Genomic DNA, 71,797 nt, shown 5'->3' on the forward strand with positions numbered 1-71,797 from the left:
AGTTTAATCGTAGGATAGCCTTGCTTCGGTCTTCTTTAACCATCTGTATTGGCCATCATCGCGTGCTTTCAGATGCGCTTCTGCGGCCGTCTGGAAGCCACTGAAGCTATGAACTTTTAAATAATCTAGATTGAAAACGCATTTCTTTAGAACTGCTTTTTGTGTTTAGTTGTCCTTCCCCCGCACCTCCAATTAGCACGGTTGGCTACGTGCGGTGTAAACGAAGTTTCAAAGTACATACATACGTACAGCTGGCCGCTGCTACCTTTGTCTTTTGAAGGGCCAATGTAAACACAGTCCCTTGGATGAGGGCCTCTCCACGCCCGGAGGGGGCAGTAGTTGGGGGGGGGGGCGGTTATTTGACCATACTTCACAACGTTGGTCAGTGCCAGTCGAGGGAGGCGTCAAGCACAGATGTGGCGGCATGAGTTCGACAACGGATATTGCTGCACTTGCCCTTTGCTACAAACACAGCCCTGCGGCCTCCATCGCCTGCTACGCATGGTGGTCGCCCTGCTGAGTTCTGGACATGTGCTGAGATCAGGCGTGTCGAGCACGACTTGGTGGCATCGTGTACTCTTACCTCAATAGGCGCTCTCTAATAGCGAAGACTGTTCCGCTCTTCTTCGACGTGGTACAACTTGTCGCGGTGCACTCCTGTGAACCAGTGGCTTGGGATATGTGGTTGGTGGATGGCAGTGTGCATGAGCTTGTATAAGGTGGTGCAGCAAGTCGGTTCTTGGTTGTGTTATAGGTCGATCGAGTTTGAATGTTCTCCTTTTGTACGTGCGGGCAGTTCAAGCGCTCCAGTTTCCAACCACACACACTCACAAAAGAAACATTGTGCAAATGGCAAAACATCCCTCTTCAGTATCCTCCTCCTATTCTCACGGACAGCTGTCCAAGCAATGAAAACGCGCGTAACCTGACCAGTTAGCCAGGTTATAGATTCCGTCGATGTGCAATGTCACGCTTCGATTGCTTCCGCCCAGTTCGGCGAGTGCACCTTGGGTGACCGCTTACGAGGTCGACGGTCTGGTCCAGGTGCTTCCGCGATCGGCACGCCGGGATTTTATTTGGATGTCCGCTCCCAGAGACGTGCGCAATTTTAATTGAAGATAACCACCGCTGTAGATGGAGCCGAAACGCACATCGAGGTATTCCTGGGCGAAGATTTCGTCGATCCGTAAGGGGGGGTTTTGGGGTTCGATAAACGCATCGTTAAACCTGCCACCACCCGACACAGCCAATTAGAAAGGTTTGTCACGTAAACAAAACATGCCAATTAGTTACTAGTTCAACACACCTGTGTGTTGGAGAGTAAACCCGTGACATTCACAATTCAAATACCCTGACATTTCACTGGCAAATTACAAGTAGCATCATCAGGCAGCAGCCAGGAATGAATCGCTTCACCTGGGGGTGTGCAGCCGTGGCTGGGCAGAAGCCATTACATTTATTGCCCCCAAGAACCCATTCACCCCGAGTGATGACCCTGTGCGCGAACCCTGCCAAAAGATGAAGACAAAGGTCCCCCGTGTAGCCTTAACCGATGAAGGCCGCCACAATACACAAGGGGTGGGCGGCCAACACCGTGCCCGGCTGCCTTCGTCTCCCTAGCGGCGATGTTGACGCACTGTACCAGGTACTCATTTGATGCCGAGTTGACCTAGGAGAGGCCCGGGGCGAATTCAGATAATCGCCATGAGTGGGAATCGAACTCGTAGCGCAGTGCGCGTACCGCTACACTACCGCTCCCCTGACCTTGTGTGCAAACCATGTCACACACGCACGCACACGCCAGCCTAAACTCTAATTTGACATCAACCCATCATATTAATTGCTCACACATCAGGGAGCGATGACAAGTCTAAGAAAAATATAATTGGGGTGACCAAAATGACACCGTCTAGCACTTAATGTGTAACAGATGCCTTTAGCTGATATAGACAGACTGCATTTCTTAATCATATAAATTACACCATTCAGATTTCATTATCGATTTGATCCCAGTTGTAGGTGACGGATTGGAGAAACACAGGCCTGCCCGTCGTGGGTTCCAACTTAACGCCCTTTGTCCGTGTAACGCGTAGAGTTGAATTGACACTCACGACGCACCATGTCGTCTGCACGAGGATCCAACGCTTGCCATCAGTGCGAGTTTGTATGCACGCGACGGTGCTGCTCGATTTGGAGCGCGTTTCTACAACCGCCACAGACGAGACGTATGTATGTTGAACATCTTTCGCACCGTACAGAGTGAACAGTGCGAATCGGAGGTGTGGGGTAAAGACAACAAAGCAAAAATGGAAGTTCTAAAGAAATGCGTGTTCAATCTAGATTATTTAAAAGTGCATAGCTCCAGTGGCTTCCTAATATCGAAAGAGCGTTCCAGACAGCCGGAGTAACGCAATACGGCGAAAAGGGGACCAGAAAGAAGAGACTCTTGAACTGAATCATGACCCCAAATTGTTCATTGTTCGGAAGAGCTCATTTGAGAGATCTCCAGATCAATCTTCCCCGTGCTGTACATCTCACTGCGTCTGCATCTCGTCCTGCGATCAGAGCCGCAGCGTGACATGGCAGTATATCCCTTCTCAAATGAGTGTCCGGGCGATGCTCACTTCCGCTGGTAGCTCAGAGCCAGTGGTGGAAATTCCTCATTCCTATAAATCAGGGTTGGCCTCTCTGTCGAACCAACACTTATTGAATTCCCACAAAGTGGTACAAATGTTATGCACCCAGAAGGATGATTGGCTGCCTCGACAGCCAACAGGGATTTCAACTCGTGACCACCCAATTGCGAGTCAAATTCTTTGCCACAGACCTGACCAGACAATGCCACACAAAAACCTCTCTCACACACACACAATTAAACTGACCACATCACTCCCGAGTGTGGCAACGCGTTGCTTAGTCATTACCATCGGCAAAAAACGAACGCGTGGGCTCCCTCACGTAACCCGGGCGCGTCAGCGCTCCAGCAACGATGACACACGTCACAAAAAAATAACCACGCAAAACACAAGCTCCTGTTACCCTCCCCCTCGCCCCCCCGCAACCATGAAACACGCTCCTCACAAAACACAACCGGCACTGGAGGAACCCGATCCGTTTCTCCGCGCTCTCTACTCCGTTGGCGATTTTGCACAGCGCGTAGAGGTCGCCGCAGAGACAAAGTTAATTACTCGAGTGACCGCTGTGTTTTTTTTTGCATGCCGCTTGCGTCCAGTGGTGTTGGATATTGACTGGGCAAGGGCAAAATCCCGGCAAGGACTACGGTTGGCCTGACAGAATTGCAGTTGGGCAAAACAGGTGGACGGGTGTTGCAGCATTTGGGTCGTGTAGAGGAGCCACTTTTCCAAGATCGAGCGCAGCAAATGGGAGGTATTTGTACGGTGGCTTTTAACTCTGCGACGGGTAGCAGGCCAGGGAAGAGGCGGAGTGGGCCCGGCCACTGCGGCCCGTCTCGTTGTGCCACCGCGTTCGTGGCCCCGACGGCAATCGCTGGAGTGAAGACTCATGGACTCGGGTGGACAGCGGCAGCATGGACGGAGGAAATCCCCCCCCCCCCTCCACCGTTGGTGGCGAGCGTCGGCGCAGTTGCACGAATTCGATGAAATCGGCGTCTTGCGTCAACGCGGACCGCGCGTTTTGATCGGCCAGCCGTGCGAACAGAGACGGCCACTGCATTGCGCATTTTCAGATGCGCTGCTTCTGCGGCCGTCTGGAGTGCTCTTCCTTCCGATATTAGGAAGCCACTGGGCGCGATGCACTTTTACATCTCGAATGATTATTTAAGTAGCGACAAAACAAGCCCGATGTATGGGGGCCCGTGTTGCGTAAGGTGGGGGGGGGGGGGGGGCTGGTGTTGTTTGGGGCCGTGTTGTGTTGGAGGGTCCGTGTTGTGTGTGGGGATCTGTGTTGTGTAGGGGGGGGGGGCTGGTGTTGTTTGGGGCCCGTGTTGTGTTGGAGGGTCCGTGTTGTGTTGGAGGGTCCGTGTTGTGTGAGGCCTGGGGGAAAATGGCTCGGCCCAGGCCTGAATGGCCAGTGATCAGGATACTTAAAATGGCCGTGACTGAGAACAGGTGAGGTGCAATTGGACAAGTGAATTTATTATTTTTGCAAAGACGACAAACAGCAGCGATCATTAAATGGCTCTACACCGATAGCGCGCGTTACTATAATTAACACACTCATATGTTTATTCGCTTAAGCTTTCATTAATTAGCTGCATAACTTTTCGACATTTGTAGACACCTTTTCTGGTTCCTTGTGCGTGTCCCAGCATTTGTCCTGCCCGGGTGTAAACGATCGGTGTTCTCTGTGGACAAACTGAAAGGTGGCGGCGCTCTTACTGCGGAGAGCCCGACTCCACGGACAGAATCCGGTCCAGATTCCTGCATTCTAAGCAGCCGCTGTCACCGCGTGAGTGTGTGTGAGCATCTCCGGAGATTTACAACAAAGATACAGAAGCGCACAGATAGAGATACAGACATGCACACACGACAAAGCACGCACACGCACATAGATACAAACACAAGCACGGAAATACAGACACACACAAATACACATATACAGACATGACAAATCACGCACATGGATACAAATACACATGCAAATACAGATACATACACACAGATACAGACATGACAAGGCACGCACACATACAGATAAAAATACACACACGTATATACAAACACACACAAGTATAAAGACATATACAAATACACACAGATACAGACATGGCAACGCACCACACGTAGATACGGCATTAACAAAGGTCAAAATCAATAATCTCCTGAACAGCCTTGAACAAACAATTTGGGGAAAGTGCTATTAGCGAGCACCTACTAAGGCTAGAATAGTGCACGAGTTGGTGTAACCTCATTATGCCTTTGGCTCCCCAGTGCTTGTTTGCCCACTGCACCAGGTGCAAGCCTTCACGCAGTGCTCACACACACGTATAGATATACACACGTACCAACACACGAACCAACACAAAGACAGAGTGGGGGTCTCCATGTTGTTGTACACTGTCGAGGCCGCTGTTGCGGCGTGTACATTACTAAGGCCGGCATGGCACGCAGGTAGACAGCGGGGTCAGAGCAATGTGCACCTGACCACCCATAGAGCACACCCTGGAATTGGGTCAAGCTAATTTTACACAGAGTTGACCTAGTGGAGGTCCGCGTGGGGATTAAAACTCACATGACCAGCGGAGTTAATGTGCACCATGGGCAAGGAATTTAACCCAGGTTACCAGGATATCGGTGCGGTGTGCGAATCTATACAACGCCACGGCCTGCATATACACAAACATCGTCACACAGACGCGCGCGCGCACACACACGGAGGTAGCCGGTTGCCTCAGAGAGCCGGAGCGGAGCGGCTACATCACTGGAGCCCCCTTCTATTGTCCACCCTCGACCACCAGCTTGTTGACCGAGTACAGATTGCCCACCACCACCTGCACGCGCACACACACACGCACACACATCTCCCATGTAGCCTACATAGATTGTTAGGGCAATTGCAGTTAGTGAGCACTTATTGAAGCCGTAATGACACATGACGGGGGGGGGGGGGGTGTGGTCAACAAGACGCCCGAGGCCGCCTTTGTCTCCCCAATGCTGATGTTTACACACTGCAATGGATACTCATTTAAGGCCGAGATTACCGTGGGGAGGGCCCAGGCCCGGTTCAGATATTCACCACTGTTATTAATCTTGAGCAGGAATCAAATTAGATTCGCAGCGTCTGTAGAGAGTGCTCTAACCACTACACTACCGCCTCCCCACAAAGACAAAACCCCCCATGTAGCCTTTAACAAGAATGTTGGGGCCCAGTATCGTTATCGAGAACCCATGAAGGCCAGCGCCACGCATGAGGGCAAGGTGTGGTTAACAGCACAGACATGCACCTGGCCGCCTTTGTCCCCCCCCCCCCCCCAAGGTGCTGACATCCAGATCACGCGTCCCGCCAGTGAGTGAGGCATCACGGAGCCAGGCTGGCTGCTCACCGGGTTAGCCTCGCTGGCGACGCAGGTGAGCACGTGACCCCACGCTCGGCGAATGAGCACGCGGACGACAAGACCCACAACCCCCCCCCCCCCCCAGCCACACGCGCGGTAATGGTTTGGTGCGTATTCAGGTGGCCCGCACCGTGTCACCATTCAAGGAGCCTCCAGCCAACGTCACCGACTACTCCAGCTCCACGTGCCCCGTCGCCCCGAGCGTGCCGCGACACACACAGACTCGCGAGCCCCGCCTTGCCGTGGGCACCCGCCGCTCATCGCCGCCAATGCGTTCAGGGCTGGCCACACGGGCACCATTTGGGGAGCCACGGTGGTGAGATGTTGACTACCTCGCCTGGCATACAGGAGTTCGTGGGTTCGATCCCCTCTCTCTCCCCGTGATCGCGTGGATTTTTCTCCGGGTCCTCCAGTTTTTCCTTTCAGATTTAGAATCAACATGAGTCGTTTAGAATATTTGGTTGCTATATATTTCCACATGATGAGCCACTTCGTTGAGCTATCATTTGTGATGGCCAGGTCGCTTCTGAAAAAAGAGCTATGCAGCTCAGTGGGCCTTACCTTGGGGAATTTTATTTATTTTTAGTTTAGTTTAAAGCCGGATCCACTCGGCTCGCGCGCTTTGCGATAACCCCGCGTGACCTCGTGACCTCGTGGCTGGCGCCAGCAGTGGCCGGGGAGCTCAAGGGGCTCAGAGAGAATGATCCGAGGGTTCGAAGGCCGAGCTCAGCCACCCCCACCATGGCTCCAATTCCGCGCGGCGAGAACTGATGAACGGCAATGGCAACGCGCGTGTTTATACCGGAATTCATCGCTTTTATAATCAAGCCAATTGGTTTCAAACCCCGCTGTCCACAGGATATTTTAACAGGGGACGTTAATGTTCATTATTGGACTCCCTAATCCACCAAGTGGAGGAGGAGGTGGGGACAGGGGGGTGGTGGGGGGGGATGGAATCCTCGACAAAATCTCCTGCGGAACCATTTCCTAAAGCGGGGCTGCACTGCCGCCACGGATTCCATGTCCCTCGACACGAAAGCAAGGGGGGCACAATTTAGAACATGTGTGGGGAGGGGGGGGGGGCGGTACATTTTGTTTTGCCAAGATGCAAACGAAGAACCACGTCAAGCAACGAGTGCCAGCGTGACGCGGAGAGCGTTGAGCCCCATTAACACGGCGTGGCTACGTAGGGTGCGAGAGGTTCAACGTTCATACACACATCAACAACAACATGCACACACATCAACAACATGCACATTAACAACAACACGCACATTAACAACATGCACACGCACATTAACAACATGCACACGCACATTAACAACCACATGCACACGCACATTCAAGGCGGTGGGGGCTACCGTCTCGCCGAGACCCCCCCCCCCCACCCTTGGAAGGAGGCGTCTCGACGAGGGCCCTAAAACGCGGAGCTAAAAATAGCCCCCCACCCCCCGGGAGTCGTCGGCACGTGGCGCACGTGACGGCGTTTACAAACGTGGCCTGGGGGGGGGGGGGGGGGGCGCCGGGGGGGGGGGGGACTCTCGCATCCCCCACCGCTGTCGCGGTTCACCAACGCGGCACTCGCGAGGCGGAATCGAGAGCCGCAGTGAAGCCCACCCAGCGAGTGGCATCGCGAGTCACCGCCGCCTGCCCACAGTGGCCGCGCTCTCTAAGCCACGACAGCCCCGTGCCGCGGCAGCATGGAATCCCAGCAGTGTGGAGCGGGGAGACGCGTGCGGCGTCGGGGTCGGTCGAGGTCCTCTCCTCTCCGTGTCTCGGTGGATACTCTTCTCCCACGAGTGTCTCCGTAACGGACGGCGTCTGTCCATTGCTCTCAGGAGACAATTCTCTCCCTGCGCGCGCTGCGCTTCGAGCGACGACGCCAAGTGGCGGCCTGGTTGGAGAGGCGCGGTGCAGTGCCAGTCCCCTCTCGCGCAGCACCTCCGCCCGTGCGCACCACGTCCCTATATACAACGATTAACTAAACTATTTTTATTTTACCAAGGCAAGACCCACCAAGCTGTATTGCTTTTTTCAGAAGTGACCTGGCCACAATTGATAGCTCAGAGAAGTGACTCATCATCATGTGGAAATTTATAGCAGCCAAATACTATAGAGAAAATTCCACGGCATCCGGGTCGGGATCAAACTCATGACCTCCTGTATACCAGGCGAGGTAGTTAACATCTCCTAGTCACCGCGGCGCCCGATCGTGAGGAGTCCGTGCAAACGCTCGTCCCGAGGATGGCCGACGGGCGGCTAACGAGCGTCCCCGACCCCCGGGACCGCGAGACGCGCAGCCAACGGCAATCCACGCCGAGACCGCGGCGAGGCGCTCACGCAACCTCAACTCACGCGGGGGGCGAGGGGGGGGTCCACCGCTCGGCATCGTGGGATTCAGCAAGCGGGATCGTCTCGCCGCGGGGTCGCACCGTTATTTTTTTGAGATGTGAAATTCACCACCGACCCACCCCCACCCACCCGCCAGTTTGGGATGAGGAAGGCCCATTAAAGCCACGGCTTGAAGAGTGGGTGAAACTGATTTTCTTGATAAAGATAAATACCTACAGACGCGATTCGAACCGAGGGTCTCCGCATCATCGGCTCGGTGCTCCCTACGCAGGTATCCTTGTAATAGTCCTGGCCAGGTGTGGTGGCGAGTGGCTGAAGCAAATGGGTGGGTCAGTAAGCCAGTGAGTGAGGAAGTGTGTGAATGAACAGCTGACTGAGCAGGTGTGTTCGGCAAGCTAGTGAGCATGGAAGTGAGCCAATAAGTGAGCGAGTGCAAGTCAGCCAGTGGGTGATGAATGAGTGAAGCAGCGAGTGAGTATATTTAATCACAATTACCGAGGACAGCAAGTCTGTGGTAGGTGGGTGCGTTATTGTGCCAGTGAGAGTGTGTGGACAAGTGACTGTGTGAGTATGGGTCATGTAGCCCGCATACCCAGCCACCGCATGCCTAAACAGCTTTTGTTCGGCCGGATCGAGGGGGCTAAACGGGCACGGCACAGGCTAGAGAAAAGATGGAGTGATGTGGTACAGGAGGACGTGGAGCTGAGTGGACTTGCCGATGACTGGTACCAGCGGTGTCAAGATCGGCCTCTGTGGTGGAGGCTTGTGAAGGACGCTACTGGGCAGTTGGAGGCAGTCGCCTTCCAACAACAACGGAGGGCGGAGGAGCGACGCTCACAACAACGAGTGGAGCACCGGGTGGCTAAAGCACAGCAAGTTGGTAGGGGACACAGGTGGTGCATCAGCCAGTCATCTCGGTCATCTCAGTCAGTCGACCTGTGGCATCTGGCTTTGCCCCGTGACCTCCTGCCAGTGGGCGTTCGACACTTCACGTGGCCTCAAGGTGCACATAGCCTGGCATAAGCGTCGTGGTGACGTCACCGCCACTTAGTGGCGAATGGCGGTTGTTGTGTGAGTAAATTGGTGGGTGGGTAAGCAGGGATGCGATTGAGCGAGTGTGCGAGTAGTAAATGAGAAAGTGAAAGCGGTGAACCGAGTGAATGGGTGGGTGCAGTGCGCACGTACGTGGATGAGCGAGTGATTGAATTGGTGGGTGGGTGGATGAGCGAGCAAGTGGAAGTACGGGTGGGTGGATAAGTGATTTAATTGGTGGGTGGGGGAGCGAGCAAGTGGGTGGGGTAGGTAAGTTGGAGAATGGGTGGGCAGGTGTGTGTTTGGGTGGGTGGGGGGGTTGAATGGATGGGCGGGTGGGATGAGTGACCGGGCAAGTGAGCCAGCTCTGTGTGGTGGGTGTTGACAGGGCCACGAGTGGTGCACGTGCCCACACAGTGGCCACGCCGTGGCCACGCCGTGGCCGCGCCGTGGGGCCCCTAATTTAACCACCCCGGCCACGCCACTCCAGTCCTCCTGTTCCGTTTTTGTCTCGACACCGAGGGCACAGAGGGCACGGCGTGGCACGGCGTGGCACGGCGCCAGATGAACCCTCCTCACCCCCACAACCATCTCGGGGTTCACGCGGGTCCAGCACCTGCCCACTGGTGCGTGCGCGCGTGTCCGAGTGTCAAGGACGCCGCGTCCCTCAGTCGGAGAGCATCTCCTCGTGTCATCTCAGCTCCATCACCACCACCAATATCACCGTTAACAATATAATTGTTACCAAAACCATGTCTGTTATGATGCCAAGCAGGTAGTAATCACAGCACAATACTGATAGAGAGTCTTGAGACCCAGGGAAACTTCCCTCAATAAACAAATGGCATTGTTATTATTGTTGTTGTTGTTCCTCCAGGTTGAGCAAAATAAGCACGGGCTCGCGATTGTGCACCACTTGGCAAGACGGCACTTGGGTTTGTCGTGTTCAGGACACACTGGTCCCCACCACTGTAACGTGGAATTTCCACGAACTGGTGGCACCAAGACAACCCCCCCTCCCGTGGAGCGGAACAAGACCACCCAGAGCTCGTTGGGAGCACGTGACTTGAGGAGCGGCCATGATCCATCCACTGCCGGATGAAGCTCCCCCACCTCCCACCGCCGACCGCCCCCTACCCCCCACCCCCCCGAGCTGTCACGTTCCTTTGCCGTCTTGCGACGCGACACTCCATCTCACTGCGTGGTGGACACCGTCATGTTCTCAATAGGCACGGGACAGCTCGTACATATAAATAGCGCGTGTGCATGTGTGCGTGTGTGCGTGCGTGCGCGTTACGTGTGCGTGTCCGGCTGCGTGAAGTACGTCGCAGGAATGCCCGCGGACCAACGGCCGCCCCCGGCTCCGCACGCTCGCTACCAGCGTGCCCAAAATTGGCACGAGTGCACGCGTGTGGCGTGACTCGCAAGGAGGAGCATAAGTGTGTGCGTGTGTGTGACGTGACTCGCAAGGGGGAACACGTGTGTGTGTGATGTGACTCACAAGGAGGAGCACGTGTGTGTGTGTGTGACGTGACTCACAAGGGAGAGCACGTGTGTGTGTGACTCACAAGGGGGAGCACACGTGTGTGCGTGTGTGTGACGTGACTCGCAAGGGGGAGCACATGTGTGTGTGTGTGACGTGACTCACAAGGGGGAGCACACGTGTGTATGATGTGACTCACAAGGGGGAGCACACGTGTGCGTGTGTGACGTGACTCACAAGGGGGAGCACGTGTGTGTATGACTCACAAGGGGGAGCACACGTGTGCGTGTGTGACGTGACTCACAAGGGGGAGCACACGTGTGCGTGTGTGACGTGACTCACAAGGGGGAGCACACGTGTGCGTGTGTGACGTGACTCACAAGGGGGAGCACACGTGTGTGCGTGTGTGTGACGTGACTCACAAGGGAGAGCACGTGTGTGTATGACTCACAAGGGGGAGCACACGTGTGTGTGTGTGATGTGACTCACAAGGGGGAGCACACGTGTGTGTGTGATGTGACTCACAAGGGGGAGCACACGTGTGCGTGTGTGACGTGACTCACAAGGGGGAGACCCCGCTGCACCTCTCACGCACGTCCTGGGTGCACGCACGTGCGTGTGAGCGGACGAATCAGTGCATGAGTGAAAGAGTGGACGATTGAGTTAATGATTGAGTGGACGAATGAGTGGATGAATGAATGGGCTCGTGAGAGCGTGAGCGAGTGGATGGATGGACGAGTGAATGACAGGGTGAGTGGATTAATGTGTGTGGATGAGTGGATGAACCAGTTTGTGGACAAATGTGTACTTGAGTGAGTGGACAAGTGAGTGGACGACCAAGTGGGTGGGTCATTAAGCAGGTTCATCAGTCCGATGAACACTCACACAGATAATATTTGTCACCACTGTTCGATGAGGACCTCCCCCACGTCACATCATGTCGGTCGAGGTGGTTATTTGACCATACTTCACCATGCTGGTCATTGTGGGCCAGTGAAGGCAGGGAGCAGACGTGGGAGCGCAGGATTACAGTACAACCGTGGACTTTGCTGCACTGCCCTCTGCTGCTGGCATCGTAGCCCCGCAGCAGCCTAGAGCACCTGTGTCATGTACAGCGGTGGGCACCCCCCCAAGCTCGACCCAGGCTCAGAGGCCTGCTAAGCCTCTGAGATCTGACCAGATCGGGAGTATTCCACGTGACTTGGCCGTAGGTCGATCAGTCACCCCACCAACACAAAATGTTCATTCATTTTGTGTCGGCGCCCTAAAGTCACCGCAGCCAACACGGCCACTCGTGGCAGCTCCCCACTACCCAAACACCACCCCCCGTGCACCCCCCCTTCCCCGTGCACCCCCCCAACCCCCTCTCTCCCCCTCCTACCACCCCTAACCCCCCCCCCCTCTCAACCCCCCCTTCTCAGCCCCCCGGCCCCAATTTTTGTAACGGGCGGCTTCATGCACGGATGAATGCTGTGTAGCCATCACCACCCCCTCCCCCCACAATGATCTTTATTTAGCCAAGACGGGGTGGGGGGGGGGATGCAGAAGTGACATCGAATTAATAACATCACTTCCGGTTTGAGATAAACCAGAAACACTTTTTAGGGTTGTCTCAAGATTTGCATCTAGGCTGGATTTTCTGGGGTTTTTTGTTATTCAATCCGGGAGCTCATCCCCAATTTCTGCTACAAACCGTGCCATTGCCCTTAACTGGGCATCACTTTCACTGATCAAAAATTAATTACCCATTGATCACCGAACAATTCACTCCCCCACCGAGTCGATTGTCAGGATTCCAGCCATCACCATTCGAGACTAATTCCATCACGTTTCTACCGTCCCATTTATACCGTTCTTTGAAATTGTTTTCATCTCATTTGTGTTCGCAACCCGTAACATTATCAATCACTTCTGCATAATTTACATTAATCTTTAATTATTTATACTTACACATAGGCTTGGACTGTATAGTATTCTAATGCATTTAGTCAATGAATGATGCCTGATAACATACCTACACAACCCATTGTACACAGGTTCTGTGTTAGCCAGGGAAGAGATGGCATTACGTTGCTCATTGCCTTGAGAGGGGGGTGAAAGGAGGAGGGGATGGGGAGACTCGGGGGGAGTGATATTCATCAGCACGGATTCTCACGCATGTAAACGCACGAGGATCGATCGACCGTGCGACTGTAGGAAGCGTGCGGCAGCATGCGCCAGTCTTGAGAGGCCTGCATGGTGACGCCAGGTATCGCTCGCAGCTAATTGCACCTGTCGGGTAACAGGACTGACGTGAGCGAGTCGATGGCCTCGTCCCGCCCACTGGCCATGTCACCATTCACCCTCCGGCCGAATTCCATGAATTTATACGTGATTCACAATCGTGGTCTGAGAAGCGATTTAATTTTGTTTGGCTTATTTAGCCATTCGGTTTGTCGAGCTTTGTTTTGCTCTGGATAGCCGTAATGTAACACAGGAGCCCGGCACAATTGGCACAAAGTGGTATAGAAATGTTTCGTGCACACAATCACGACGCACGCGTTGTGAGCCATGACCTTCCGAGCGCGAATATGAACTGTGGATGATGACAAAGGTAAAATTGCAAACAAATACAAGGGGCATGCTCTAGGGAGAGAACCCAGAGTGCAGTGAACATCTCATCGCAGATGTGACGGAGCCAGTGGCATTCTCAGCACGAGTAAGCCACCTCCGATTAGCACGGTTGGCTACGTACGGTGCGAAAGAAGTTCAACGTACATATGAGCTGCATACCAGACGAGGTAGTTAACATCTGCCACCGTTGCATAAGCCACGTCTAAGGATGATGCGTTCCTAACTTGTTATATATGCCATATTATTATTATTATCCATGAAATTTATTGCCGCCTCGGCACGCGGCGCTATTTGTACGAGCGAGGGTGAGACAAGGTTGAGAATACGATTACAAAAGGTCACCGCGCAAACGGAATGCAGGGCTCGGCAGTGAAGTCCCGCCGCTGTGTGCTGTGTAAATAACGCGGCACAGCAGCAATGCCGCTTGGGCTGACACCCACAAATAAATAGCCACGAGTAATTTTATCATCCCAATTCTGAGAATAGTTACATTAACCCATATGATAGCTCAACAAAGTGGCTTATCACGTGGATGGCAGGGAAATAATCTAAAAACGCGTGTTTCTAAGTGTGGGAAGGAAAAACCGGAGGATTCGGAGAAAGATCCACGTGATCCAAGGGGAGAACATGCAAACTCCAAATATATAGGCGTCGGGGTCTGGATTGAACCCACGACATCCTGCACACCAGGCGAGAGACATACCATCTCACCACCACGGCGCACCGTCGACCTCCGGACCCACAGCTGACACTAAGAGTGGCTTCTTCTCCTCGGCACTGCCGGAGATATTCAGAGCGACGTCAAAAGATACTTTCCGAAAATCGGATTGTAAATATAATTAGGCCTAAGTTCAAATGGGGAAAATATTAACCCTCTGGGATTTTCTCATGATAGAAATTACCACAAGCAATGTAAATGAACTACGGGATATGAGTGAAGAACGGTTATTGCGCAATCCACGCTCTGCCGTTACGCAAGACAGAATATTTCTCTATGGCGCCAAGAAGGATGCGAGGAGGGGGGGGGGATGGAAATGTCAAACTTGGTAATTTGGTCTTCGAACGGATGATCTGGGTGACCGCTAATAAATCATTAAAACTGTAAATTGCCAACAGAGCGCGCTCTCCCTCTTATTTTATTCATAAAAACGCTCACTTCATGCCGAGCCAATTTACCAAAGTAAATTGACTCGGGTCCCCCTGATCGGCCACGCGATGAAAATTCTTAAGAGTTTTGTGGAAGAAAGTCTGTGAATGATCGACTGCTGCAGCTGTGAGACATGCAAACGTAACCACGAGGTGTGATGTTATCTTACTCACTTGGTATGCAAAAAGTCGCGGGGATTTTTCTCCAGGTCGGCTTTTTCCACCCAACTTTTAGAATCAACACGCGTTTATATTATTTTGATTATTTATCTGCAATAAATTTCCACATTATTAGCCACTTTGTTGAGTTATAATTTCTGGCCAGGTCACTTCTGAAAAAGAAGCTAATAGCTCAGTGGGCCTTACCTGGTAAGGCAACACGTTTTTTTGTATTGTTTTGTTGTTGTAACGCTCAAACCCGCCGCTACTGGACATCTATGAAAAAGAGCTTTATAGCTCATTGGATTCCTCCAGGAAAATATTCTGATTCTGAACCGCTGCGTCACTCAATGGGTGCGAGCGTCGCGTGGCGGTAACGGTCGGTCGAACGCGACAAAATGCTTGACGCACGGGGACGGGGCAAGGATGATCGAGCGATCGACCACGCGGCCCCATCCCTTCGCGGTCATCCACGCCGCTCTCGTCCCGGTCGAGAGATTTTTGTGACCACATCACCGAGAATTGCGCCTGGGGCGTGCTTGGTTGTGTGGTCACCGTATCCCTCGGGTTGCTACAGGCTGCGTGGCGAGTGCAGCCGAAATTGATTGTACTGTACTTCAATGCTCCCTTCCCTTCACCAACCCACACTGACCAGTGAAGCGATGTATGGTCAATCAACACTCACTGGCGCCCGCCAGTGAGCAGTGGATTGACAAATGGGCTGCACACATGGATTTAGGCTCCAGGTGGCCGGTGGTAATGCAGGGAATCCACGTTACATCCCCCCGTGATCAAACCGAGTTCTCAGGTGTGGAGAGCCGATGGTCTCAGCCCGGTCGGCAACAATGCAATGCCCCCCCCCCAATCCGTCCCAACCCCTCCACCCCCACCTCCCCATCTCCCAGCTTCCAGCTCTCAGAATAAAAAATATCGATTTCACTTCCACGTGATGAACACTTGTGTGTGTGGCCAGGATGTGTGGGAGAAATGCAGCGCTCTCTAGTGGCAAGAGATGGGGGGCCTCCTGCCAATATAAGGTGCCCAGGGTTCACGTGTCCCTGGCACGCGACCGTGTGAGCACCGCTCAAATGGAGAAAGCTTGAGGCAAGGTCAACTTTATAAGTTCACAAGGTCAAAGATGGGACTGGAAAGGTCAGGGGGCTAGAGATTCAATGGTTTAAGATCGGGCAGGCCTTCATCTAGCTGTGGATGGATCATGGCTGATGACGATGATAGGAAGGACGAGTCTGATCGCCTGCACGAGCCGGTGCGGCAATGCAAACGAGTCGCCCCCCAGCGGTGTCACAGGGGCACGATGAAAGTTGACCGAAATAAAAGCAGCACTTAGCCAATCAAAGAAGGGGGGGGAAGGGGGCGTGCCACTTGACCATGACGTGACCTTCTCGATCCACAAATTAATCGTTGTCATTTATTGCAGTTTATTGATTAAATGTTATTGATTAGGTTTTATTGTTTATGCTCAATAATTTGCCGGCGGAAATTTTTAATATTAATTACCATCTCCCCACAACGCCCCCTCGCTTCTCCCCCCGCTCTTGCTCTTAAAAGAGGATTTTGTTTTGATTAAAACACTTGCTATTCGGTTTACTTTTTCAATTTACTTTATGTTCAGTTAACCGCGGGACTAAAGTTGAAATAAAAGGGGACATTTTTACAGACAAGCAAACATTTTCAAGATGGTGGCCCCGAGCGGACGGCGAATTGACGGGACAGAATTGATATTTGGGGTGCAAAAATCGATGTTATGGATCATAATTAGCGAACCTAAACACCTCAGGCACGCCAGGGGGGCTTCCCCGCGGATGAGATTGTGCGCGTAGCCCCACCTACTGGGCACGCCGGTGTTTTACGGCGAGGGCGAGAAGGAAGGAGCCAAGCGAGAGGCTGAGCTTCGGGGTTGCAAACAGTCTGGAGAAGGTCAAGCAGAGGTCGCAACCGGGTACCCGATACCCGTACCCTACCCGATACCCGGCTACCCGTACCCGGCCGGGTACGGGGTAGCCATTTGCGACCCTGGTGCGGCCGGGGACGGGTACGGGTAAGGAATCAAAACCCGTTTGTGACCTCTGAGGTCAAGGGAGCCTTAGGTGATGTGGGCTTGTGTTGAGTACAGGCAAAGAAGATTCAAATAAACTTAAACTATTTTGAAAGCTAAACTATTTTTTGTATTTTACCAGGAAAGGCCTACTGAGGTATATTAGCTCTTTTTCAGAAGTGACTTGGCCACAAATGATAGCTCAACGAAGTGGCTTGTCATGTGGACATTTACAGTAATGGAGGGGAAAACCGAAGGACCCAGAGAAAAATCCATGCGGACACGGGGAAAGAGACATGCAGACTCAAATATTATTTGTTTCTTTCGGTTAAGTCACGTCTAAAGATAAAATAATAAATTAAATTAAATAATAGAATACGACGTTTCGATTGCAACACAAGCAATCATCATCAGGTATAATGAAATAGCGACATAAAATCTAACCAGAAAACTATAGACAGACATATTAGCAGACAGATATCACCAAGATACATAGCGAGAGCAACACAGGTAACAGAGAGGGGTGATCGTCTCTGTGGGGTGGCCTTAAATAAACAGAGGGGGGGGGCGGAGGCAGAGAGAGGGAGGAGGGTTAGAGAAAAAAATTAGCATATCAATGAGTGGTCAACAGACGTGGTGCTGCGAATGCGATGGCACGGCAAGCAAGCCTGAAAATCAGGAGAAGGACACACTAAAATTAAATAACCTAGTAAAATATCGAAATGTAATGTAATACAACACAGAGGGTCGGTCAACACACAATTAACGCATAGCCTGGTTGATTACGTATTTCAAAGATTGCTAAGTTAGAATTTAAGTGTGAACAATCTAAAGAGAGGACACAGGCAGAGAAAACAAGTCGCCAGAGAGAGAGAAAAAAATAAGCTTAAAACTTCCCCGTAGAAGTGGTTCAATCTTAATTTTAGAACTTTCGTGACTGCAGGAATTATTATTTGTTTCTTTCGGTTAAGTCACGTCTAAAGATAAAATAATAAATTAAATTAAATAATAGAATACGACGTTTCGATTGCAACACAAGCAATCATCATCAGGTATAATGAAATAGCGACATAAAATCTAACCAGAAAACTATAGACAGACATATTAGCAGACAGATATCACCAAGATACATAGCGAGAGCAACACAGGTAACAGAGAGGGGTGATCGTCTCTGTGGGGTGGCCTTAAATAAACAGAGGGGGGGGGGGCGGAGGCAGAGAGAGGGAGGAGGGTTAGAGAAAAAAATTAGCATATCAATGAGTGGTCAACAGACGTGGTGCTGCGAATGCGATGGCACGGCAAGCAAGCCTGAAAATCAGGAGGACACACTAAAATTAAATAACCTAGTAAAATATCGAAATGTAATACAACATTACATTTCGATATTTTAACCTAGTAAAATATCGAAATGTAATGTAATACAACATTACATTTCGATATTTTACTAGGTTATTTAATTTTAGTGTGTCCTTCTCCTGATTTTCAGGCTTGCTTGCCGTGCCATCGCATTCGCAGCACCACGTCTGTTGACCACTCATTGATATGCTAATTTTTTTCTCTAACCCTCCTCCCTCTCTCTGCCTCCGCCCCCCCCCTCTGTTTATTTAAGGCCACCCCACAGAGACGATCACCCCTCTCTGTTACCTGTGTTGCTCTCGCTATGTATCTTGGTGATATCTGTCTGCTAATATGTCTGTCTATAGTTTTCTGGTTAGATTTTATGTCGCTATTTCATTATACCTGATGATGATTGCTTGTGTTGCAATCGAAACGTCGTATTCTATTATTTAATTTAATTTATTATTTTATCTTTAGACGTGACTTAACCGAAAGAAACAAATAATAATTCCTGCAGTCACGAAAGTTCTAAAATTAAGATTGAACCACTTCTACGGGGAAGTTTTAAGCTTATTTTTTTTTCTCTCTCTCTGGCGACTTGTTTTCTCTGCCTGTGTCCTCTCTTTAGATTGTTCACACTTAAATTCTAACTTAGCAATCTTTGAAATACGTAATCAACCAGGCTATGCGTTAATTGTGTGTTGACCGACCCTCTGTGTTGTATTACATTACATTTCGATATTTTACTAGGTTATTTAATTTTAGTGTGTCCTTCTCCTGATTTTCAGGCTTGCTTGCCGTGCCATCGCATTCGCAGCACCACGTCTGTTGACCACTCATTGATATGCTAATTTTTTTTCTCTAACCCTCCTCCCTCTCTCTGCCTCCGCCCCCCCCCTCTGTTTATTTAAGGCCACCCCACAGAGACGATCACCCCTCTCTGTTACCTGTGTTGCTCTCGCTTTGTATCTTGGTGATATCTGTCTGCTAATATGTCTGTCTATAGTTTTCTGGTTAGATTTTATGTCGCTATTTCATTATACCTGATGATGATTGCTTGTGTTGCAATCGAAACGTCGTATTCTATTATTTAATTTAATTTATTATTTTATCTTTAGACGTGACTTAACCGAAAGAAACAAATAATAATTCCTGCAGTCACGAAAGTTCTAAAATTAAGATTCAGACTCAAATATACAGCAGGCGTCTGGGTCGAGATCGAACCCACAACCTCCTGTATACCAGACGAGGAAGTTAACATCTCGCCACCACAAATACAAAGGCCATAGACTCGTACAAAGAATCAGGCTTGGAAAGAGATCCACAGACTCGCAGAGACCCGTAGATGAGAAGGGCTATGGAGATGCGATCTGTGCAGGGCAGAAGGAGTAGAGGGAGTAGAGGAAGGGGGGGGGGGGGGAGGATGCGGTGAAGCAAGACACAAGGGCAATGGATTTGAGTCGAAGAGAGGCGCGGAATAGAAGCGCCAGGAGGGAGGATATCTGAGCAGCAGACGATGCAGTCGTGGGGGCTTCTGGCTGAGAAGATTTCAGAAACGTTAACAAAGTTAGGGTGGCTTTTTCCTTGAGTATCGAATGACAATAGATTAGGACTGTAATTTAGAGAAAAAATGTGTTCACCATTCTTGACGAGAGGGAACATGCCACTGCGTCAGACGTACTCGGATAGACTTTTCCCATCCACGCTCGGATGTCAGTCATCCACGTTCGGATGTCAGAGTGCGGGTCAAACCATCGACTTGTTCTACATTAAGTTGAATTGTCTGAAGCTACAGATAATTGCCTACATTATGAGACCACGCGTGTATACTTATGATGGTTTTTAAATTATGATTGCGAGCTTGCCTAAAAGTTGTGAAACTGCCTTTGTCTCCCCAATGCTGATGTATACACACTGCACCAGGTCTTCACTTGAGGCCGAGTTGAGCAATGGGTGGCCCCAGGATCAGTTCCAATATTCACCGCTGAATATTGGTTGTGAGCGGGAATCTAATCCAGGATCAACGGGTTTGTAGCGTTGTGCGCCAACCACTGTGCCACTGCTCAGTAACGACACAAGCACACTTCCCCTCCCACGGGTGTCAGAGAGTCAAATGCATTCTGGGGGCGCACGCGCTCACCATTACTATAAATAAAGCATCGCCCCTCGCTGCCCACAACTCTCCCGTGCGCGCGAGAAAAATATCGCCGCTCCACGACCTTAAATCGGGCGGCTTTGCATCGCGCACTCCATCTCCACTCCGCGTACTCCATCTCCGCTCCACGTGCACCAACATAGGATTTCCCACCCCCCCCCCCCCCCCCCGGTGCCAGCGAGGGCCCAGGCTCCGAAGCGGTTTTATTTGCGAGCCTTCAAAGCGGCGGCTCTCTTCCATCAGGCCCAGCGGTGCGCGTGATGCCAAACCTGACCGTGGCCGGGAGGGTTAGGCTGTGACAAAGTGATTGGCATCCCGATTGACCGATTGAATTCGAGGGCGGTTTGTAGGAACGCAATTCTGCGTTTGGATTTTTTTTGTGACGAGGTGATCCCGGTACCTCCGATTGCTCCTCTCATCGCCCGTTGAAATTGAAGTGACTGTACGTGAAGCTCCGCGTGCGACGATGACGCGCCGTGCCCATGCCGGAGAGCCCCCAGAGCTCACAGTACAACCTCGTAGGGAGGGTCCTGCATAGGGACGTTTGGCCAGTTGCATTACTAGAATTACGATTAATAACAATAATTAAAATAATTTATTAATTTGAGCCACCAATTCCGGTTGTTCTAACAAAGAACCGCTGGTTATGGCGTTACGAATACGCGGTAATTTATCTCAAGAAAGAATTCGGCAGAGGAGTGTGAGAAAAAAGCTCCTCGTTAACTCGGTTTAGTCTGAATTTAGAGGATTCATTTACATAATCCGGTGGCCAATCTGTACGCAAATGCACTATGTATGTACTTCTGGGGAATTCCTCAGACCGCTGCACCAATTTCAATGAATAACGAGGCAACTGGAAGTGTATGATGTGTAGTTTTTGCAAACGAGGTGTAAAAAAATAAATTACAAATAAATACATTTTTACTTTCTATTCAGCTAATCGGCCAATTCAGCTCATCGGCCTCCCGGCACTGTTTATGCACTCTACTATTTAATTTAGAGGCCATGGCAAGTGATGCAAGCCCCATTCAAATTCATACAATGGATAGATGTGTGCAGGGGTTGCTCATGGGGGGGGGGTGGGGCGGTGCTTGAGTTTAGAGGTTGAGATGGAGGTTATTTGTTGCCACGGAATCTCAACATGGAATCAATATCGACGTCACGTGACGAGGGCGAGTGCTGCTGCGAGCGCCAACCTCCGCCCCGAGGGTAACGCATGCGCAGCAGCAGCGGAAGGCGCCAGCAGAGGGCAGCGTCTAACAACGAACGGCAGCTTCCAGACAGTTTTCTCCGCGGCTCCCTCTCCGCACGTGCGTGCGCGTTTGGGTTGTGCCGCATCTGCTCGTGGTTCTCTCCATCTCACACGGCGGCTGAGCACGGGGCACCACCAAACGGCCAAAAGCGTCAACGGGATGGCAACAAATGGCGCTGTCGAGCCGCGACAGATGGGAGCGGCGCTACATTTCTTGAAACGAGCGAGATTGTTATTGTCAAGGGCTTTTGGCGGAAAGAGATGGTGGAAGGGAATTCAGAATCAAAATCTTTATCTATCCTGGAAATATCCGATGAGCTATGAAGCTCTTTTTCACAAATGTCCATTAGTATAGGAAAAGCAAGCCAATTACTCTAAATAAATGATAAACTCAAACGAAACTTTTTATTTCACCAGGACAGGCCCACTGAGCTATATAGCTCTTTTTTCAGAAGCGACCTGGCCACAAATGATGGACCAACGAAGTGGCTTATGTAGTGGAGATAGATAGCAGCCAAATACTCTTAATCCATGTTGATTCTAAATGTGGAAGGAAAAACCGGAGGACCCGGCTTACAATCCACACGACCACGGGGAAAACATGCAAACCCCAAATATACAGCAGGCGTTAGGGTCGGGATCGAACCCATGACGTCATGTATACCAGGCGAATTACTTACACTTTACCCCACCACCACCACGTGACATGCCGTTCGTCCAGCTGTGGTGAACCCCGTCAACATTGCTGTGTGCAGCACAGAGGCGGTGGTGGGGGGGGGAGGCGGGACTCAAGAAACCTGCACCATTTTTTTCAACTCCCCCCCACACCCCCCAACTTTCGATACGTATTGCTTTTTTAATTGGTGCGGCATCTTATACTTCTTCCAATGCAGCCAACCTCATGCATTATTTACACCAACAATGCACTGGAAGGGCACAGGGGGCTGTCTCTCCGTCCCGATCGGTGTAATCCAGAGGTCATAAAAAAAATTAAACGTGGCGACGCGGTGCCGACAGTGACGCGGCAAGTGCCCGGCTCGAGCAGCGATACTCGACAGACAAGCTCCGTGGAAGGTGGGGGGCGAAACCTTAGCTGCATTAACCCAGGGGAGATGTATTATTCAAGGCTCGTAAAAACACGGGGAGGGGGGGGGGACCACAGGGCGTGCGGGGGGCGGGGGATAGCGGGCCCCATGGGGCGTGACGGCGTAAAATACGCCCTTCTCGCCTTGCTCTGCCCCCATTAGCATGGGGAAAAAACCCCACGGAGAAAGTTAAATTGCGCTCGTGGAAGGCCGGATAATGTAACGCTCGTATGAGGTGGAAAGTAACAACCTTAAATTCCATGGGTTCATTAATTGTTATAACATAAAAACGTGCAGCCCTGCACGTGCTTGCTCATGCCACTGCTGCCACCGGATGGACCCCCCCACTGGATGGTATATTGGCCGACTCTTCTACGCTGGCCACCAGACATCTTGCAAGAGGTGCGAGTACCCACACTTTACCCCACCACCACATTCTACCTGTCAATTGACTACCTCCGGCCATACCCATTGATAATTGCTGCTGTGTGGATAGAGACCAGCGGGAGGTGGGGGGTGGAATTTAAGAAACTTGCCAATTGTTTTGCTTCGACTGTCGCGCGCGCCGGGAGATCGATCCAGCGACCTCCGGATCGCAAGCCCACGGTGCCGATCGTCACACCGGGGCAGCGTCCCTCGGGGCAGCACGAGGGCATGGCAAGCCGCCTGCGGCACCGCCTCATCCGGGACATCCGTCTTCAAAATGAAATGGGCGAGCCGCGGCGAATATGCCGTGCGAAGCGGGGGGCTCTCTCCCGCTCGTAATAACGAGGCCGCTCGCGTGTTCTCGGAACATCATGCCTAGGAGTGTGAAGTGGCACTTGCACAACCGGAGGCATCCGGGAGATTATCACCTCGGGAAAATTTAATACAATTCGAAGATCTTGAAAAGTTTTAAGGTTCCTCAAGTCGAAAATTACAAAACGAAAGTGTAGAGGAGTATTGTGAGTAACCAACGAGGGGGCGAGATCAGAAGGAGAGGCGAGCGGGTTGACAGTCAAGAATGACGTAACGTCACGGGTTACGGAAGGGGCTTTGGAGAGCACCTCCGGGAACATGGGCGGAGCCGAGCCGGGGGGAGGAGCCACCCAAAGGGTTCTTAAGGGCGGCCCCGTAATGGAGGCGTCGTCGTAGGGAGCCAGGGTAAGAATCGGCTGCAGAGGGTCTCTCCCTCCTCGTCGCGGAGCGGTGTTGGCTGAACCCTCGCTCCGGCCAGACGAGTGAGAGAGCCCATAGGGTAGCCGAGGTTAGGACCCAAATAGTATCCAGCGACCGTGAGAGAGTAGACCTGCACTGGTGTGAGCGTAGGATGTCGAGTGTGACAGTGTTTTAATAAACGGCAATAGCCCTTATAGAATTCCTCATCTCGGCGTGGTTCTACTGCACTACAATAGTAATAACTTTCAGCAGACGGCCAATGCAAGGATGAAGGATTAACTATTACATTTTTTTTTTACCAGGCAAAGCCCACTGGCCTATATAGCCACAAATGATATCTCAACGAAGTTGGCTTATCACGTGGAAATTGATAGCAGCCATATACTGTAAATGTGTGTTGATTCTAAATGTGGAGGGAAAAGCCGGAGGACCCAAAGAAAAATCCACGCGACCACAGGAAGAACATGCAAACTCCAAATATACAGCAGGCATCAGGGTCGGGATCAAACCCACGACCTCCTGTATACCAGGCGAGGTAGTTAACATCTCGCCACCGTGGCACCCCTTAAAGTGAACCAATGACTCGTTTTGGAACGTACTGTACACGATCCGCCGGCTCCACCTCCCCGGGAGGCATAAACGGTTCAGCCGGCACACGTGTCCCACCAAGCGCCCCCACTCCCTCCACCCCCCCCGGCAACCCCACGGCTCGCTGATCAAAAACCACGCTGGAGGATCCATCCCAGAGTGCGAGACGCAGTCACAATCCGCCCGGCGTACATAAGTCCACTTGACGTTTGCGCCGCTCGTCCGTGGGTTAGTTACTCTAAAGCGGAGCGCTCCACAGAGGGTTCACGCGCTCGTCCATCAACGCGTGAATCGCACATGCCTCGTCTGGACGCCTTTCTTCCACCAACACGCTCCCACCGAGACCAGTGCATGGCCAACCTTTGTACAAAACAGTGATAACGCCGCTATTTTATTGCCAAACACTGCCAGAAACTACCTTTCTGTCAACGCAAGAGCCGGGCATGAGGTCCGGAGAGCTTCCAGCACTCGGAGACAACCGACGTCAAGGCGGCTTCATCTCGCGTAACTCATTACGTGCCTTCATGGTGGTGGATTGTGGGTAACACGACATGAACCGTACAATAAACCACTTTAGTCTGCGCTCCTTCAACAGACAAAGAGCAAAACTAAACGAGCTCTCCCGAAGCCCTCTCGTGGCTAGCAGACTTCGACATCTGATTTAACAGAATTGATAACACGGACGAGCTTGTCTCAGCGCATGAAAATAAACGAACATCGAAACCGTCAGTCAATGGATCTCAGGCAACCCTAAGATGTGATTTCAACCTTCCGAGTCGCATCAGCAATAGCGCCTGTTATTCCCCACAATCCACCACAAAAGTGCATAATGAGTTTCGTACTATGTTTATGAACATCGGTGAACGGACCCCACGGTGCTCGTGGAGTGCTCTTGCCAATAACAGTAGTCAACGCAGCAGCAGCATTTGTGTAACCGGCCACACTCAGAAAGTTGAACCCTATTCAGTGTCTGCCTGCTTAAGTAAATTGCTGACGAGATAAAAGTGATTCAACCTACCAAAGGCCATTAGGCTGCTGAACAAAAACCTCATTTAACGGTCTCATTCGGAGATGAAAACAGACGCTGGTCATCTGCTAATCTCAAACGTACGGTCTAAATCTCAGAAAACAGAGGGTTCCAAACCTGGTCCCACATGGAGACCTCCCCATCAGCAAACCAGAGCAGGCCACGGCCACTCGGAGTTCGCCAATATGTCCCGTAATGTTGGTGCCGACTCACTCGGCCGCTTACCCTCCCACTCGCCCGCTCGTCCTCCCGCTACACCCGCTCACCCTCCCACTCACCCGCTCACCCTCCCTCTCACCCGCTCACCCTCCCACTCACCCGCTCACCCTCCCACTCACCCGCTCACCCGCTCACCCTCCCACTCACCCGCTCACCCGCTCACCCTCCCACTCACCCGCTCACTCGGCCGCCCGCCTGGTCGCCCACCCGCCCACTCCCTCGACAGCGTCAATTCGACCAGTTGGTGTCGCCCACCCAGGCCCCACGCCGCCTGTGCCACCTGGGCTGGGGGCCTCACCTGCCGGCGAATGACGTCGAGGCTCTCCTGGGCTCGTGCCATCAGACTCGCCACCTTCTCAGGTTCCTGCAAGGCACGGTTCTCCCGGAAGGCATCCTTCACCCTGCGCAGGGCGTACTCCCTGCACACACGCGCACACACACACACATCTCCATCTCGATCACTCACCATCTCCGCTCCAGGAGGTTCATCAGAACAGTAGGAATCTGGGGGATGTTAGGATTCGTTAATTCATTATCACGTTCTGCAGAAGGTTGTTGTTATTACTCCACTTGGTTACCCAAGAAAGAGTCTCCGGACTCCTTTTCAGGAGGGTCCTCCAAAGCTTTCGCTGTCGGGGGGCAGTGAGCGACACATCAGGCGATGGTCCTTCTCCTTCATAGCATAGACATTAAAAGGGCCACTTCCCAGACGTTGCCTACTATTTCCTTTTCCTCTTAACACAGTGTTATTGGCCAATTGAGGAATGTGTTGGGTTTTTTTTCATGGATAACAAAACACTATTCCAGAGCCTTAATGGATGCGGGCATCAAAAAAAATCTCACAAACCCGAGACCTAAATAAAATGTTACAAACCATCTGTACAATTGTAACGCTTACGCTGAGATTGCTTTCCGAAAGTACCAACAGATGAATATGAGAGGGGGAGTCTGGAAAGAGGGGAAACGCTTTCGCCAGGAAATGACAGAATAACTGAACGATTCAAGTGGGACTCAGGATATAGATGAGAAAAAAAAACACAAAAGTCATGTTCAACAAAGTTCACAGTTACCAAGGGCAATTACTGAGGGCAGTTACCGAGGAGAAATGAGAGCAACATCCATGTGCCTAAAGGAGAAATGTTATGATCCGTGTATATAGTCAGTCACCGAGGAAAAACTTACTTGCCATGAAACACATGCTGAACCACCAACAGCAATTACACATGCCCATAGCGGGGACCAGGATATTATTCGGCCATCCACTCTTACATACATCCACAAAACGGTGCTAGTTTTAGCGGCCCATTGGGCATTATGATGATGGAATTACTCCATCCCTGCCACTTTTCAATTGTGAACAGAGCCCTCTGGCTACACTAAAGATGCTGGCTTACTCCAGTGTGGGTAAACCCAAGATTTAAACTTAGGGTCTAAGTGGTACTGGCTCAACACGAGCATACAGCTGAGATGATGACAATGCTGACTGTCTTTTTACATCAATCGATATAGCTTAATTGTATTACAACAAAGTGTTATGATTCGGCCACAACATCCAGTCAAAAGTTTGGCGGTAGCAACAGCAGCAGCAGGTCAATGTAAATTGCAGAGATCAAATCCTGCGCCAGGCCACCGCATCTGCTAGACGAGTGCAAGCCACAGTGTAAAGCTTCTCACGTTTCAATTTCGAACGCACAGTGTGGGGCCCTGTCAAAAGTTCGAAGAGTGATTTCACCGAGGAAAAACTTTGGGCGAAAGCGGCAGTGAAAACGAATTAGGGGAAAACAAATAAGCACCGACGCGGTGCACTGCCCATCTCGGGCTCGGGCTAACAGACAGGCCGTTATGATCTGCGCCCCGATCTCGTCCCGTGAGCGTAGCACAACTCTCCATATCTCAATCCCATGCTGCATCAGTGTCAAGCCTGACCACTTTAAACCACAAAGTTAGCATCTCCCCGCTCAAGTGAGCATGGGGCGAAAGTGTAAGTTCCGCACCACTATGGAAGATTACCAAATATGAAATAAGAGGGAGCAGAAATGTGTGGGGTCAATCAACCGTTTGCCAGCAGTCGTGCGAGGAAACAATTTCAGGGCTGGGAGGAGGCTCACTTGTGGGACTGGCTAAACATGGCTTTTTTCTTTCATTTCGCTCTCTGAAACTGCAGCAATTTTCACCCCAAATCTTAGAGACTCTCTGAGCTGGACACAAAATCGTTTAGAAATTACTCAAGAACAACAACAGAGCTGGGGAAAAGGAAAAAAAAATGCAAATTATATTTCCCGGGCCTTCTGTGCTGCTCATATTACATTTTTTCACGTATTTCACATCAAATTTTTCTCTCCCTTTCGAAATAGATGAGCGATAATTTTACAGCTAAGGATTCAATTTCTCAGGGCTGCATGCAATTTTGACTGCCGAGGGCTCCCCTGAGTATTGGCACTCGCTGCGCGATGGCAGTAAAAATTGCGGGATCGCTTAGATTTCCCAACAGGCAAATCCCACCACACTGAGCGATGTCAAGCATCGTAAGATTAACGCTTCCTAAATCGTTAGCAACACACGCGGGGCACTCGGGGCTCAACGCAGAGGTCAAGTCTGGCTGCTCCCCTCGTTGCCTTGAGCGAGGTTCTCGGCACAAGCCGCTGCCCACTGCTGTAGGCTCAGTGTTCCGAGTTTGGACCGTGGTTATTAAAACGAATTGAGGTTTTAGTGTAAAAGTAAATTTGTATGCAATATTGCCCTCCACTACCAGTGGTTTGAGAGTCATCCAATCCAAGAAGTCATCACGGATAATGCCGTGGATGCCACTATGCCTCACCATTGCTTCCTTCCTTCTGCCAGATCCCATATCAATTATAGTTGATAAGACTGCAAAGGGCTGCTGTTATAGTCTTCTGCCATCTGGCTTTCAGTCTTCCCCTCGGTCGCACGTCTCACAAAGTAATTCCAATTTTATAGACCCCCGGAGGTCGATTCGCCAAGCTGACCTCCGACTAGGGTTTCCTTGCAGTGCCTTCTGATTATGAGTCTGGTGATCCAAACTATTTTTATTTTACCAGGCAACCATAATCTTTGGTTCTTTCGGTAAAGTCACGTAGGTATAAAATAAAATAAATCATGACGTTTCGGGCACAACACAAGCGTCCATCACCAGGTGGGAAAGCATGGTCTGCTGCTGAGGCAGACTGTTTTAAAAGGTTTGAAATGGGTGTAGCTCAAGGGTAATAAAGAAGTGGTCGGGGCTAGTGATGTTAATGTGAAAATTAGCATGTAACTGTAAGATAGGAAAGCGGCCTCCTCGACGGGGGCACGAAAGTGGCTATGTTAATGTGAGAGATTAGCACGATGTTAATGTGAGAAATTAGAGGGCACGGAAGTAGCTATGTTAATGTGAGAGATTATCATGATGTTAATGTGAGAAATTAGAGGGCACGGAAGTAGCTATGTTAATGTGAGAGATTAGCAACATTAACGTCATGCCAATCCCTCACATTAACATAGTCACTTCCGTGCCCTCGTCTAGGAGGCCGTCTTCCTTCTTTTCTCCAGTTACATGCACATTTCTCACATTAACATCACGAGCCCCGACCACTTCTTTATGACCCTTGGGCTACACCCATTTCAAACCTTTTAAAACAGTCTGCCTCAGCAGCAGACCATGCTTTCCCACCTGCTTACGGACGCTTGAGTTGCGTCTGAAACGTCGTGATTAATTTTATTTTATACCTACGTGACTTTACCGAAAGAACCAAAGAGTATGGATTTCTGCAGTCACGAAAGCTTCAAATCAAGATTTTACCAAGTAAAGAAGCGACTTGGCTACAAATCATAGCTCAACGAATTGGCTTATGTCGTCATTTATAGCAGCCAAATAAACTAAACGAATATTTCTAAATGTAGAGGAAAATACAGGAGGTTCCAGAGAAAAATCCACGCAACCACGAGGAGAGAAACATGCAATTCCAAATATACAGCCGTCAGGGTCGGGGTCGAACCCACGACCTCCTGTATACCAGGCGAGGTAGTTGACATTTCACCACTGCGGCGCCCCAAGCACAGCTCCAACTGATAGCAATGAAAAAGACGAGAGGGGATCAAGGCTAAGATTTGATGCCACCACATCCTGCTACACTTCCTTCCTATAGATCTCTCAACTGCTGCACATGATTTCTAATATCCGCTCCTAGTCTCATCAGCCCTATACGCTGATACTTTAGGTCTTCCCCTTGTAACAGTCGACACGTCCGTCGAAGAGCATGCTTAGTCTCATCACCACGACCTTGGTCTGGGTGCCACTCCCAATATCCGTCTCAGTAACCTGCCCTCCTTCACACGCATACCACCCATCACAAATGCCTCTTGCTGTTTATATATCTACGTGGATGACTTAAATGCAAGGATAGTGTCATACACACAAAAAGCACGTGAGAATACATTTTTTCGATTCGTGTATGATATATGTAATGGTTGTGTGACCCGTACAACCAGAAAGGTCATTATTATAGATCTCGAAAGGTAAGCAGAGTTGGGTCTGCTCAATGTTGGGATGGGGAAACAGAATGAGAATACCAGGCGTTGCAGCCTCGTGCTGCAACGTGGCCGGGAAATGACAGCACACCAAATTATTCCTGCAGCTATTTGCGGAAGTTGAAGGGCTAACCCTGTGTGAGAGAGTGCGTGTGGCAGGTTTTCTCCAGGTACTCCAGTTTCTTACCAGCCCAAACGCTCACGATGGTAAAATACATTTTCAACCATCCCAATGCAGGTCCCTCACGCGTCTGGGGGACTCCGTGAGGGTTCCTGGATAAATCAAGGGCAATGTTACGATAATACCCACACTTGACTTTCAATAAAGCGGTACCTGTTGTTTTTTGGGCTAGATGCGTGATATTAATAGCGCTAACGATACATTTAAACAGCAATGAATGTGAAAAGACTGCTAATAATTCCGACACGATCTGACACACCTGATAAATGACGAGTCAAGGGCACAAGGAATGAGACAATGACATCTCAAAAATGGCTCGGGCCACAAAGCCACAACAAATTGGGAGTTGTTCATCGACCAGGGAGAAATAATACATGAAGTCAAAAAAGACGTATGGCTCCATCAATCCGTTCCTGTTAAGAACCCCGAGACGCCATTGGAAAGGGCATTCGTATGTCAGTGGATAAATAATCATAGAAGCACATGTTACGTAATATGAAGTGTAAATCTGTTGAAAGACCCGGGTGAGGTGAAGATAATGGTAATAATGATGCCGGCATCATTGATATTGCGTACTTTATTAATAGTAACAGCGGGGAGGGCAGGAGGGGGATCGTTGGCTCCGCTTTGAGGTCTTTGTGCGTGAATGGCGCTATGCATCTTGTGCCGTTGTCGACTTATAACGCCACCGATGCGGGTCGCGGGTGCGTTGTGCAGTGCGCCAACCACTACGCTCCACCACGACCTTACAACACAATCGGCACCAACCGCAAACACCGACTCTACCCTTGCACCCAACACACGTCAACAGCAACATCCGCCACACGGGAGTGAGCAGCCGATACAAGCGCGACCCTCGTCAAGGGTAGAGACGCACACGTCCCACTCGGCGCCCTATCGACAGCATAGGCCTCATCGCGAACATCAAAGCGCCCGGGGTGCCAAGAGCGCGAATCCCGGCGCTGTTCCACCACCCCGCGCACCCGACCCGACCCCGAGCCCCCCCGCACCTGTAGCTGTAGCTCGCGAAGCGGCCGCTCTCCCGCAGCAGAGCCTTGTACAGCGCCAGCACGCGCGTCCTGCTGGGCGCTGCCATGACACCTTGGCGGGGTCCTTCAGCTGCGAGGACGCAGGGCTGAGGCGGCCGCGGCGATTGCCCGATTTAAAGGGGACGCCGCGATGCGGCGGTGGGGTTTATACGCTGCGATCCATACTTGCGAGCGCAACGGCGTTTTTTATTTTTAGCGCGCCGATCAATCGGCCGTAAACGCGGGTCTGGGGGTGGTCGCCTTCAGTGTGATCGGAGATTCGCGATCGCTACATTAATGTTGGGCGCGCGTCCACGGGCAGCCCGGCGCGGGACGTCACCAGCAGCAGCAGTGGGGGGGGGGGCGACACGCGTGGCTCAGGTGGGGACGCGAAGGCCGCCGCCGCAGCTGCTGTCGTTGTCGTCGTTGTTGTGTAACAAAGTACAGCGGCACTTGCTCAGTCCACTGCTGGATGAGCTGTCGTTAATTATCCAGCTTTAACCTATGTCCTAAACAGTCGCGTGTACCTCCCTTGGCTCTGTTCTGTCGTTGCGTACATGGCAGCGGCAGTATGCTCGAGGTCTGATCGCCAAGAGCGAGCGAGCGAGAGGGCTTCGGGAGAGAGTCCAGTCCGTGTCGTCGCTGCGCTCTTCCTCCTCCGCTGCAGGAGCGCAGACTCCGGGGGGTTTTAACTGCGCGGTCCCCAGTTCGCGTCGCATGGCCACAATCGCAACACTGGCGCTTCTCTTTCAGTTGACATCCACGAAGGAGAGGCGCGCGTCTCGTCACTCGCCACTCATCATCCTCATCACTCGCCACTCATCATCCTCATCACTCGCCACTCATCATCCTGTCGCGACCAATAGAGTTGGGTGACGCAGTGGCGAGATGGTAACTAGCTCGCCTGATACTCAACAAGGACTCAAGGAGGTCGGGAGTTCGATCACGACGACGACGATGTTTGGAGTCTGCACGTTCTCCCCGTGGTCGCATGGATTTGTCTCCGTGTCTTCCGGTCTCTCCCTCCGCATTTAGAATCAACATGCGCCCAGAGTATCTGTCTGCCGCTTTGTTGAGCCATCATTTGTGAGCAGGTCGCTTCTGAAAAAGAGCCGTATAGCTCAGTGGGCCTTACCTGGTCAAACAAAATAACAATTTATATTTCCCGTGAACTTCGCCCATTGATTCCTCATACTAGATTCCAAGCTTTCCTCATCTCATGTTGAGCACTAGGCATATCGGTGGACTGTTTCGTCTCATGCAGTGTTCCACCAGCACCACACGACATGTCAAAACGTTTTTCTTCCCACGCACTGAGCGCCTTTGAAATTCCTCGCCATGGTGACTTTCCCCAAGCTCTTATAGCCTTGCTCAACGCAAGAAACGTGTTCTTTCATATCCATTACAACCTTGAAGGGGCTGTGTGTTGTTGGACGTTTGATGGTTTGGGTCCTTTTGGCCTACTGGGCTCAGAAATTGTGTGTACAAAAAGAAACCCCAACAACTTGATTCACAAAACAGCAGCAGCAGACTTTACGGAATTCTGCAAAGTGCTGATGTCTCTCGTTGGGTGTGGGTTGGACACGACGAATGAAGGGATTATGGGACGGTGGTCAAATGTGTATATGGATAGTCCTCGACGTAGGAAGGCCTTCCGTTCGTAAGTCGGACTGCCCTTAAGTCGGGCGTTTGTAAGTCGGAGACTGCACAAAATAATTGTGAAAATCCCCCACCGTCTCTTCAGAAAATTCGAGTAAATCGCAACCGTGATGGGGATCCGCTGTTGTGTGTATTTAATCAACAAATTCAAACTTTATTCCTTTAAAGACGACTTCATTAAACCATGGAACATTTTCGTAAATTAGTATCCTCGGTGCCTTGTGCGTCGTTATTTGGTGGCTCGCATTAACGCCGGGATTTTCACGTTTGTCCTGTTCCAGGTGATGCTCGTGACGCTTTCGCCATCTCCTTTTCAGGGCAGCAGCTGCCCCAGCACTGCCCCCGTTAGGACTCCGTTAATTGGCATTGATCAGCTCTAAAACATTTACAGCTCATTGCCGCTCAACTAAGTTAACTAAGGCGTATGTATAAAATATGTGCTGTAGTGACCAATGATTGTCAACGCTGCCAATAGGTACGTTTGAATTGTTAACGGCTTATTTTTTTTTCGGATCTAAATCGGCCACACACTTATTTTACACCCGCAGACCACTTCCTCAAGATTGTTCCTCGGATTAAAAAAGAAATAGTCACTGGCATCGCTCGTCACACGAATCCTTTGTAAAGGCTAGGAGCAGTGTGCAGGAAGGTGCTTCGAAAAAAACAATCGGGGCAATTAGTAATTATTTACGCGAGCGGAATTACAATTCAGGCTGTTTCTCAAACCTCATTCGCTGCCACGATTCCTCACCGCCCTACCCACGGCGCATCGCTCTCCACAGAACCCGGGCCCGCACTTAACGCCTGCGATCAAAGAACTAAAATCAAGAGATGAGCGTAGGCGGGCGGGTAAGCTTCCCTGGCGCGTGGCGGTGGAACACTTGCTCGCGGTGGGGGGCCTGGCGGCAGCGGAGAGCCGGGGGAGCGGGGGGCGCCGTGACGGCGCCGTGGCCGGCGCGAGCGCGTTGCTCGGAGCGGGACGGGCCCCGGGGTGGCTCCGTCGCAGTGCTGGGCCGCTCGTACGAGACGGACGATGTGACCAACGTGACGCCGCACATCCTGGGGCTTGTCGGGCGGCAGCTGCACAACCAGGAGCACCACCCGCTGTGGCTCGTCAAGGAGCGCATCAAAGGTGCGCGGCGATCGGGGGGTGTTCACTCGCCGTCAGAGAGCACTTAGCACTCAGCACCCGGTATTAATTAACCAGCACCCAGCACAAATGGCACCAAGCGCTCAGAATTAAATATTCACTGACCAGCATGACAGCATTCAATTCTTACCAACCAAAAATCAATAGCTACCACCCAGAATCCAGTATTCAATACCTACCTCCCACAAATTAAATTCCTTCTAGCCAAAAAATGTAGACGTCTGGGCGTAGTCCCTAGCATTCCATAGTACCCAGATTGTAATTCACGCAACTACTCTGCATTCAGTGCACAGCATTCAGTATGCTGAATTCAGTGCTCGGCATTCAGTACCCAGCACTCAAGAGCTCCTGCCCAGCACTCTCTTCCCATTCTCGAGCACTCTTATTAGCACCACCCAACGCTCGCTGGAGCAGCGGTAACAAAACATTTTCACGTGCAGTTTTTCTCCGACCTCGCCGTTTTTTCTGCCACGCATTCAAAACACAACCTTGCCCAAAACAACACAATTGGCAGCAGCAACAACAACAACAAAATCCCTTTCCTTATTTCTGGCGAAAGGAAAATTATTATCGCCGCGGATAATTTCACCGCGCTCACGGAATTGCGCCGGCCTCGGCGCACAATTTATGCGTTGAGCCGCGACGGGTGAACCGGCACACCTTCATTCTGCCGCCCACGTCGCCATTAAATATTCACCGGTGTTGTCTCGGCTCCGATTGCGTTTCGGATGCGCTGCCGAGGTACGCTGCTCGGGAATAATTAAGCAGCTATTCCTCCTCCTCCCCCTTCCTCGTGGGCTCCAGAAACTCTCGCTCCTTCCAGGTTTGACTCCCCGCGTGGCAGTAAAATATTTATTAAGGCCATTGTCTCGTCCAATGCCTCCCCTAGGTTGGCTCGGCCTGGAACGAGCACCTGGCACGGAGAGTTTGATTCACACGAGCGCGCACGTACGAGCACGCGTGCTTAAATTTGTCATGGGTGTGAATGTTTGTGCGTGAGTGCATCTGTGCATCAGTACACATGTGTTTGTGCGCATCGGAGTATGTTGGGAGTGGAGACGTCCTGGTTAGTACATTTTTCTACCAACCCAGCAATTTGAGTGGGGCAATGGTTAGCGCAATGCATAATGAAACCAACTACTAGTTATGGGCCTCCCCTAGGTCGACTCATCCTTAAATTAGTTCCTGGTGCCATGTGCAAACAATCAGCGCTGGGGGAGACAAAGGCAGCCAGGCATCGGACAGGCCACACCAGCCCCTCGTGCGCCGAGCCTGCTGTAAGTGCTCTCTAACAGCACTTGCCCCAACAGTCTGTACGGCTATTGGGGGGGGATCTTTATCTTCATACGGGCACGTGCGTTTGTGTGCAGCATGCAAACTAGGGCCCACAACCATACCTGGGCCCCAGTGCCGCATTCTCAAAACGGCGCTTATTAAAATCTCGCTCAAACTCGCGTCGGAATGAAAACATCGGCGCGAGAAAGTGACGCACGCGCGCCTCTGCCGGCATCTGGCACGCCATGTGTCTCTTTCAGGCTGAGCTGACCTGAGGGAAGACCCTGGCTGGCTGCATCTCTCAATTAGTGGCAATTACTACACGAGGCACGCCCCAGCACAGTCTGCTCAAACTTACACATGATTCGGGGGGTGGCGGGGTGGGTGGGTGGGTGGGATCTTGAGGAGAGGGAACTGACAGCGTCTTTCCTGCCGGCCCCGGGTTGAGCGATGATGCGACGTACGTCGCGCAGCATCCGCTAATTGCCGCGTCGCCTGGTCTTGCGCTAATGACGTTTGCAAACTCGTGAACGCGTGCGCGGGGGGCCCTGCGACAGTTGAGAATGACTACGCCTGCATTGACAGCCTCTTTGAAGTTGCGTTAGTCTTTTTTGAGATATTTCTCAATGCTTCCGTCTCCTTCTGTTTGATCGGAACGATCGAGCCGTTGTCGACCGACCGCTCGATAGAGGCCTCCCCATGCCATGTGGGGGGCGTGGGGATTGGGTGGAGAATCTCGCAGCACGCGATGACCTCCGTGTGATCTACCAACCCCACCTGTGCTGGCGTGATTGTGAGCGTGCGCGCACCGGGAGAGGGAGGTCAGCTGGTTAAAAATGTGGCCACGGGAGGATATTTAATGTACCAGCCTTCATGGATCCCCTGTGCCTACTCACAAAGGGGGGGGGACCCCTTTGGCTACTCCGCATGGTTCCCCTTGGCTCCTGCACATGCGTCCCCTTGGCGACTTGGCCCTGAACTTCAACATCTTGCCCCTAGTGTGGATAAAGCAGTCTATCGGAGTGGTCCGAGAAGCCGTGGCCATCTCTTGAAAACTGAATTAGCTTCCAGCACGTTGGCGCGAAACGTCAGACATCACGCCTAACTACGCCTAACTACGCCTAACAGTACATCCCGTAAATGCATCGGACACTCGCGCAGCGGCACAGCCAAGAAAGCCTCCGCAGTAGCATTCGGCTCGAAAATTCGTAATATTTTTACTTTGTTGTGTTTTATTCGTTCAAATATTTCACCTGTAAAAATCCCCCGTTGATGGAAAATATCGTTTGCAGGGGTGCCCAGGGAGTCGCCCGACTCACCCATAGCAAACAAGTAATGAAACGTACACAGTCGATTGAATAACCGTCGTCACCGCCGTTGCCACGTGTTTCCCTCGCCCCCCCACCCCCTCGCCCCCACTGGGGCCGCCGGCCACCGCGCGCCGCAGACTTCTTCTACAAGAGTTTCACGAACCGGCGCGGCAACCCGCTCTTCTCGGTGTACGACGCGCTGCCGCCCGTCGTGACGTTGGAGCAGAACTTCGACAGCCTGCTGGTGCCTCCCGGCCACCCGAGCCGGCGGCGCAGCGACAGCTACTATGTGAGCGGGCGCCACATGTTGCGCGCGCACACGTCGGCGCACCAGCGCGACCTGGTTCGCTCCGGCCTCAACGCCTTCCTGGTGGCGGGAGACGTGTACCGGCGAGACGCCGTCGACTCCACGCACTACCCGGCCTTCCACCAGCTCGAGGGCGTGCGGCTGTTCGACCGCCACTCGGTGAGATACCAGACACCTCCCTGCCCCTGCCCTCCATGTAGCCCGGCTCTTGTCTGTGGGTTGACCTCTCTGGCCCTCGTAGATGCTTGCTAACAGCACTTGCCCCAACAGTCGTCGTTAAGACTTTTCGGGGGTGTCTTTGTGTGTGTGTTGACCCCTGCGTGGGGAAAGGTAGTGTAGCGGTTGGTGCGCTGCGTTATGAACCCGGCGTGCCGGGGGTGGCGAGTTTATTCCGAGCTCCGCGATGGGGAGCGACCGCTCTGCCGCAATCATCCCTGGTCTAAACGCCCCCACCCACCCACAGACTCACCCATGTGTGTTGTGTGTCAGTGCGTGTCGGTGTGTGTCAGTGCGTGTCACTGTGTGTGTCGGTGTGTGTGGGGAGCAGTAGTGTAGCGGTTAGCTTGCTGCACTATGAACCTGGTGACCCGGGTTCCGTTCCCGATCACGGCCAACATCAGTGGCGATTATCTGAACCGGTGCTTGACCTCCCCTAGGTCGACTTAGCCTCAAATGAGTACCTGTTGCAGTGTGTAAATATCGCCACTGGGGAGACAAAGGCGGCCGGGCATGGTGTTGGCCAATCACCCCCTCGTGTGCCGTGCCAGCCTTCATAGGTGCTACTCGCTAACAGCACTTGCCCCAAGAGTCTGTTAAGGCTTCACGGGGGATCTTTGTGCGCACCGCAGCTGTTTGCGGAGGTTCAGGGCTCAGGCGCGGAGGACCTGCGTCTGTTTGAGAGCGGCGCGAGGAATCCACTCAAGCAGGAGACGCACACCATGGAGGCTGTCAAGCTCACCGAGTTCAACCTCAAGGAGACGCTGCAAGGCCTCATGGGATACCTCTTTGGGGAAGGTGCAGGCCTAAAAATATTGCTTTTGGGATCTTTATCATTACCAGCATTAAATCAACTTCGGTCGCACCAAACATCAGCTTTCTATCCCTTCCCTCTGCAACCCAAATGGCCTTTGTGTGGATTTAATCAGCACGCTACCAAACAGCTCTCCTCTCTAATCCGCAGCTTTTAACTCAGCACTTGAATGTTGTGCACGCAATCGCGACGCTGTGAGCTGGGAATGATCTGGCATCCGTTCCTTGATGAGTCTCTCCCCTCTCAGTCAGTCGTTTGCAACAAACCCAATTCTCTGCGATTGTTTCTAATCCCATTTTATACTGTCCCTGATCTCACTTCTGCACCCCGTTTGCGAAAGTATTGTTAGTGTTTACCGATGGAATGCAAAGTTTTCCTTTCAATAATGAATTCTCACATTCAACCATTCAATGTCTCATTGAATCAATCAATCTCTGATTTAATCATTCAATCATTCTCATGCAATTGCTCATTCACCCATTCAGTAATTTAGTATTTTATTTTCAATCATTCATATTAATTTACTCAATCATTAATTTAAAAATGAAATCTTGCAATCGCTTATTCAATCATCCACTCAATCATTCATTATCTCATTCAGTCACCCAATGAATAAATAATTTTCCCACGCAACCCTTCAGCCTGTCTGCTTGCTTTGACAATCTGTGTCTATTGCCATTGAGCCTCTTAAGCTTCCCCTGTAGATCTCTTGGCTCTGTGCGTTTCGCTCTAAATTCCACTGGGCCGCTGTCACCGGCTGACCCAAGGTAATGTTTTCATCCGAGACTCGCTTTCTCGTTGGGTCCTCACCTGGAGAAACACAATCAATGATGGAACCCCGCTTGTGGGCAGGAGACCGACGGACCGTAGCATTCCAGTGGATGGATGATGGCTGATCACGAGGATAACGATCGGTGTTTGGCGCGAGTGGCCACTAGATTTCAGTTCAGTCCAGGTAACGGCATTGGCGCCGTACTCCGTGCCGGGTGTTGCCAGCCAAAGTTGACCCGCTCGTCCGCTGCTGTGCTGCGCGGGGCAGGCGTGCAGTGGAGGTGGGTGGACTGCACCTTCCCCTTCACACACCCCTCCTTCGAGATGGAGGTGCTGCACCATGGCAGCTGGCTGGAAGTCCTCGGCTGCGGAGTCATGGAGCAGCGGATCCTGGATGGCGGTAGGAGCATCGACACAATGGCAGTGGCCGCAGTGCCACTCGGATCCGCTTGGTAGAAATGCACCCCACTTGGCTCATCCCACCTCCAATCCGTTCCACTTAGATGCAATCCAGTTTGCCATTAAAAGCCATTACCATCAACTTTACAACACTCCATTCTACCAAAACCCACACTGTTTTGGTCCATGTATTCTGTTCCATTCCGCTTCACTGCACTCTACTGCACTCCATGTTGTTGCGATGCTGCATGGTGACGATGCAGTGCTGGAACTCGGAAATCGAGTGCCCCGCTTCAGTCTTGTCGGGTAGTGGAGGGGTTAACGGAAATACTTCTGGCAGAAAATTACCACCACGTCGCCGAATCCAAAAACACAGTCTGGATAAAGGTTCACGTCTGTCATTACCATCGGCAACAATGATGCTGGATGAAGGCCTACCTAATGATGTGAATTTTTTTTATAAAAAATAGCAAACACCCATTAAATTAATACCATTGCCATATAGCAATGTGGATGTCATCGTCAGCCAAGATCGATCCTCTGCTGGATGATAAAGGTCTCAAGTTACGGTCTTCGCTTACTTGCAATCTGCGTCTGTATCCATTTTATCGATGGGTATAGCCTCTAAATAGGAATGTATTTTCGCGATGGCGTACATACAGAACAATTTACATCAACATTAAAACACAATTTATATATTTTTATATATTGTTGTCCTTCCCTCCAACCTCCGATTAGCACGGTTTGCGACGCACGGTGGGAAAGTTCAACATTCATACATACTGCACTATAAACTACTATATACTACACGACTATACACTAGTTTACACTATACATTACACTACTAGACACTATATCACTATACTCTATCGAAAACTCATCTCTTTAGAACTGCTTTTTGTGTTTGGTTTGTTGCCTTTCCCCCGCAACTCCAATTAGCACGGTTGGCTATATACATTGTTCTCCGTGCTGCCAATACGTTGGTGATGTCTTGGCAGATGCTTGGCACAGTATGAGCTGACAGCAACCTCGCTCGATTTCCGAGTTGAATCACCTCAAAGAAGCTGAAAGTAGTTTGAGCAAAACGTTGTACGTTGGTGTTGAATCCAGGTGGGAAAAGTCTAAAGCCACCAGTGAAGAGATTGATTGGTCAGAATTTGAATGAACGTGTTGGCTACGTATAAATAACACCGTGTCAAGCGTGGCAATCTTATCGGGTGTGCAGAAGGGTTTAATGACGATAATTTTGGCGTTAAAATAAAAAAAACACCACTACCACGTGGCCCAACCCAAACACAAATATGGATCATAATTGCACTGGCTACGAAAACCGACATTTTGATCACCGCTTGTTGCTTGCCGCTTGGCATTTTGAGTCTTTGGGCCTGTGCTTGGCAAACTGTGAAGAGAAAACAAGAAAAATCGGTACCCCGATCGTGGAGTTGAACCCACGGACCCAGCTTGGCGGTTGGGCGTCGGTCCCGCGAGGCTCCGCCGCCACGCCGGCCCCGCGGTGGGCGCGGCCGCGTGACGGGCGTCCCCGCGGCGACCTTGCCGCCGGTTACTGATTGCGCCGCGGTGGCTATTGGCATCCACGAGCGGGACATTTGTACCGGAGGACGGGTGCGGGGGCGGCGTGCTGGGGGGTTGCGAGTTTATTCCGGGCTCCGCGATGGGGAGCGACCGCTCTGCCCCAATCAGCCCTGGTCTAAATGCCCCCACCCACCCACAGACTCGCCCGTGTGTGTTGTGTGTCAGTATGTGTCAGTGTGTGTGTGTGGGGAGCGGTAGTGTAGGCGATTGGCGCGCTGCACTAAGAACCTGGCGACCCGGGTTCCATTCCCGCTCACGGCCAATGCCCGTGACGATTATCTGAACCGGTCCTGGGCCTTTCCTAGGTCGACTCAGCCTTAAATTAGTACCTGCTGCGGTGCTGGCCTCCCCTAGGTCCACTCAGCCTCAAATGAGTACCTTGTGCGGTGTGTAAACATCGCCACCCCCTCACCATGCCAGCCTTGATAGGTGCTCGCTAACAACACTTGCCCCAACAATCTGTTAAATGCTGTACGTGAGACACCTTTGTCATTGTGGGATTGATATAGCAGCGGTTAGTGCTCCGCACGCCAGAGTTCGATTCCCACTCATAGCCAAAATTGGTGACAAATATCTGAACGGGTCCCGGGCCTCCCCCTAGATCTACTCAGCCTTAAATGGGTACTTGGTGCGGTGTGTATAAGCATTGAGGAGACAAGGGCGAGTGGGCAGATCACTGGCCACACCACCTCCTTGTATGACGTGCAGACATTAATAGGCGCTTCATAACAACTTGCCCCAACAGTCTGTTAAAGTCTCTATAGGAGCGAGGGTGTGGTGTGTGTGTGTGAATGTGCGTATGTGTTGTGTGTATATGTGCCTGTGCGTATGCTTGTGCGTACGTATGTGTGTGTCCCTGTGCGTATGCTTGTGTGTGCATACGTGTGTGTGCGTATGCTTGTGCGTGCATATGTGCGTGTGCCTGTGCGTATGCTTGTGCGTGCGTACGTGTGTGTGCCTGTGCGTATGCTTGTGTGTGCCTACGTGTGTGTGCATGCGTATGTGTGTGTGCACGTGTGTGTGGTTTTCTTAAACAGCCGCTTTCTATCCGAGATTGGATTTTTTTCCCCAAATCAATTGAACGGAGCTGTCCCAGTTTAAAATAATATGAAGGCGGATAAATAAATAAATAACCATCACTAACGGAAGGTCACCTCGGGAGGCCTTCATCCGAGCATGTTTGATTTGCCGTGCACTCCTGTGTTCACGAGAAACTGCATGTTGGAATCTCAATGGTACGGATAAATACTGCCCATCGCTTTTTATTTTCAGTTTTAAAGGCCTGTAATGTTTCCCTGCTGTTTGATTTTAGCTGGGTACGTTCAATGTGTGAGCGCGTGAGAGAATAGGTGAATGCGTGAGTGAATTAATGAGTTACTGACTCAGTGAGAGAGTGACTAATTGAGTGAGTGAATGGGTTAAATGCGTGCGTGACTGAATGAGTGGGTTACTAATTCAAGGAGAGAGTGGCTAATTGAGTGAATGTGTGACTGAGAGGGTTACTAAATCAATGAGAGAGGGTGAAAGCGTGGGCGATTGAGTGAGTTACCGATTGAATGACGAGTGGCTAAGCGAGTCAGCGAACGAATTAACGATTGCGTGAATGAATGAGTAGTTCAAGGAGTGAGCACGAGTGGGTTAGTGACTAATCGACTGAGTTAGCAAATAGCACGGGGTGGGTGAGTGAATAAATACGTGAGAGTCTGCATGTGTCAACGAGTGAATAAATTACTACAGTAAACCCTCGCTGAGCGAGAGTTCTGGATTCGAGGGTTTTGCATATTCGCGAGTTTACTAAGAGTTTAACAACTCCCTATTCGCGACCCGCCAGACTCCAGTGTTCGTGAAGCGTCAGACGCCCGACACCGGGGAGGTGCGTACAGAATGTTGTTACATTTTAAACGGTCAGCGAAGATTAGACACACTCCCTCGGCTGCCTGCTCAGTCATCAGTCTCGCAGTAAGCCGACTCTGAACTCGCTATTGTGCAGTTTTACTTCATACGTACTTGAGTTTTACAGACTCGTTTATACATTTTAGTATGAACGAGTTGACTTGTGAGGTCCATTAAAAAGAAGGCGAATGCAATCGGGGAAAGTGTTGTGGCTAGGGCTCTCCGGAGTGCTAGCATGATAACAGCTGTGCAGTGTTGTCAAACGTCGGTATCTTCCGAGGAGTCATCCTCCTGAATTCCTCACCACCACCTCCATGTCGTCAAATCATTATCATCAAAGGTAATACAAAAAAACACATTGTTCTTTATAATTTATAATGTATTTATTGTAGTCATCGTTTTTAAACATTTACCATTCTCCCCCCCCACCCCCCCCCCCCACATGTTCACTCGTACCAGGAACGTAACTACATTTTTCCCATTGGAGCGAGGCTTCTGCGCTCACGAATTCTGCATTCGCAAGCGTTGTCAAGAACGTGACCCTCGCGGTTAGAGAGGAGGGTTTTATAATACGTGTATGATTGATTAAGTGAAGGAGTGAATAAATGAGTGGGGTGAGTGATTTTGTCAATGGGTGTGAATGAATGGGTAAGACGGTGAACGACTGTATGAATTTGTAAACAATTGAGTGAATCGGTGGGTGAACGAGTGAGCCGTGTATGTAAATGAACGCAGAAAAACAAGGAATTGCCATTGCGAGTCACCGCACACACACGGGCTTAAGGACTGCGTGGGTAAATGAACGATTGAATTGACGAGCGAGTAAATAAATGAATTTGTGGATGAGTGACTGAATGAATGAGTGGATGAGAATGAGTGAGCGAATGAATGGGTTCGTGATTTAATGAGTTTCCCCCTGTTGCGTGTGCGAAGCGGGAGCGTGGTGGTGTGACTGAGTAAATTGTTGAGTAAATAAGTGGATGAGTGACTAATTAGAATTATCTCTCCCTGTCTATGCTCAGTGGGGGCGACGGACCGCACGGTCGGGGTGGGTGAATGAGCGAGTGGATGAGCGAGTGACTAGGAGTGGATGAGCGAGTGGATGAGCGAGTGACTAGGAGAGGATGACCTTTCCCCATCTGTGCTCAGCGGGGGCAGCGGACCGGGTGGGATGGGCGTTTGGCGTGGGGCTGGAGCGTCTCGCGATGGTCCTCTACGGCGTTCCCGACATCCGCCTCTTCTGGAGCTCCGACGAGCGCTTCCTGCGGCAGTTCCGCACCGACAGCATCCACACAGCCATCCACTTCCAGGTCAGAGGGTGGCCCCGAGATGTCAGCTGCCTTGCCTGGTGTACACGAGGTCATGGGTTTGATCCCGACCCTGACAACGCCTATTGTATATTTGGAGTTTGCATGGCTCTCTCTCCCCGTGGTCGTGTGTATATTTTTCTCCTGGTCCTGCGGTTTTTCCCTCCACATTTAAAATCGACATGCGTTTTAGAATGTTTGGCTGATGTAAATGTCCACGTGATAAGCCACTTTGTGGCCAGGTTGCTTCTGAAAAAGAGCAATATGGCTCAGTGGGCCTTACCTGGTAAAATAAAAATAGTAAATACGAGAAGTGGCAATGCATCTGTCTGTCGATTGCCACCAATTAATATTTTCACGAAGTGCACACTGAATCGTGCATGTAAAAATATATTACATATGATTTATGCAAATTATATGATAATATGACGTGTAAACTAATGGGCCGAATGACAGAGAAAAATCGAAAGAAACGAGACGGAAAATAATTAGAACAAACACTATTTATCATCGAATCGCGATCCTGAGATAAGTCAAAGCCATTTGATTTGTTAATTATTCATACGTAACTGTACAAGTGTTACAAATTGTACCAAAGACCGGCTTGTGTTCATTGAGCTGCAGCTGAAGAATGTTTAATCAATCTATTTCGTACCGGAGGTGCACCAAACCACAAACACAATACAATAAAAATTCAAGACAGTTACAAAGTTAAGGGACACCAGTATCGCGGTGATCGTCCTATCGTGAAATTGAATATCATATCCACACCGTGAAAAATGACATCGCGAGCAGCGCCAGTTGCAGGCGTGTTGCGGCAACATGACAGTGGCATGACGGCCGTGCTCTTTAACACGCATGACGGTCACGAGAGCAGTCTCACGGTGACGTAACTCTTTCCTGTTCCAATGGTGGACACGTACGTATATTCACGCACATCATCGCGACAGCCTTGCTAAATACAATGTACGCTCACCGCTCGCGCGTTACGAGATTCGGCGGTGAACGGGACCCCTCACCCTGCCACTTGCAGTTGCCTCGGTAACGGTGAAGAGTCTTCTCATTTTAGTGAGAGGGCAGCGGAAAAACAGCGCATCTAAACCCATTGTTGTACTGTACTATGTTCCCATGTCTTCCCCCCCCCCGCCTTCAACCAGCACTGACCATTGCAGTAAAGTACCGTCAATTACCTATAGGAGCTTTTTGCCAGTATCAAAAATTATGGAAAGAGTAAGAATAGCCTTTACACTTGCTGGCAATAAAACAGGTGACAGTGCATATCTTATCAGACCATGTTTGTTATTGCATGTTTTGCCACAAGTTTGTGTGGTTCCTGCATACTTGATGCCTTGCAAAAGGGATCTCTTTTGTGTTTGAACATCTTAACACCTCTTGTATTATTGTCGGATATTGTAACAGGCTGTTATTGCTTCATTCCTCGCACTCTCAGAACTCTCCAGTTGGTCTTGTCTGTGGTGCCTCATTTGTCTTGATCCTTTTGACTACAAATCCAGACAGTCTTAGACTAATCATTATTTAATCCACAAAATTCCACGTGTTTGCTCATCAATTAATCGAAGAACTGTTTCACAGCCACGGATTATCGAATTAATCAACAGAGACACGAAAATCAAAGCCATCTGTTTTATTGCCAGAAATGTTATAAACATATTCTTCTTCTTTTTTTCATTACGGTCACAGAGCCCCCCCGTGATCCGCACAGCGTGGGGAGCTCAGGACTTTTAAACGTGGATAACGCTGATGCCAATACTCTGCCCGCCGACAAGGCACGTCCATCAGAATTGACAGATTGTCATCCATTCTCCCTGGCGGTTTCACCGCCGGCCTGTCGCGAGCGGCCCCAAATAGGAGCTCTAATTCTGACTTGCGCCAACACGTCGCACTGTTCAGAAATGTTTGTGTATTGCGAGAAGAAGCCACCCACTTAAATTGCATAAAGGTTGTGGGCCCGTGACTGACAGTGAAATTGTAATCTGTCGTTCTCTGGCCCAAGGGACCAGTGAAAATTAGACACGCGGAGGCCCGATTCACAAAAGTTGCACCCAAATTTTTAAAGAGAAACACGCCAATGTCTCCATTACGAACGTCGGGGAAAACGCAAGCCCGAGTTATTTCAGCCACTTAATCGAGATGTGAATCTGTCCCGTGTTGATAATCATTTAGAATTAATAACGCGCACAGTTTCTGTTCATTCTCATACAGATTCAGGGGCACGGGAAACCACAGATGGCAAGAGCCGCTGCCACCGCTGCCAACAGTTACCCAAACTCTGTCGTCCTACATTGGGATATTTGGCCAATACAATTGTAGTGAGTCCAGTTGAGTCGCAGACGTTGTTCTTTAGAGGCAACACTTTTATTGTCACATCAACCCGTTAACACAAAGGGGCAACTGCCCCTTCACCAGATACAGCCTAGGGTGGTGACCACCCAGCTAACTACGCTATACTGAGGGGTTACAGCGATGAAGGGTCAGACCCTCACTCGGGATTCCCGACCACGTGTTGATGCCTCGGAGAGCTTCCAGCTTGTAGATGTGGAGCTTCCAGCTTGTAGACGTGGAGCTTGCAGCTTGTAGACGTGGAGCTCCAGCTTGTAGACGTGGAGATTCCAGCTTGTAGATGTGGAGCTTCCAGCTTGTAGACGTGGAGCTTCCAGCTTGTAGATGTGGAGCTTCCAGCTTGTAGACGTGGAGCTTGCAGCTTGTGGACGTGGAGCTTCCAGCTTGTAGACGTGGAGCTTGCAGCTTGTGGACGTGGAGCTTCCAGCTTGTAGACGTGGAGCTCCAGCTTGTAGACGTGGAGCTTCCAGCTTGTAGACGTGGAGCTTCCAGCTTGTAGACGTGGAGCTTGCAGCTTGTGGACGTGGAGCTTCCAGCTTGTAGACGTGGAGCTTGCAGCTTGTGGACGTGGAGCTTCCAGCTTGTAGACGTGGAGCTTCCAGCTTGTGGACGTGGAGCATGCAGCTTGTAGACGTGGAGCTTCCAGCTTGTAGATGTGGAGCTTCCAGCTTGTAGACGTGGAGCTTGCAGCTTGTGGACGTGGAGCTTCCAGCTTGTAGACGTGGAGCTTGCAGCTTGTAGACGTGGAGCTTCCAGCTTGTAGACGTGGAGCTTGCAGCTTGTGGACGTGGAGCTTGCAGCTTGTAGACGTGGAGCTTGCAGCTTGTAGACGTGGAGCTTCCAGCTTGTAGACGTGGAGCTTGCAGCTTGTAGACGTGGAGCTTCCAGCTTGTAGACGTGGAGCTTGCAGCTTGTAGACGTGGAGCTTCCAGCTTGTAGACGTGGAGCTTGCAGCTTGTAGACGTGGAGCTTCCAGCTTGTAGACGTGGAGCTTGCAGCTTGTGGACGTGGAGCTTGCAGCTTGTAGACGTGGAGCTTGCAGCTTGTAGACGTGGAGCTTCCAGCTTGTAGACGTGGAGCTTGCAGCTTGTAGACGTGGAGCTTCCAGCTTGTAGACGTGGAGCTTGCAGCTTGTGGACGTGGAGCTTCCAGCTTGTAGACGTGGAGCTTGCAGCTTGTAGACGTGGAGCTTCCAGCTTGTAGACGTGGAGCTTGCAGCTTGTAGACGTGGAGCTTCCAGCTTGTAGACGTGGAGCTTGCAGCTTGTGGACGTGGAGCTTGCAGCTTGTAGACGTGGAGCTTCCAGCTTGTAGACGTGGAGCTTGCAGCTTGTAGACGTGGAGCTTCCAGCTTTAGAATGAAGAACCCCGGTCCCTCCCAGGGACCCACCTTATATCCCCCTGGGTCGGAGCTCCTCCGCCCTTAGCCCCGCCCGCCTTCTCGAGTGTTTTAGCTCCCTCTCGAGAGCTCTCCCCGAACACGCGATCACCCACTAGCCCCCCCCACCTGGGGGCCTCTCTGTGGACACTCCGGATCACGTGTCTACGGGGTCAACCAGAGTGCCATGGCCCGGGGCAACCCTGCCGTGGGCTGACACTCTCCCGCCCCCCCTCGTGGGAGCCCGCACTACGCGCTATGCATGGTGCCCGCGCTATCCCAGCGCTCACCAAGCCCCGATAGGGCTGGTACTACACCCGCCTACGGGGTGTCCGCGATGACGGTGCATCGCGCACCGTGCTGTGCTAGAGCCGGCCTCACACAGCAACCCACCCGGTCAATGAGTGTTGACACACGTAAACTAAAAACTATTCAACTATTTTTATTTTACCAGGTAAAGCCCACTGAGCTACGATACAGCTCTTTTGTCAGAAGCGACCTGCCCACAAATAATAGCTCAACCAAGTGGCTTATCGTGTGGACATTTGTAGCAGTAGCCAGATACTGTAAGCGCACTTTGATAATAAATGCGGAGGGAAAAACCGGAGAACCCGGAGAAAAATTTACGCGACCACGGGGAGAGAGACACGCAAACTCTAGATATACAACAGGCGTGGGAGGAATCGATCCTTCAAACTGCTAGAATACAGGAAATGGTCGGTCAGTCAGTGGGTCATGTGCTACGGGATAAAATGTTGGTACTCCCACCTCTTCCAAGATGCGTGATCGGCATGGACGATTAGGCCACCAAATACCCTCTAGAGAGGCATTCTAGAGCTCCTAGTTGGGAGGTCCTTCCGCCGACAGTGGCATGAGCCAGCAATTGCAGGGCTGCACCTTTACCTTTTACCTTCGCGGGCATCCACCACCTCGCCCGGCACGTATAGCCAGCTGGCCTGACCGACAGCCATGGTCTCAATTGGATATTTTTATCCCAAGAAACAATAACGTTCCCAATTAGTGGGCTCCGGCAACTCTCAGGGTTATGAACGGCGCAGGCGGACGGTCGCCTTGTGCGGGCTCATGTGACGGAGGCGTTCGCCAGAGACAGCGTTGGCAGTCTTCGCCCCGGATAAGCGTGCGTGTTTTTATTTACACAGTTAAACTAAAAATGATGTTTTATTTTACCAGGTAAGGCCCACTGAGCTTATATCGCTCTTTTCAGAAGCGTCCTGGCCACAAATGATAGCTCAATGAAGTGGCTTATCTTGTGTAAATTTATAGCATCCAAATACTCTAAACGCACGTTGATTCTAAATGTGGAGGGACAAACCGAGATGTCATCGTGGACAATGCAGTCGATGCCACCATGCCCCACCATTGCTTCCTTCCTTCTGCCAGATCCCATAACAATTATAGTTGATAAGACTGCAAAGGGCTGCTCTTATAGTCTTCTGCCATCTGGCTTTCAGTCTTCCCCTCAGTCACACGTCTCACAAAGTAATCCCAATTTTATAGATCCCTGGGGGTTGGTGATACTAACTAACTACTATTTTTATTTTACCAGGTAAGGCCCACTGAGCTATATAAATCTTTTTCAGAAGCGACCTGGCCACAAATGACAGCTCAAGGAAGTAGCTTATGTCGTCATTTAAAGCAGCCAAATAATGTAAACGAATATTTCTAAATGTGTAGGGAAATATTGGGGAGAGAGAACACGCAAACTCCAAATATACAGCAGCAGGCGTCAGGGTTGGGATCGAACCGACGACCTCCTGCGCACCAGGCGAGGTCGCGACTCTCGGTGGCGAGAGTTGCTGAGCACAGGCCCAGAGACCAAACACGTGAAGCGGCCGGCAACAACACAGCCACTTCCTCTCGTGTGGCGTCTGAAAAAACAATTACAGCATCGTGCACTGCACCAGCCATAATAGGTGCTCGCTAATAACACTTGCCCCAACACTCTGTTCACCCCTTTGACCTTGTGACTATAACCTGAGCCCTCTGATCTTGGCACCACCTGCCTGGATATTGGGAAAAGATTTTGAATTAAAAAAACATGCAACAAACAATCTACGGTGGAGAAACCTTCTTGTGAAAGAAGTCATGGCCATTGATGTCTCACCCGGAGCTTGAACTCAGGCCCTCAGATGTGCCGGACTGGGTTAGGTTTACTCTACCACGATGATTCTCAACCCTTTAGGGCGTCTGCTGACCTCAGTGGAGCTGTACACATGAACAAAAGCTGGGAACTTGAAGAGTGTAAAAAAACACGTGGATCAGAATCGGAATATGTATTTACACTGGAGGAATCCGATGGGCTATAAAGCTTTTTTTCACAAATGTTCAGTAGGGCCGGTCAGAACGTTACAACAACAAACAAGACAAAAACACGATGGGAGTGCAAAATATAGGTAAGGTAAAAAATCACTTAAAATATACACAAATAAAACTTAATAATTTTTTTCTAACCAGGTAAAGCCCACTTGGGTATTAATGCATTTTCCATAAGCAATCTGGCCACAAATGATAGCTCAACATTTAAACTTATAGCAGCGAAAATGATCTAAATGGATGCATGCTCGGAATACCACTGAGAGACGAGCAAGAAGAACACAGAGATGAAGGTACAAACGCAAATCAGAGACACTTTGAGCATTAGAGAAAGTCTGTGGGCTCGGAGGGCATGATGGCCGATGGCAGCCAAAGGAGTGAATGCACCCGAGAGCACGACCACAGGAAGTGAGGCAACGAGATCATCTGGTGCGCGGGAATGGGATGGATTGCGGCATCACGGTACCACGAGAGATGGCAACGGCGTGAGGAGTCCTTCATCCAGCAGTGGATGATGAGGATGATGATAAGACATCATTATAATGGTCGCACAAGGTTAGCCCACCAGCACCTCCCCAGACAGCTCTCGCGATTACCGCCGACGGCGCGCTTTGCCCGACATCTCTGCGTGCTCCCCAGGCCGTCAGCAAGTACCCGCCGCTCGTCAACGACGTCTCCTTTTGGCTGCCGCCCGACGGCTACGAAGAGAACGACTTCCACGAGCTCGTGCGCAGCCTCGCCGGTGACCTGGTGGAGAGCGTCACGCTCGCCGACGACTACGTCGACAAAACGTGAGCCGCGGGGTCGCGCGCTGCCACTGCCGCCGCCACCATCGCCTGCACGGGGGCTCCCCCCGCCGCGCGTGCCGGACCGCCAAGCAGGAGGGACTCCGATAGCAGGGGATGGAACCCGGGGGAACCGGTCGTCTCCTCTCTTCTCTTTCTCTCTGTTGGGGTTTTCGTGCATGTTGGCGCAACGCTTGAGCCAGAGACTGCGAGTGGCCGAGTTCGGGCCCTGGAGCTAGATTAGATGTTGCTCTCTGAGGTGCCGCGGTGGCGAGATGTTAACTGCCCCACCTGGTATGCAGGACACCTGTATATTTGGAGTTTGCGTGTCTCTCACTCCCCGTGGTCACGTGCATTATTTTCCGGGTCCTCTGGTTTTTCCCTCCACATTTAGAAACATACGTTTAGAGTCTTTGGCTGCTCTAAATTTCCACGTGATTACCCACTTAGTGGAGTTATCATTTGTGGCCAGGTCATACCTCAGGGGGCCTTACCTGGTTAAATGGAAATAGTTTAACGGTTTAGTTTAATAGTTTTAGCTGATGTCGATGTTAATTCATCGAGCCTGTAACGTTAAGGTATTGCACCCGAGCTCTGCCCTTTAGTGTTTGTCACAGGGTTATCACGAACGTGGATTGACTCTGCGCCAGTAACTACAAGGTGCTCAGTTTGAGCTATGGCGTTGATCGTCCCCCATTGGACCGCATTAGGTCACTGAACACTGAAACCCTAAAGTTCTGTGTTCGAACCCTGAGTCTGGAAGTCTCATGCGTGGCAGCATCGTGAACGTGGTGGGCCACCAATCGCTAGAAGCTATCTCTCTCTGCAGTTGGAGTGCTGGACCTGTCTCAGAGAGCTGATAATCCACTGAGCCAGCAGCTCCAAGGTTCTACGGTCGAGTTACCGTGAACGTGCTGTATGTATGTTGAACATCTTTGCACCGTGCGTAGCCAACCGTGCTGATCGGCGATGGAGCATTGAGCCGGATATTATGAATCCTGTGTTCGTGGGTTCGAGCCCTGTACACTGTAACCCCACGTTTGCCCCCTCGCCCCCCACCTCGCCCCCCACCTCACCCCCCCGGTGTGTGTGTGGTGCAGCACGGGCCGGCGTAGCCACTGCTACCGCATCACGTACCGTCACATGGAGAAGACGCTGACTCAGCAGGAGGTGGCGAAGCTGCACGAGCGCGTGGGCCGCGCCGCGCAGACTCAGCTCGGGGTCATAGGGCGCTTCTGACGGCCGCCCCCCCCCCCCCCAGCATAGCCCTACAACACCCACAGCCACCCGCTATCTCGACCTCCCAGCCTCTGCCCTCACACTTGATGCCAGTACAGCAAGTAGGTCGCTGACCTACGCGTATTGCCATCGATTCGTATAAATTCTTAGGCTCACAAGACATGCATTGAATAACAAATGTGAGAATATCCGTATGTTGCATACACGGAGGCCGAGAGGAAGGCCTGGAAAAAGAGGCGGTTGGAAGTGCAAGTACAGCAAGTAGGTTAATCACCTATCAGTACGGATGTTTTGAGTGCTATTCTCTCGCATTTGTGGGCCTCCACTGGGTGGTGCACTTGAATTATCTCCCACTCGCGAAGAGACTCGCATACATTAATTTGTCAAACGTCCCCAGCAGGACCTTCCTGATAAATACTCCGAAGACTCATTGAAGGTTTCCTTTGTTAGTGAAGTTTTGTGTTTTCAAATTAAATGTTGATAGCGAGGAAGCTGCCATCTATGACCTTTTCTACTTGCTTGGGCTTCCTTCCAAGGCATTCATCAGCCCCAATGCTGGGCTAACACACACACTTATCAATTCTTACACGACATTCATTTTGTTTGACACGTAGGCTTTCGCGACCAATATCCATAATAGAGGTTTTTGGGTTAGATCGCGTAAATATATAAATGTGTCGTTAACATGTTAAAGAAGCGCTGCAAATGAACGGTGACAATGATGCATAAATCAACAGGGCATTGAATACTAAAACCAAATCAAATAAGAGCATTGAAACTGCCCATGTAATTAAAACGATCAAAATACCGTACATTGCGGGAGTAACTGATCAATTGGCCAGATGTTTGGAAAAACAAAACATCAGAGTCAGATTTGGGACGGTACGTAAAATACAGAAATTAATATCTGGTACAAAAGATGTATTGCCGAAGCTATCATCAGAAGGTGTGTACAGGATTAACTGCACATGTGGTAAATGTTACGTGAAATATTACATTTTCCCAGCAGTAGCAGAACACGTGTGCCAACAAGGACACTCAATTGATTTTGATGATGTTGAAGTTTTGTGCAAAACTAGCTACTACTGGCCAAGACTAATTAGAGAATCTATCGAAATTGAAGGAAATCTAAATTACTTTAACCGTTCGGATAGGTACCGCTGTAGTGCTGCGTGGCAGCGAATTATCAATACATTATTTAAATGCATGCCTACAGAGGGCAGGTTACTTCAATAGGGATTACCGTTGGTAGGGCTATTTTAATAAACGCAATAGACAGGAAGTACAAATTCAAAGGGCTCGCATAATGCACATGCATCATGTACGTTGCCTCAGTAACCCCCCCCCCCACATTGTGCAAGAGCGCAGAAGGGTGGCCTCTATATAATGAACGAAACAGGTGGAAACAGGTGGAGGACTTCTCCACAAATCTGGCTGCCGACTGATGAAGCTAGTTGTAATTACTGGCGAAACTTCGTACTCAGATTGTAAATGTTGTGGCTTGGCTCTCCAACACACAACCGGTTAGTGCTGTACTAGTACACTACACAATATATACTACACTACTATACACTACACAACTATACACTAGTGCTGTACTAGTACACACTATACACTACACTATACACTAGTGCTGTACTCGTGACGAATTGGCACGTTCTGTTTACGTGACAACCCTTATTAGTTGGCTGTGTCGGGTGGTGGCGGTTTCAACGACATTCATATATTTACGCGATCTAACCCAAAAACCTCTATCATGGATGACATTTATTTTACATTCACAGCAGTAAGAGCTTTGTTTTCTCGGAAAAAAATATCTTTGTATCGAACAAAAACATGTAATGAGTTGAGTTTGTGTTGCTTACGACTCAATCCAGGTAAATCCCAGAAACCAAGCAGGTTTGAGCCCGGATAGTGCTTGGATGCGAGCCCACCATGCATTCAGCGGGTGTTGTCAGCAGCTGAGGGACTACTTTGTGGGCAGCAGAGCACCTTGCAACGAAATCAGTTCTTGTACTGTACTTCACTGCTCCCACATATGCCACCCGCCTTCACCAAACTGCACTGACCAGCGTGATGAAGAATGGCCAAATAGTCCCTGCCCCCCCCCCCTCGTCCAGCAGCAAATTGACATTGTACGTCGTCTGGCCTGTGGGAATCCTCACGTTTGCGGCCCTGAAGAATTGGGAGCTGCGGGTAACGAGGCACTCGGAAGCCATCGCCGCCTCCACGGGGGCCGCCACGTTGACGGCTCTCCTGGGCACGGCTGGGCGTTGACCGCCGTCACCAATGCCCCCCCCCCCCGCCTCCTCTCATTATGAATGTTGTCGTTATTACCCTGCGTTGACATTTCAAACGCTGCGCGGCACGACATTATTTTTGTAGAAAATAAACGGAAATCGATCGCTTATTGCGGACGGAATTGCGTGCAAGTTTTTTTCTAACGTTCGCGACGTTAAGAATTTAAAATCGTGGTTTCTTTTTTACTTGCGTAGTCATTGGTTGCGAGTTTAAATCACGGGTCAATGATCTCAGCCCATCCTTTCTCTCTCTGGGGTTGATAAAATAAGGAATGCTCTGGGAATTCCGCCGTGGTTGTCATGAATGGCCCTTGTAATGGGAATGTGGGGATTCTGCCACTGGCTCATTGCAGCCATTAAAGACTCTCCCCTGGCTAAGGATTTTTTGAGTAGATATTATTTGTTTCTATAAGAGTTTTTCTCTTATTTCACAATTGTTTTTTTTTAATGTTACCTTTATTCCACTTTTGTTCACCTATTGAGTGGAAATGTACGATCAGGATTTAGCACCGGGATTCTGGAGTTGAGAATAATCGCTGAGAGCGTGGCAGCACGGGAAGAGGTTGGATTACAACCACGGTCTACATCAAGACATGGAGTGCATTTGATCTGAGATGAACGGAGTTGGTTATCACCATGTGCTCTGCCATTAACCCAGTTGATTTGCTACAATCCAGGCTCTTGAACGGAGCGATCCCGCGCGGGTTTTTCACACCGCTGAAATCCACTCATGTGTTCGTTGGCAGGTAATGGATGACCACAGGTGAAGCAGTGGGTTTGTTTGAATGATTAGGCGTAGGACAGCCTGGAGTAGAGCACTCGTGGCAACGCGTTTGGGCCCGCGGGGCCTTTTCGTGACGCGCGAAGAGGTTTTTTCACCACCTCGTCCTCATCAGTCTGAGATGTCATCATTGCGGTCGGCTTGTTGAGGCACAGAGACCGTGTATCGCAGCGTGGGCAGGTGTGCCACACGTTCCATGATTTGCAGCTCAGTTTACAATCCCATCCAAGAATCGGCACTGGTATCGGGAATGTTCTGCTCATTTTTATTAGGTTATTGTATATTGGCACAGCGTCGGAATGGTGTTGTCATGTATATCGCCACGAAGTTATGCAAATGTTGGGATAAATGAGCACTGGCATATGTTGACTGCATGGTCGTGTTCGGAGCCAATGGACAAAGTGTGGAGTCGACTCGTGGCGTCGCTATCGGGTCGTGTGCAGGCGGTGCGACTGCACCGGGGCAACTGTGCCAAAGGGACCTTGACACCGCACTCGGAAGAGAGAGGACATTCGATCGGCTGATGTGATCTAATCCAAGCTAAACTCAGCAAAAAAACACGTTTATTTTACCAGGTAAGGCCCAGAGCTTTCTAGCTTTTTTTAAGAAGCGACCTGGCCACAAATGATCGCTCAACGAAGTGGTTTCGTGGGCCTTATCAACATTTATACACGGTATTGTCGGCTGCTACGTGGCTAGACTGTCAGTAGAGAGCAGTGCAGCAAAATCAATTCCTGTGTTGTACTCTGGGCCAAGGCCCCACCTTCACCAACCCGCTCCGACCAGCGTAGGGTCAACCCCCCAAGATCTGTTCAGGCGTGGGGAGGCTCTTATCCAGCAGCATGTCGGGACTATACAATCCAGTGCACAAGTAAGAATGTTAACGGGAGCAGCTCCGCATTTCCCAAAGCAGAATTGCATCTTAACGGCCACTGGCGGCAATCACGTGTGCTGTGATTCATGTGTTAATTTTACACTCGCCTCCTGATTACAAATGTGATTGCATAGACGCCATTACCTGTAACTAATTTCTACTTAAAACATATTACCTGCACCCTAACCACATTTATTCGACAATGTGCACGTGCACACGCCTGTCTCTAACGACCAGCAAATGCACTGAGTTTATATTCGTGGAGTAGCGACTCGCTGGGGACCGAGGTACAAGCGAATAAAACGTGGAAAGGTTGGAATTGAGAAAATGTTTAGAAAATTGCAACTCCACCATAAACACATCGTGCACTGGCTGTGGGTCGGCTAACTGGTCGAGTCGGACATGTGGCGGTGTGGATCTTCCGTGTTGGAGTGCGGTGTGGATCTTCTATGTTGGAGGGCGGTGTGGATCTTCTGTGTTGGAGTGCGGGGTGGGTAGTCTGTGTTGGAGTGCGGTGTGGATCTTCTGTGTTGGAGTGCGGGGTGGGTAGTCTGTGTTGGAGTGCGGGGTGGATCTTCCGTGTTGGAGTGCGGTGTGGATCTTCTGTGTTGGAGTGCGGGGTGGATAGTCTGTGTTGGAGTGCGGAGTGGATCTTCTGTGTTGGAGTGCGGTGTGGATCTTCTGTGTTGGAGAGCGGGGTGGATAGTCTGTGTTGGAGTGCGGGGTGGATCTTCTGTGTTGGAGTGTGGTGTGGTTCTTCTGTGTTGGAGTGCGGTGTGGATAGTCTGTGTTGGAGTGCGGAGTGGATCTTCTGTGTTGGAGTGCGGTGTGGATCTTCCGTGTTGGAGTGCGGTGTGGATAGTCTGTGTTGGAGTGCGGGGTGGATCTTCTGTGTTGGAGTGTGGTGTGGATCTTCTGTGTTGGAGTGCGGTGTGGATAGTCTGTGTTGGAGTGCGGTGTGGATCTTCCGTGTTGGAGTGCGGTGTGGATAGTCTGTGTTGGAGTGCGGGGTGGATCTTCTGTGTTGGAGTGTGGTGTGGATCTTCTGTGTTGGAGTGCGGTGTGGATAGTCTGTGTTGGAGTGCGGTGTGGATCTTCTGTGTTGGAGTGCGGGGTGGATCTTCTGTGTTGGAGTGTGGTGTGGATCTTCTGTGTTGGAGTGCGGTGTGGATAGTCTGTGTTGGAGTGCGGTGTGGATCTTCTGTGTTGGAGTGCGGGGTGGATCTTCTGTGTTGGAGTGTGGTGTGGATCTTCTGTGTTGGAGTGCGGTGTGGATAGTCTGTGTTGGAGTGCGGTGTGTATCTTCTGTGTTGGAGTGCGGTGTGGATATTCCGTGTTGGATTGCGGTGTCGATATTTTGTGTTGGAGTGCGGTGTGTATCTTCTGTGTTGGAGTGCGGTGTGGATATTTCGTGTTGGATTGCGGTGTCGATATTTTGTGTTGGAGTGCGGTGTGTATCTTCTGTGTTGGAGTGCGGTGTGGATATTTCGTGTTGGAGTGCGGTGTCGATATTTTGTGTTGGATTGCGGTGTGTATCTCCTGTGTTGGAGTGCGGTGTGGATATTTCGTGTTGGATTGCGGTGTCGATATTTTGTGTTGGAGTGCGGTGTGTATCTTCTGTGTTGGAGTGCGGTGTGGATATTTCGTGTTGGAGTGCGGTGTCGATATTTCGTGTTGGATTGCGGTGTGTATCTTCTGTGTTGGAGTGCGGTGTGGATATTCCGTGTTGGATTGCGGTGTCGATATTTTGTGTTGGAGTGCGGTGTGTATCTTCTGTGTTGGAGTACGGTGTGGATATTTCGTGTTGGAGTGCGGTGTCGATATTTCGTGTTGGAGTGCGGTGTGTATCTTCTGTGTTGGAGTGCGGTGTGGATATTTCGTGTTGGATTGCGGTGTCGATATTTTGTGTTGGAGTGCGGTGTGTATCTTCTGTGTTGGAGTGCGGTGTGGATATTTTGTGTTGGAGGGCGTTTATATTTCATAGAGCTGCGGCCAACGCGTTGGGCATGGATGGCAGTGCAGTCAAATCCATAGTTGTACTCTACTTCTATGCTTCCATGTATACGCTACCCATCTTCAACCCACACTGGTCAGCATGGTGAAGTATGGTCAAACAATAACGCCACTGGTTATAAAAACGGCCCCTGTGGAGAGGCCGCATGCAGCATTGGGCTGACTGAAGGTTCTGTACATGCGCACACATTTATCTCAATCCTATTAATTTTCCAAACCACTTTTATGCGAATGAACGTCGTATGGATTCATTTCAGCTGGGTCTGTCCGAGTGGGCAACCTGGAAAAGATTGATGCAGCACCTGACACACCATATCCAGTATACGCTGTCGCTGTGGCTGCAACAGGCCACGTGCCACCACCTCCTGCAGTCCGCCAGCAACTCGGAAGATATTCGGCGAGAATTTAAGTTCTGAATAGTCGATTTGAAACACGTGGCAATATACTTCCAACAAAAAAGTGGGACGTATGTTGAACTTCTTGCGTCGCCAACCGCGCTCATGGGAGACGTGGGGGAAAGACAACAAACTAGACGCAAAAAAGCAGTTGTCAAGAAATACGAGTTCATTCTCGAGTTCATTGGCACCCCAGTGAACAACGATGCGCGTGGAGTGGGGGGGGCAGATACGTTCTCCGTGTGACTACACAATGGCCATTGCGAGTGAGAGGCACCCTTGGGCCCAAGGAGAGTGAGCGGGTGAGTGAATGAGTCGAGTGAGTGAGTGAACGAGTGAATGAATGAGTGTCTGAGCGAGTGTGCAAAGTGAGAGGGAGAATACGCGCGGTTGAGTGAGTGATTCAGTGAGTGACCATGACAGGGAATGAGTCGAGTGCGTCAGTGAACGAATAAGTGTGTGAGGGGGTGTGAAAATGTGGAGACGACGCGAGGTTGAGTGAGTGAATGAGTAATTGCGTGAGCATGAGAGGGAATGAGCCGAGTGAACGAATAAGTCGGTGAGGGGGTGTGCAAATTGAAGGAGAGCATACGCGAGGTTGAGTGAGCGAGCGGACGAATGAGTAATTGGGTGAGAATGAGGGGAATGAGCCGAGTGCGTGAGCGAATGAAGGGGCAAACGAGTGATCGAATGAACACATTCGATGAGTGAGCGGACGAATGGGCACTTGAGTGAAGGAACGAGGTGAGTGTGAGGGAGACTGAGGTGGTTGTTTCGTGATCGATCGCCGCAAGGCGGGGGGGCGAAGGGAGCACGAGCGGCTCGTTCATCACGAAGGGCGACGAGGAGGAGGAGGAAGGGCGAGGGGGAGGAAGGAGGAGGAGGAAGGACGCCTCCACCACGGACACTCCTCGGGGCCTTCGGCGGGATCACGGGAATCCACCAGCCGTGTCAGTCGCGAGAAATAATGCGCAGGAATTCTGCGGGAACATTCCCGGGAACACGACGTGTTCTGAGGAGCTTGGCGAGAAATAAAAGAATCCTCGGGGTACTGTGGGTATGTGTGTACACGCGGGGTATGTGTGTACACGCGGGGTTTGTGTGTGTACACGCGGGGTGTGTGTGTACACGCGGGGTTTGTGTGTGTACACGCGGGGTGTGTGTGTACACGCGGGGTGTGTGTGTACACGCGGGGTGTGCGTGTACACGCGGGGTGTGTGTGTACACGCGGTGTGTGTGTGTACACGCGGGGTATGTGTGTACACGCGGGGTTTGCGTGCACACGCGGGGTTTTGTGTACACGCGCGGCCCGTTTAAGAATAAAATAACACCCACAACCCGCCCAGACAGCCTATAATGTTTTTTTTTATGTTTTTTTTTACTTTTTCCTATGATGGCACGCAAGCAAGTGGAATGTGTTTAACCAGTCCGCATCCTGATGATGAAACTCGAAAGATATAAAAACTTAGCATGGGGTTTCATGCTTAACAGATGCTGTTGGCTAAACATCGATGCAAAGAGGACATATCTGAACGTCAAAAGTAATCTACATGTTTCTAATGATCTGCTTGTTTATGTCTAATTAATGTGGTAATACATTTAATTGGTGATATAAATAATTGAATGTGAATGTTTGGATTATATTTGTGTTCCCTATTGAAATGTGTCACGTCACGGGACCCTGAGAGATGGCGATGGCTTAGGGAGGAGACCTTCATCCAACAGTGTATTGATCAAGGTTGATTATGATGTATGCAATGCAATAACGTGGAGAAAAATAAACTTATTAAAAAAATGCATCGACATGTTTTATTTTTTTAAACATAATGCCCAGGAAATTTGTTTACAAAAATAATATTATTCGTAAAGAAATTTTACATTTCAAAAACAATGCAATAATTTAAAACAATTGTTGGTACTATAATTTTTCTTGGAGAATGGCTTCGGTGTAAAATGAGTAAATAAAAACGTAAAGGATTGTGTGCTTGGTGTGGATCAAATCATGCTTTAACTCCACTTACATTGCCTCGAATATTGCAGCTAAAATTGTTACAAAAAGGTGGTGGCTGGCAAAAGTTGTTTTTCAAGCATTAAACTTATACACGTGACCTTAAAAACCTGGGGGAAAATAATTATTTTATATTCGTATCACCCACGTTCTAGAAAACACATAAATTTTGTGGCTAAAGAGAAACAAACGCAATGACTATATTCGCCATTATTTCTTCAGCCTCATTTTCACGGCATGGCTCAATAAAGAGGCAACTGCGCTTTGGCACGAGGATTTGCCAATGCGGCGGCTGCTATGAGACCATCAATCACGCGGCGCGTGATGACCATGTTCCAACGCCGCGGGCGACCCCCACCGGTTAAACCCGAGACCTCAGAAAGGTGATTGGCTCTCTGACCCCGAAGACCAACCATAAAAGTAACGCCCTAGAAGAAGAAAACACAGATCCTGAGCTCAACACCAGCACGGCAGCCTCCTGGAGTGGCACGCCACTTCTGGGGCTTGAACCCAGGGACTCAGCGGCACTGGTCCATCGCTACAGGTGTCCACTGTGGAGATGCAGCGATTAGATTGGCTCTTGTGCAGGTGCTTAGATGGATTGTGGAGTTGGTATAAATATCTATCAGAGGTTAATCTAGTTCCAGAGACTGAACCCGCGACCTAAACGCTCCTGGTTCTTTGCCTAAAATCAATTGAAGAGGGAAACCCAATTCCAGGACTTCAGAGGTTCTGGCAATCCATTGACATGAGCACGAGCCCCCTGGGAGACACCCTGCCCCAAGAGCTTCGACATGCTAATGTATTACCCTGAATCAGCCCCAGAGGGACACCCAGTCCCCGTGATTGAACCCTGGATCTCAAGAGGTTCATGAAGTTATTATGACCATGACCCCCTGTGGGAAACAGCCTGGTCCAGGTGTTGAACCCAGGTGTCAGTTACCGGCCACGAGTGCCTGAGCAGTCACCAGCCCTCCAAGCCATCTCTCAATGTATCTTTTTTTCTCTTTTAAACAAATGTTAGGCGCATTCTACTCCGTTTCCAACACAGCTTTTCATCTGCCCCGTGAGACGGGAGCCGTAATGCGAATGGGGCCGTGAAAAATGCAGCGGCAGGCATTTCAACAATGCTCTCGTTTTTTCCAGAAATACGAGGCGCGCGCGAGGAAATACCCCCCCCCCCCCCTGCGTATTTATCTTCTCTCCGCGCTGACGCGCCACTGTAACGGGACGCATCGGTGGGAGCCCGCTGGCTGGCACAGGTGAGTGAGCGTCTGCCGGCGTGCTACCGCTGTGTGTCAGACCGACGGCAAAAACAAATACAGAGATCCCCCCCCCGTGTCGCCTGATCACACTGTTGGGGGCAAGTGCTGTGAGCGTGTAGTACCACCTATAAAGACCGGCACGGCACACGAGGGGGTGGGTAGCGAACACCACGCCCGGCCGCCTTTGTCTCCCTAGTGGCGATGTTTTATGCGCCGCAACGGGTACTCATTGGAGGCTGAGTCGACCTAGGGGAGGCCCAGGACCCGTTCAGATAATCGGCACTGGCGTTGGTGACCGTGAGCGGAAAACGAACTCGCGTCGCCAGTTTCGTAGCGCAGCGTGCAAACCGCTACATCACCGCTCCCCACCAAACCAACGGCACGTGGGTGGTCACACACACACATCACACACACATCACATACACATCACACACACACACATCACACACACACACATCACACACATCACACACATCACACACACATCACACACACACACATCACACACACACATCACACACACCACACACACACACATCACATACACATCACACACATCACACACACACACATCACACACACACATCACATACACAAACATCACACACACACATCACACACATCACACACACATCACACACACACACATCACATACACATCACACACATCACACACACACATCACACACACACATCACAACACACACATCACACACACCACACACACACATCACACACACACATCACACACACATACATCACACACATCACATCACACACACACATCACAACGCAGACATCTCACCACACACATACATCACACACACACACATCACAGACACATATCACACACACATCACAGACACACATCACACACACCACACACACACATCACACACACACATCTCACACACACACATCACACACACACATCACACACACACATCACACACACATCACACACACATCACACACACATCCGTTGCGGCACCGTGAGTGGTGGGTCTCATTAGCATAGTAACTGTGTGAGCGACGCGTGAGTGATGTTGGAGTGATGTTCGATTGATCTGTGAGCGGTGGATGAGCGATGTGTGTGGGTGACGTGCGAGCGATGTTTGGGTGAACTGTGAGCGATGTGTGGGTGATGTGTGGGTGATGTGTGAATGGTTAGGGTGATGTGTGGGTGTGATGTGTGTGTGATGTGTGTGTGTGATGTGTGGGTGTGATGTGTGTGATGTGTGTGTGTGATGTGTGTGTGATGTGTGTGTGCGATGTGTGGGTGCGATGTGTGTGTGATGTGTGTGTGATGTGTGTGTGATGTGTGTGTGTGTGATGTGTGTGTGTGATGTGTGGGTGATGCGGACGATGTGTGGGTGATGTGCGAGTGATGTCTGAGTCAAGTGTGATGTGTGTGTGTGATGTGTGTGATGTGTGTGTGATGTGTGTGTGATGTGTGTGTGATGTGTGTGTGTGTGATGTGTGTGTGTGATGTGTGGGTGATGCGGACGATGTGTGGGTGATGTGCGAGTGATGCCTGAGTCAAGTGTGATGATGTGGAATGGGAACACCCCCACCTGTACCTCGGATTTTCACATCAGGGGTTCAGCGTTGCTTGCCTGGTTGGGCCCCTAATCCGTGTTAGATGGTTTGACCCAGTGACCTACCTGTGAATTACAGAGCTCCTTCGTAATTATATGAACAGTCAATCTCGTTTGGAAGATGTTTGTGGTGGAAATTCCACATTGCTATGCTGGGAGTAATTTATTCCTGGGGCAATTAAAACATCGCAGTGTTTACAACCCGGTAAGAGTCTATTGAGAGCGGAAACCGATTTCGCAAGGAACAAACAATACAAAAAGTGGTACAGCACCAATTTTATTGAGATGTGCTGGGTTGAGTTGACCCCTGGGGGGAATTTTAAGTTACAACTTTGCAACTGAAAGTCAGGCTGCATGCATAACAAGGCTAATAAAAATACATTTGTTAACTAAGAATAGCATCACCGAATGCGGCGGCTCTATAATCTCACCTCGACGTCTGTGCGATTCACCAACCCTCACCGCCTCCAGTCCTGGATCCTTCGGCAGCCACTGAAGTCGTTCTCCAATTATCACGGCTCGCTACGTACGGTGCGAAAGAAGTTCAACATACGCACCTGCAGGGCATGTGCATAGCCACCACGGCCCGGCTATCCAGGTGCAAAAGCTGCTTATCTTCCAAGATCTGCCGAGATCGATTGCATTCCAAGTGATTTGGTCACATGCATTGCCCTGTGCATATGAAGCACTGTACGTGTAACACATAGATGCTGCATAATGATCATCAGCCATGGTCTATCCACTGCTGGATGAAGTCCTCCCCACGCCGTCACCTTCTCTCACGGTCCCGCGATGCCACGTTCCGTCGTCACCCCTGCGCCTCTCATCGTCGATCTCATCGCTCCACCTCCACCGTGGTCGTTGGGGTCCTCTGACGCACTCTGCGTCGTCCTCCTTGGGCCATCGTTCCGCCGAGTTAGCGGGGTGAGTGGGAACGTGGGGGGGGGGGGCGTCGTTCCGCCGAGTTAGCGGGGTGAGTGGGAACGTGGGGGGGGGGGGCGTCGTTCCGCCGAGTTAGCGGGGTGAGTGGGAACGTGGGGGGGGGGGGGTCCAGGGAGACGAGGACGTAACAGAACGTGCCCCCCTCTCTCTCTGTCTGCTCGCCGCAACGCGCACACACGCCGCCTGTGCTCCTACCCGCGTTCCGTTTCCAGTTGAACGTCGAAGCTCACCAAGTTATTCTCGAGCCCCCCCCCCCCCCCCGGGCTGGGGCCCACGCATCGTGGCGAGACGCGAGCGCGGCGACGCGGTCCAACCGCGCGTCTCTCGCGCTGCACTTTGGCGTCTCCCCCCCACCCCCGTCCCTTAGTGCGCGTCCCCGCTGCATTCACGCGCCGCTGCTGCTGCTGCTGCAGCCCCGCAAACAAAGGTTCGACCGTTCGAGCCACCATCCCGCCACATACCGCCACCAGCTGCTTGCCCCGTGTCCAGCAATTCGCCCGTGTGGCACCGCTGGTCATTTGACCATTCGGAATCTCACGCTGGGCGGTCAGTACGGGTTGTTCAAGGCGTGGGTGACAGATGCGGGAGCATAGGAGTACAATCGAATTTTCTGCCGTCCATAACGGAGACCCCGCAGTCTATAACACCTGTTACACGCATGGTGATCGCCATCTAAGTGATATTTTCAGGCTCAGCTCTTCTGAAGAGATGTCGGTGCATCCTATTGGTCCGAGGATGAGTTGATCATGAAGTTGTGACTGTTGTTGTTTCAAGAGGATCGCACGGATGAGAGAACGTACGGAGGGAGGTTAGAGACCTGAACGTGACAGTGAAGGAATAACTATGAACTTGTTTCACCAGGTAAGGCATACTGGTCTGTAAAGCTCTTTCTTTAGAAGTGACCTGGCCACAAATGATAGCTCAACGAAGTTGCTTATCACGTGAAAATATATAGCAGACAAATACTCTAAACGCATGTTTCTAAATGTGGAGGGAAAACCGGAAGACCCGGAGAAAAATCCACGCGACCACAGAGAGAGAGAGAGACACGCAAACTCCAAATATACAGGTATCGTCAGGGTCGGGTTCGAACCCTCGACCGCCTGCGTCCCAGGCAAGGTAGTTAACATCCCACCACCGTTGCATATGTAGTAACGCTTATGACTCGTTCACACCGGAGTTGGAGGCACACTTGTTTATTTAACACCACACGTTGTGACATACACACTGAGGGGGTATCGGCCCCCTCACCCGTCTATCTGAGGACACACCTCTAGGCTAACCCTAGCCTGCCTCTGAGTCCTCCTCTAATGGGCTAGGGGAGGCTATCTTGGCCCGACACTGGTCAGTCGGGCCCGGTACCCAGAGTCCAGACCAGCACTGGCTCTGGCTCTGGTACCACGCCACTGGCTCGAGCCTGCGCGGTCCTGATAAGGACAGCGTGCCAGGGGGAGACCAGGGCTCTATCTAGGACGTCTTCCGTCTTCTCTTCTTAGCTAACACAACACTCCCGAGCCCTTCGATACATTCCCCTTTTATACCCAACCCCTCCCTGAGGGGTGGGGCCCCGGGGGATCATAATGACCGAATCGACCCCCCAGGGTGTCTGGCGCGGACGTCGCAGAGGGCACCTGCTCGTGCACACATGTAGCCCCGCCTACTGTGTTTGTTTACCATAGGCTGCCATGCATAACGGGCTCTCTCTCTAACACCCCTACATCACTCCCCCCCGCATAGCATGCAGCCGTCCCGGCTGCCAACATACAAAAATTTGACAATAAAGGTGCCTTCACCCCCTGACCGCGCGTGTGCCTCACTATTTTTGAACAATAACAGGAACCAGAACAAGAACGCAACAGCAAGGTGAGAAACAACCCGTCGCACCCCCCCGAATAAATACGAATTCCGTAAAAAAAACAGCCTATATACAATCAGCAGGGAACCCACCCCGCACACACAACACACGGTGAACCCAACATATGTACATCCGAGGAGCGAGGAACACACCACCCACACAACACCCAATAAACACAACAGCTATGTACACATTTTGCCGGCCTCACAACAGTTTGCGCATTTTAGCGCGCGTCCTTGCAGCGGGCCCCTCACACGGGGTAACCCCGCGTGGCGGACCATCAGGTGGCGAATGTCCGTCTTGGGGTGAGCATTCATCCGACTCCGCGTGACCCTTGGCATCCGCAGGCGGGGTGATCGGGCGTGAGCCCGTCACTCCTGATGCTCCTGAAGGTGGCACAGCCGGCAAGGCATTTGGTGAGAGCGACGGAGACGGACCCAGCGAGTCGGCCGACCCCCCACACGTTAGGCCACGCGCATGTGAAGTGGGATTGTGTACCCCCGCGAAGGGTTTTAACCTAGAGGGGTGCACGAACCATCTCCGCTTCCCCCACTTTATGCGCACGCACTGCGGACGTAACACCTCCACCACTTCCACAGGGCCCCGCCACGGCCGCACCAGTTTAGAGGAGGTCGCCAGTGGCACCTGGGGGCAGTGCAACCATGCCTTGTCCCCCGGCTTCCACTGCAGTATGTGCGCTCGACTCAATCTGAGGCGCTCATTCGCCTTCTGACGGAGGTCAGAGTTTTGCATTGCAGCATCCCGTGCCTCGGTCAATTTGTCCAGATTAAATTTAACATGGTCAGCCAGATTAGTTTTTCCCTGCGGCACGGGGATCCGCAACTGGGCACGAACAGGCGGGTCTGGTTCTCGGCCGTACATGAGGTAAAAGGGAGAAAACCCCGTAGCTGCATGGGGTGCCATCCGGTACGCCGCCAAGACCCCCTGAATTTGTAGGTCCCAATCCGTTTGCGAGTCCGAAACTTGTTGTGATAACATGGACGAGATGGTGCGATGCAAACGTTCGACCATCCCGTCAGTTTGTGGGTGATATGGGGAGGTCCGAATTTTCTTTGTGCCCAGGAGATCGCAGACTTGTCGGAGTAGTTTACCGGAAAAATTCCTGCCCTGGTCGGTCAGCAACCTCTCCGGAGCACCCTTGTCCAGGACATAACCCTGAACAAAGGCCTCCACGATGGCTGCTGCCGACTGGTTGGCCAGAGGCCAGGCCATAGGCCAGCGTGTAAAATACTCGACACCAGTCAACAAATATCTATTCCCCCTGGGGGTGGCGGGGAATGGTCCCAAAATGTCCAGAGCGACCAGCTCGTTTATCCTGGACACCTTGATCGATTGCAAAGGCGGGTTAGACTCCCGTGCCGGCGGTTTGCGTTGTGCACATTGAGGGCATGATCCCAACAAATCCCCAACATCCCTCGTCATGCCAGGCCAATAAAAATCAAGTTGCAACAAGGCGAGAGTCTTTTGGGTCCCCAGGTGTAGGAGGCGCTCATGAGCGGCCCATACCACCCTACCCCGCAACCCAGTAGGGACCACCAGCCGATGTCGACGTGACTTCCCGTCCCAATGCATCAGCAGACCTTGGCACATTTCCCATGCGTCGGAACCACCTCTTTCCCCCCCCCCCGCACCGCCAACGCGACGTCGCCACCCGAGGAGGGAGACATCCTCCATCTGGAGGCGCCCCCATTCAATGACGGGCAACCCCAACAGGGAATCTTTGCCCTGTTGTTCGATCGAATTAGGAACCACTGCATCGTCGTCGTTGGCGGCCGCCAAGACAGGTACCGATGTGTCCCCTGGAGGCCTGCAACGTCCAGACCCCAAGGAGGCATGCACACTCGGAGGCGGTTGGCAAGCGTGACAGAGCGTCCGCGTTGGTGTGGCGAACGCCCTTACGGTATGTGGTTTGGAAATCGTAATCCTGGAGGACCTCCAACCATCGGGACAATTGTCCCGATGGCTGTTGAACCCTCAGGGCGTACTGGAGTGCCGCATGATCTGTGCGGACGGTGAAATGCCGACCGTACAGATATGGGCGATACTGTTGGACGAAATGGACAATTGCCAACAGTTCCCTACGGGTGACACAATATCGTTGCTCCGCTGGAGACAACACCCGACTGCCGTACGCAACCACACGTTCCACGCCGTCAACCACCTGGGAGAGCACGCCCCCAATACCCGTGTTGCTCGCATCGGTGTCGAGCAAGAACGGTTTTGAAAAATCAGGGTAAATCAGGGGGGGAGCGTTTACCAAAGCATCCCGAAGGGAGCAAAAAGCAGCTTCCTCCTCCTGACCCCAGCAGAACCGAACCCCTTTAGATGTTAAAGCATGTAGGGGTTTGGCGATAGTCGCAAAATTAGCGACGAAGCGTCTATAATACGACGCAAACCCAATGAAACTCCTAACCTCTCCCACTGAGGTGGGAGTCGGCCAGGAGCTAACACACTGCGTTTTGGCGGGATCGGTAGAAATACCTGAGCGCCCCACGATGTGCCCCAAATAACGCACCGACTCGCGTAACAAATGGCATTTTTGGGGCTTAAATTTCAAATTAGCAGCCCGCATCTTTAGGAAAACTGCCCGCAACCTCTGGAGATGTTCCTCAAAAGTTTTGCCAAAGACAATGACGTCATCCAAATAAATCAGGCACGACTCCCATTGCAATCCAGCCAAAACCAATTCCATCAACCGCTGGAAAGTTGCCGGCGCTGAGTGTAAGCCCATCGGCAACCGGTTGAATTGAAACAGGCCGTGCGGAGTACGGAAAGCAGTTTTAGGCTTTGAATCATCGTCCAGAGGAAGCTGCCAGAATCCCGAAAGTAAGTCCAATGTGGAGAAGAATCGCGCTCCCGCCAAGGCGTCAAGCGATTCGTCCATCCGTGGGAGCGGGTATGCGTCGGCAACCGTAATTTTATTAAGGCGCCGAAAGTCAACGCAAAACCGCAACGAACCGTCCTGCTTCTTAACCAGGACGATCGGCGCTCCCCAAGGGCTGTTGGAGGGAGAAATGATGTCGGCGGCTAGCATGTCATCAACAGCCGATTTGACATGGTCCTTTTCGGCGGGACTCAACCGAAAAGGATTCTGGCGTATTGGCGCGCTGTCACCCGTATCAATATGGTGACGCAGCAGATGAGTGCAGCCCAAATCGTATTTATCCCGACTGAAAACGTCGGAAAATTCCCTCAGTAGTATCTTAAGACGTTGGCGCTCTAAATTTGACAGGTCCGTCGATCCCGCGCAAAGCGCCTCGAGCCACCCTTCATCGCTGTCCGAATGTGGTCGCGGTGCAGGGACAGCGCCGACATGACTCGCGACGGGTTCCTCACAGGGTACCGGCGTTGCGTGAGCAAGCACGGTCCCCTGTGGGACCACCACCGTCTGCGAGCCCACATTGAGGACCGCGATGAAGGGTTCTCCTTCCCCTCTCACTATGGTCTGGGCCGGGAGTAAATTAGGTGCACTGACCCCGGCCCTAGACGGTCCCAGCAGAACCCCTTGAGCCCCAATGCCCTTAGCGAAGGGCCGCCGAAGTTTCAAAGGAATTAACATTTGCGCCCCCGGAGGAACGCGCACCGTTCTATCTACGAACGCCGGCACCGTCGCGAACGCCGTCCGGCTCGTAGCGGGGGATGGCAGAAACGCCATGCGTCGGCCCGATGGGAGCTCAATGCATCCCTGGTCGATTAATATCCTAATCGGCATTTTGGCCAGGAAATCCGTCCCCAGCAGGCACGGAACCGCCAGCGAGGAGGAAACAAAAATCGGCCCAGATAATTTAATATCCCCGACACAAATTTGGGCTCGAATCTGTCCGATGATGCCAAGTGAACCCCCGTTAGCAGCAAAGAATGGCACATTAACAGGCATCAAAGGACGGCTCTGGACAGGGAGAATGTTATAAATCAACTCCGAAATAATGGTCGCCGATGCTCCTGTATCGACCAGGATGCGCACCTCCACCCCATCGATGTGACCCACAACGGCCGACGACCCCGACGACGCGGCTACAACCCGATGGGCCAACACGGACCACTGGCTGGGTTCAATGTGAGTACCCAGAGCGGTGCGTGTTGGTGCCATGGTACGCGATATTGGCCCCCCCTTCGCTGCGGTGTTTGAGTGTGCGACGGGCGTGTGCGTGGGCCAAACGTGAGGGGTGCCGCGACTCGCCGGATTATGATGGTGGAGCTTGTGACGAGAGCCAGCGTCCCGTTGAGGCGTCGTCCCGCGCTGCCGAGGAGAGCGGCACCCCGAGGCGACGTGGCCCCGGATGCCGCAGTTGTAGCAGCGTGGAAGCGCTGGTGGCGACGATGGACGTTGTAGATGGCTCGAACCGGCCCGGTCCTCCCGCGCTCCCGCTCCGTGCTGCCGTCGATGGTTGACGGCGCAAACCTCTTCCGCCGGGAGGGTGGCCGCAGCGACGGCGCGCCCGCTCGCCGCCTTGCTGGCCTTCCGTCGTTGAGAGGACAGGTTTGCGTGGAGGAGACGGGCCGCTTGGAGGGAGCACATTTCTGCATCGTCCTGTGCGACAATGACGATGTCTAAGTCGTCCGCCAGCAAAAGTATCTTCTCTGTCACCATGGCGTCGATCCCTTCGTCGTCCATTCGTGGAAAGGCTTCCTTCGCCAGCGCCAGGAGGCTTGTACGGTACGCCAGGGGCGACTCCTTCGCCCCCCGCTGGCGATCGTAAAAGAGTTGACGACAGTCCGATGGTGGCCCATACACAGCGGACAGCACTTGCATCGCCTTCCGCAGCGTGGAACGCCTCTCCTTCGCTGCCGATGTTAGTGTGGCGAGGGCGTCGCTGTCGAGGAGTGCTGGCAGTGCTCGGAGAGCCTCGGGGTCTGTCCACTGTGCCATCTCCTGGTGAGCGAGGAAGCGCCGCTGGAAGCCGCCCCAGTCGCCCTCCTCGCCCACAAATTCTTTGAGCGGCGGCAGTCGCTGATGTAAGGCAGCGGCTGCAGAGGACGATCGCGCTCCCTCGTCTCCCTCACTCGACTCAGCGTCGGCCCGAAGCAGCGATGGCATCGCCGGTCGCACCCGTGGTGACGCGGCAGGTACTGTACTCCCGCCGTTGGACGCGATGCTTAGAGCGGCCACGCCCTCAACAGCAGCTGCGGCGATGGCGGGAGATTTAAAATGTTGCTCCGTTGAAATGGCAGGAAGGCGCTGTGGTCGTTGGCTGCTGTCGCCTCGTGGCGGTCCCGCAGCCCCCAGCCGCGTGATGTTATCGAGCATGGCGGCTGCGGCGTACAGCAGCTCGGCCAGCTTCGCGTGCGCCTGTCTCAGCCCCTCCGTCGACGGCTCCCCTTCCTCCAGCTGCTGTGGCGTGGATGCACCCAGCCCCGGCTGCTCGATGGCATCTTCAGCCGTCTCGGGCTCTCCAACTGCAGCGGTGTCCTCCGCCCCTGGTACTCCGACTCGAGTCGTCCGGCGTGTATCCATGTTCGTACTTTGTTTCACTTCTGACGCCAGATGTAGGAACGCTTATGACTCGTTCACACCGGAGTTG

General features: G+C 51.5%; 2 protein-coding genes across 4 annotated transcripts; one reads left to right on the forward strand and one right to left on the reverse strand.

Annotated features, from left to right (window-relative positions):
• Positions 1–4,096: 4,096 nt before the first annotated feature.
• Positions 4,097–31,787, reverse strand: LYRM4 (LYR motif containing 4). Its single transcript, XM_078875913.1, has 3 exons — positions 31,416–31,787; positions 25,996–26,116; positions 4,097–5,470 (listed from the first exon to the last, which is right to left on the reverse strand). The coding sequence occupies exons 1-3, from the start codon at positions 31,499–31,501 to the stop codon at positions 5,414–5,416; spliced, it is 264 nt and encodes an 87-aa protein (XP_078732039.1). The 5' UTR covers positions 31,502–31,787; the 3' UTR covers positions 4,097–5,413.
• FARS2 (phenylalanyl-tRNA synthetase 2, mitochondrial) lies at positions 31,769–54,611 on the forward strand. Of its 3 annotated transcripts, none has more exons than XM_078875907.1 (8): positions 31,769–31,814; positions 33,374–34,224; positions 36,965–37,293; positions 37,983–38,148; positions 39,204–39,335; positions 43,970–44,130; positions 50,839–50,990; positions 52,085–54,611. In XM_078875907.1, exons 2-8 carry the CDS (start codon positions 33,924–33,926, stop codon positions 52,221–52,223), a joined length of 1,380 nt encoding a protein of 459 aa, XP_078732033.1. In that variant the 5' UTR covers positions 31,769–31,814; positions 33,374–33,923; the 3' UTR covers positions 52,224–54,611. The 3 variants fall into 3 exon arrangements, with proteins under 3 accessions (XP_078732033.1, XP_078732034.1, XP_078732032.1); XM_078875908.1 differs by lacking the exon at positions 31,769–31,814 and adding an exon at positions 31,817–31,874; XM_078875906.1 differs by lacking the exon at positions 31,769–31,814 and adding an exon at positions 31,821–32,448.
• The last annotated feature ends 17,186 nt before the right edge of the window (positions 54,612–71,797 follow it).

This window comes from Lampetra fluviatilis, chromosome 42, assembly GCF_964198595.1.
Source record: "Lampetra fluviatilis chromosome 42, kcLamFluv1.1, whole genome shotgun sequence".
NCBI lineage: Eukaryota > Metazoa > Chordata > Hyperoartia > Petromyzontiformes > Petromyzontidae > Lampetra > Lampetra fluviatilis.

Bases quoted from the DNA above. Each gene is read 5' to 3' on its own strand.
- FARS2 (XM_078875907.1), top strand. From the start codon at position 33,924: ATGAGCGTAGGCGGGCGGGTAAGCTTCCCTGGCGCGTGGCGGTGGAAC. The intron at 38,149-39,203 runs GTGCAGGCCTAA...TGCGCGGGGCAG, and splicing joins GGGATACCTCTTTGGGGAAG to GCGTGCAGTGGAGGTGGGTG. The intron at 50,991-52,084 runs GTGAGCCGCGGG...TGTGTGGTGCAG, and splicing joins GACGACTACGTCGACAAAAC to CACGGGCCGGCGTAGCCACT.
- LYRM4 (XM_078875913.1), bottom strand. From the start codon at position 31,501: ATGGCAGCGCCCAGCAGGACGCGCGTGCTGGCGCTGTACAAGGCTCTG. The intron at 26,117-31,415 runs GTGCGGGGGGGC...GCGTGTGTGCAG, and splicing joins TTCGCGAGCTACAGCTACAG to GGAGTACGCCCTGCGCAGGG. The intron at 5,471-25,995 runs GTGAGGCCCCCA...GTGCGCGTGCAG, and splicing joins TCGACGTCATTCGCCGGCAG to GTGGTGGTGGGCAATCTGTA.